The 52,557-nt window shown below is 39.0% G+C and overlaps 1 protein-coding gene across 1 annotated transcript; it reads right to left on the bottom strand.

Annotated features, from left to right (window-relative positions):
* Positions 1-1,719: 1,719 nt before the first annotated feature.
* Positions 1,720-27,441, bottom strand: LOC104457429 (guanine nucleotide-binding protein G(t) subunit alpha-3). The gene is made up of 8 exons (XM_010072737.1): positions 27,324-27,441; positions 20,921-20,963; positions 15,777-15,918; positions 12,197-12,354; positions 8,415-8,543; positions 3,892-4,021; positions 3,530-3,683; positions 1,720-1,910 (listed from the first exon to the last, which is right to left on the bottom strand). Exons 1-8 carry the CDS (start codon positions 27,439-27,441, stop codon positions 1,720-1,722), a joined length of 1,065 nt encoding a protein of 354 aa, XP_010071039.1.
* Between the last annotated feature and the right edge of the window lie 25,116 nt (positions 27,442-52,557).

Genomic DNA, 52,557 nt, shown 5'->3' on the forward strand with positions numbered 1-52,557 from the left:
TTCCTCTTGGAGGATGGCGAAGCCTAGAGCTCAGCTCTGTCACTGGTTTGCCAAAAACTCGGCCAAACTGAGGCCGGCGTAACTTCTTTAAAGCATGAGCAGGAAAGCCAGTGTGTCCCGTCCGGCCTGGGCTGACCTCAGGGCTGCGGCTCGGAGTCCCTCTGATTCCGTACGTGTTTGCTTGAAGAACACCTTTGAGAGATGCGTTTGTTCATGGATTTGTTTCTGAAAGACCTTAGCTTTTCTTATGCCATCAAGGCATCCAGAAGTTAGTGTTGATGTCACCATAGTTCAAATTACTAATTTTAAATTAGATTTATTGCTGGAAATGAATACAGCAACCTCACCACTGGCAGTCCATTATTTTCAATACAAACAAAGGATTACTCAAGTGAAGTGTTACAGATCAGGCAGCAATAAAAGAAATTCAGACACTGCAAAATGTATTTTAGCTCCCAGTTTCCTACTTCTGCTGGGACACCTGCACACGCCAGTAACCTTGCTCTTGGGGACAGCTTGCAGGGCTCTGTTGTTCAGTGACCAAGTTGCCAGTTCTAGTGTTTTCAATAATTAGATTAACCAGAACACAGTGAGTGTGTAGTGAAAATTAGATTGAGATCTGTTATTAAAAAAAGAAAACAACAGAAGGAAACATTTTGTCAGTGATCGGATTTCAAAAGTGAGTGCTGTTTCAAGATCAAATTTCAAAATTCAGTTGAATATATTTAGAACTCCCATTCTCTTTAATGTAGTTAAGTATTTTCTGTAGTTACAGTAAATCAGGAAGAATTAAAGGGGAACAAGTTATTTGCATGGAGAATGGATCTCTGTGCCAAAGTCCCAAGTTTATGCCACGAGGACTTGTCAATTTACGTCTGCTCTGCACTGGTGGAAGTGACTGTTGTGGTAACAGGGCACTGGAGAAGCTGTCTAGCAGTAGAACTATTAATTATTATTTTTTAAAAGTCTAATCTTTAATTGTTTAAAACAAATGTTTCAACTTGCCTTCATGGCCTATGCAGGAACTGACAGTCGCTATAATTTTTTTTCTCCCTTTTTCCAAACTGGATATAAGCATTTGTGGATTTTGTACATGTGGAGTTTTTATGTACTTGTCCCTCCACTCTTCTAAAAACCAAGTATAATTAAAAAGTCAGATTTGTACTTCTCTTTGTCATACACCAGTTAAGTCTAGGGGGTTTGCCTTTTTTGTATTAATGGTTTGTCATTTTTAGTTGTGTATGTAACATGAAAACAAAAGAGTGTTGAATGGGTATTATCTATTGGTACTGTTTAATGCTATAGCTTTCTTAAGGCTTCAAATATAAATAAAAGCCAGTTATCTGCTATATATTATCCTTTTTTCTCCCATCACTGGAAAACACAGGATACTGAGGTGTCCCCAGTTTCCTAAGAAGTGCTGATTACCTCCAAATTGTATTGATGAAAATAGGAATTTCCCTTTGATTCCACTAAGATTTATCAGTGGCTGGCATCTCTGTGGAGCAGGGACTTTTTTTCAATCTTTTTGTGACATACAGAAAGGCAGTGCTGGTCTGCTCAGGCTATACCCAAGCCTTAAACTGACAGCTAACAAAAGCCTAATAGATATTGTTTCTTCCCTAGAGTTTTTTTTTTTTTTTATTTCAGTTAGCACACAGGATGAAGAGAGGAAAGTGGATTGAGATTAAGTCAGGCTATGAGCAAGGGAATGAAAGGCTAGAAAAGACCACAGTCTTTCAGATTTTCTTTGATTATTATGTCTGTGACTGCATCAAATACAAACTTGACATTCTGAGTGTCAGTGGCACATGTCAAGTGAGAATATATCTCTTTATCTTCTTTCCTTATGTTCAAGTCTAGAAATTGCTTCTTGATGTAATTTCCAGCATCTTCAAATGTATTTGGTCCTGGTGGAGAGAACAGCACAAGAAGAGAAGACACATTTCAACTGGTACTTCCTCACAGCTGCTAAGAAACAAACATATTTCTGCTCTCTCTCTTTTTTAAAGGGCATTAACTGCGTGCATTAGTGTGCTAGTTCTGTCTGGGACAGAGTTAATTTTCTTCATAGTAGCTAGGATGGGACTATGTTTTGGATTTGTGCAGGAAACAATGCTGGTAGTACACGTATTTTCTTGGGCACCCCAGTCTACTCACTGGTGGGGTGGTGTGAGAAGCAGAAAAGGCGTTGACTCTATGTAAGCACTGTTCAGCAATAACTAAAACATCCCTGTATTATCAACACTGTTTCCAGAATAAAAGCAAAAGCCCCATCCTAGCTACTATGAAGAAAATTAACTCTGTCCCAGCCAAAACCCAACACAATTAGGTATGAAAATTTTGTATCTAAACTGCCCACTTAAATTTAAATTTCAATACCTAACCAGAACTCCTTATTTCTGAAGTGAAATGCTCCTGAGTAAGTGTGAAACAGTTAAGGACTTAGAGAGAAAACAGAAAGGAAGAGAAAGAGAATAAAAAAAGGAGGAGCATAAATTCAAAGGGAATCAAGCAGATAGCAGACAAAATTGGTGGGAAATACAAAAACAAAAAGATAAAGAAATGAAGAAGGAAAAAAGGGAAAAATTCAGATGTTTATATATTCAGTCATAATTTCTTCATTCAGCTTTTCTGTCTTTCGGTAGTGCTCCTTTAGAGCAACGGCAGGCGTGGACCCTGGTACCCTGGACTTGCTGCGTGTTGGGAGCAGGAGGAGGCTCTTGGAGGCAGGCTGCTGCTGAGAGCCCTTGCTGGCTCCCATCTTGTCTGGAGCCTCAAGCAGTGACAAGTGGCACAGCTCCACTGAGTCTAGCACATAATGCTTGATTGTCCCAGTGAAGCACTGAGCAGTGTTGATGTGTTGATGTGTCCTAAGAAAGGGAGTGAAGGATCTGGTTTTCTGGAACTGCACAGAACCTGTCTTCTAATAAATGTTTATTTAAGTATGCTCATTCTGGACACTCCCCGTCACACATGCATTAGGTTAATACTAAAATACTGACAGCTTTTTGGTTTTTCTCTGGCACTTTCTGACATAGCCTCATATATTCTCTTGCACTGGCTTGGAACAGATGCTGTTTTCTATTTCAGGTAGACACTACTGTGACATACAAAAAGAGGCAGACTTTCTTTATGAAATGGTTTTTAAAAATAGGAACAAAAAACCTGAATTTAGTTATGGTGTGAGTGAGTGATAAGCCACTGGCTTGTGCTGAAATCTTGGCTGGGTTCATCACACCACACTTCAGCCATCTGAAACTTCTAGTTCTCTCAGCTTCCTCTACCACCAATGGAAAGAAATTAGCATCTCCAGGGAGAGATGATCCCACCCTAGGATAAGCATCATGAGAGGAATTGGATTCTGGCAATGTCTGTCCCATACTATTCTTTTGAAGGCTAAATGCCTAGACAAAATGCTTAGCATTTAAATGGTTATAACAGGTGACCTGAGTCAAAGTCTCGGTCTTTAGTGCATGGCCTACACTAATCACCTGAATATATTTTCTTCTGAAAACGCCAAACTTACCGTTATACTCAGGAAAGCAGATATTCAGATGAACTTTTGTTATTTTCTCTTGAAACAGGTCTTTTTTGTTTAGAAACAGCACGATGGAAGTGGCTGCAAAGCACTTGTGGTTGCAGATGCTGTTGAACAGCTGAAGGCTTTCATGCATTCTGTTCTGTTGAGATGCAAAAGGTGAACATGAGAGACTGACAAATCTCATCCCCGTATGGCATTTTTACTGTGATGTTCTTTACTGGCAAGAACCAATACAGCATAATAGCCTTTAAATGGTTATCAGGGAACAGGAAAAGTTCTGATATGCCATCAGAGAGTACATTAAAACTTAGCAGCAAAAAAGGGGTTGCTTGTCTTTTCTGACTCACCACTTCTTTATCTTCCACCAGAACCATGTCATAGGCACTGAGTGCAGCACAGAATATGATGCAAGTAACTCCCTCAAAGCAATGAATCCACTTTTTTCTCTCTGATCGCTGTCCACCCACATCAAACATCCTTTGCAGAAAAAAATAACATATGTACAATGTAAAGCACTAACTAATAAGAATGTAGTCATGCTGTTAATGTGTGGAGTGCAACTAGAGATGGATGAAAATAAAATATCCAGCTTTTCCAAATATTGACCTATTCTATCCCAACAGGTCAACTATTACTTACAGCTTTGTAGTGGGTGTAAAATGAAACGTAAAGGCTTGAATACCTGTATATAGGAAATACATTCAGTACTTTCAGGTGGCACTCCATGTTGAGGAGGTGGGGTTCTGCCTGAGAGCTCGGTGCAGGACCAAGTCCTAAAGGCGAGGATTTATTCAGGAGGTCATACACGAAGTGTTGAGAAAAGACCCTCAAATCCACAGTAACTTCATAGTTTTGCTGGTCATGAATTGACATATTGATCAGTAAGGCGTATGACTGGAAGCTGGTCATGGGTTGACCCACTGGTTATGCTTAGTTAGTTGGTGTAGAACTATATTTAGTCATCTACTCATTGCCCTGGCGCGATCACTTAGCCAGCTGTATGACCTGCAGCGTGCCTTTGTCAGTGTGGGGTCTCTGCCCTGTCAATCTCATTAGCTGCTGTTTAAGCAGCAATTCATGGGGAGAAGGAATCCCCTCATTTGTAGAGAGGAAAATGTAGGATTGTCCTCCTCTGCGTTAATTTCCTTCAGTCTTTGCCAGAAATTACTCTGCCTTTGGGTAGAATCAAATGAACTTTTTACGGGATTGAAAGCCCACTGAGCATACCTAGCCAAGACCATGTTAGAGCCCTGATTAGGGCCCTGGTTATGGCCCTAGTTAAGGCCCAACTGAGATGGAGCTGTCATCAAAGCTACCATTGTTCTTAGCACTAGCTTTCAAAACTGCCACTTATATTTGCAGTTGTTCAGTGATAGGAGGTAGGGCGCTTTTTTACTATTTTTCTGACATAAAAGGTGCCCAACTTGAACATTTTTCAAGTGTTTTGTAAAGGAAAAAAAAAGGTAAAAAAATCAGATTTGTCCTACCCTTACTTTTTCTGTTTCTTTGTGTGCATGATGACTTTTCCCTGTGCTGCCTGTTGTTGAACTTAAAACTGTAAAACCTAATCCTCTGTTGCATTATCCCTTCCTTTAAGAAAATGCATTAGATCTTACTCTCTGGATGTGTCTCCTGCAGTATCTGAAAATTAAACACAACTCAGTTTTTATAGCAATGAAAATATTGGTATTCAGTATGAAAAAATCATGTAAGTAACAAACAGAGCAAGAATAATTTGTTACTGAAACACCGTTTTTTTTTTTTTTGCTGTATATTGATCCCCTGTTTTCTTCACCATCAGAAATGAAGCTGATGGAAACTAAGGTTATTGTTAATCATTTTTCATCCTGTTTAGAAGAAATGAAACTCTTCTCAGTGCTCATGATGAACTGTCTCTGCAGCTGAGGAGCAATTAGAGAAAATTATTTTTTTTTACTAGTACATTTCATCTCTTTGTCTGATCATTGGGTGTCTATAAACGTGAATTATTAGGAAATCAGGAAGTTGTTGTTGAGCAAGATTTTGATAACAGTAACGGCATTCTTCCAAGCCTGTCTTCACTGAGTTCAGTATGGCTGCTGAAGAGTGAGGTCAGCATGAATAAAGCATCTTGACTTTTGTCTGTGGTTAGTGCCCAAAGGTCACTTGCCATTACATATCTTCCATGATTTGTGGTATGTAACTCTGAAATCAGGGTTATGGGGGGAAAAAAAGCTTCAAAATTTAGTTTTCAGTAAAGTTTTGCAAGCATACATAATCATATGAATCTGTATTCAATTCCTGCAATCTTTTAGCATATGGCCCTGGAAATATTCATGGGAAGTCAGTTAAAATAGGACAAGGTCAAGGCCAGAGGACATGTTTATGGGCAGTTTATGTTGTACTAACCTTAGTTTGCTTAACTCTTCTCATGTCAGCCAAGAACTTAACATATGCACATGTAAAACTAAAGTCCCTCTGTGAGTGGTAGATTATGTATTTCTGAGATGACCTTTTTTTTTATCATGACAGTCAGAGTTAGTCTTGAAAGCTCTATATTTTCTCAGCAGTGCTCTTGGAAAACTTAGGTACAGGTATGCAACCAGCTGTGTATTCATTTATCCTAATGGTGCATATAGTGAGACTGCCCAGGGAAGTGGTGGAGTCACCATGCCTGGAGGTGTTTAAGAAACATGTAGATATGGTGCTTAGGGACATGGTTTAGTGAGTTAGGTGGTGTGGGTTGACGGTTCGACTTGATGATCCTTGAGGTCTTTTCCAACCTTAATCATTCTATGATTCTATGATTCTAAAGACTAAAAGCTTGCCTGATTTCAGTCAAACTCTTCCTAGCACATCAATGGAAGCAACAGCAGGAGAGGACCTATGAAGATCAGACCTACTTCTAAAAAATTTTAATTGTGTTCTGCACTCTGGAAATCAAAGGCAACATTAGTGAAATAAATTGAAGAGCACAAGAAAGCTGAATTACACTAAACCAGCAACGTAACCACTAGGCCAGCAACTAACAAGAGCTGTTGTTGTCTGTGCAACTGTATTTCAGTTCCCTGGAGCAGTACTGGGATTTAGAGTTTTACTGCACAGATACAAAATGTTTTCTGCCTCATTCTTTTCAGAAGAGGGACAAGTATTTAGTCAATGAGGCATCTGTTCATGTTTTCTTTTTACCCATGTATGGCTTGTGGCCCCAAGCCTCATTCAAGTACATCAACCAAAACTCCCTCTGCATGTGGAAGTGTTCCTCTCTTTATAGAAGTTTCTATGGTACTTATCAAACTGAGTGCAGATCAAGATCGCCCAGCTGTTTTGTGTTGCTCTGGCAATGCAAAGTAGCAGTAACTGGCTGGGTAAGATGGATTTATAGTGACTCTGTATCCCTATAGCAGCTCAAAACCCTCAGATTATTTTGTAGTGATTTTACCTCGTATTACTTAAGTTCCTAAAACCACCAATGGATTTACTCACATAACACCACAGTGGTGCATACCAGAGAGGCTAAACACAGTGGTTTTAGTGTTTCTGGTGGCATTAGGAGCCACCTTCTTGTTTACAGATGTTGAGGTGACTTAATTCTCAGTTGTGCTGCATTTCTGTTGGACCTAGACACTAATTCTGATATCCAAATCTCAGGACTGATAGCATTCGTGTCAAAGAGGTTTTGCACTCTGATGATTTCTTTCTCCATCTTGATTTTATTTCTTACACAAACTATGACTGTAACTGAAGGTGCTTCGATTTCCAACGTACAAAGCTGTCTGGAAATATGTTAGAGAAAAAGGAGGTGATGTCTATGACATTGCACTGTAGCATTTGATATCTATGACATTGCACAGTAACGTTTGTGGGCAAGTGCTGAATTTTCATGAGCAAGCAGTGTATTAATAGATGATAATAATTTATTTGTAGGGCATTTACTTCAGAATCTGATTTTGTATGTGTAATCTCTGTTATGTAAAAGCATCTGTGTGGTAGCATAGATGGTTTGGAGGATGTTTATTTGCCACATGAGCACAAAAAAAGAAACCCAATGAAAAGTGTAGAAGTTATAACTCTGTTGCTTTATACATCTGTTTATCTCTACAGTTTCTTGTCTAGACTACATTCCTTGATATGCATCCCAGCCTTTAAATTAAAAATTAAATGGAATTCAGTCCATAGAGAAAAGCATTATAGAACACTGAAACTATAATAATTAATTCAAATACATTTTCATGTGGAATTACACATTTTTAATTGGTTCATCAACCATAACAAAACGTTGAGTATCTGGAAGTATCAATTATTTTCAGTCAAACTTCTCAGAGATGTTATTTTCAAGATATTTTTCTGAACATTTTGCTTGTCATCTTAGATGAGCATGAAGGCATGCACGCTAATACTGAAATTTCCCATGGGACAGAAATTATATATTTATTTTTTTTTTTGCCAACTGTAATGCATTCCAGTGTTAAGAGCAGTTATTTCCGTTCTCAAAAGAAGAGAGTGAAAGGTTGAGACTGCATGCAAATTAGTAGTCATCAATGTTTTGCATGCTGTTAAGGACATTTAGGTAGGCAAATTTCATAAATGTCACAAACAATTATTCAAATTGCAGGATACAAATAATGCTTTTTAGACACTTACATATGTAAAAATGTCCTTTTAGAATCTGATAGTCTGACACCTCCTAATAACAGTCCATTATATGCTCAAAGTTGGAGTACTGGTGCTAAAAATATCTTGCTTTTTTTGGCTGTTTCAAGATATTAAGTAAGAGTGGATTAAAGGATATCACAACGAGATTACCAATAGTATAATAGGTCAAAACCTTTGAAAGAAAATCCTTAAGAAAGATAAATCCACAGAAAACTTTTAAATATGGCTTTCATACCTGAAGTTCAAATCCTTGAAAGAAAACTGAGTCTCTATAATCCCAGTTGTTTTCACTCGGGAGTGCAAAACGTCTTGCTCGCTGGGCACGTAGTCCGGCATTGCTAACCTGTCCAAATCGTTGAGATAACTAAGGAGAGTAAAAAGAAATGGTGATTGGTGAATTGAAAGGGTGAAATGAGCATTACATAATCACTTCCTATTGAGCCACTTTAAAATATTTTATATAAATTACACATTTAAATACAATGATATTGTTTTTTATACAACTTAGATCCACTATCCAGAGCCTTTCTTTTTTTCTTTTTTTTTTTCCTTCTATATAGAAGTGTGATTTAGTTGTATATAATAAACATTTTTCTGAGAATTTCAGTTCAGGAGAATCTTTATTTTCCTCAGAGATGCTAGAAAAGCACCTTGTCAGGAAAGGGGTTTTGTCCACTGGCTTCCAGCAAGTTGGAATTGCCACCACAGGGGAAGAACTGCAAGCATCTTTCAGAAGCAGATTGAATAGAAGTTATTGCAACCTATCAGACCTGTTGTAACAGTGTTTTCCTTCCTAAGTGACAAGGAGGGCATAATATTCTGGTGGAATTCACATTTGGGGGCTGTCTTCCCTGCAGACTTATCAGTTTACAAGAGGAAGGTACATGATGACCTTTAAAAAAAATATTTTGTAATCAAAACCAGAAGCTTCAATGAAGCTGAGGACCCCCTAGGTTAGTGTTCTCACAAGTCCCTGGAAAAGAGACGATTATCTGCTTTTATGTCTGGCATGCAGAGATAAAATCTGCATGAAACAACAATCCAAACCAGATCTTTGAAGCCTGTTCTTGTCCTACCACCAGCCCTTCTCCTGTCTCTTCCAGGGGCATGCAGCTTTCTTGAAATGGCTGGACAGAGCCCATGAATCCTGCTGGCTGGTCTAGGAATCTCTGTAAAGAGGCTATGAATTGACAAAAGGAAAAGAAGAGGTGATGTCTGGGTAGCTTCCTATCTTTTAACTACTAATATTCAAATAAAGAACAAAACCAAAAGCAAGAAGCCACATACAATAGTTGAAGCATTTTCAAACTTATGGTGTCCCAGTTGTCACCTTTCCATTCATAGCCTCTTACCTCTGACAATCAAAACACAGTCTCTCTAATGTTCATTAGGCTTCATGCCTTTTTTTCTTCTCTAACACAAAGTCTGCCCAGCATGAAGTTACGCTGTTCAGTTTAACCAGACAACTATCAAAACAAAGCTCACAACTCATCATCCTTGTCTGTAGTATTTAATACATCTGTAAGTAAAAAAATAAATAAAATAAAATATTTTTTTAAAAAGCTAGAATCTTCCATGTGGGCATTTGTAAGTAATGCTTGGAAATGGGATTTTATTATTTTAAGTTGAATAGACTGAATCCACTCAGGAAGGAGTGCTGAAGTTTATCCGAGTAGTTCAGTGAGTCCAGGAAACAATCTGTTTAAAAAAAAAAAAAATAATAAAAAAAAAAAAAACAATGTAGCTCTGTTTCTCTGAGTAGGGCCAATAGACTAACCAAACTATTGGTTTAGTCTCAGTGCCTGATCTTCCCTTGGCTTGGGTTAGGTGAGGTGACATGAATCCTATCCTGAGAGGCGAATGGCTTAGCAAGCAAGAAGCAGTATATACTACTGGTAGCTATACAGTGACATTTAAGGTCATGATTTATAATCCTGATTTTGCCCCTTCCTTACTCATCACTCCATCTTAAAACAGGATTAATTTCAGGTGAGTCTAAGGAATAAATTCCAGAAAAATTTGATTTTCTATTATTCAGAAGATCTTGGGGTTTTTTTCCATTAAAACACACAGAGGAAAGGCAGTGATCAAACTTCATTAGCATGAATTAATTATGAAAAGACTTAGAGAAGATAACCTCAGAAAGTCAGAGTTTACACAGTATAAATCAATACTCAGTGTAGGACCTGATTCACAGTACCTGAGAAACAGGGGTTTGGTTTTAAAAGTAATTGAAATGTAGCATTAGATTATTAATTGACTCTATCTGGATTTGAAATGATCATTAGAAGCCCAGTAGCAAGGGCAAAAATTAAATCAATTTTAACGGTTCAAAGCCAAAGGCTGGATTTTCAGAAGCATCAGGTACTGAAAGATGAAGACAGAGGATTAGCAGGTTTTTTTGGAAGTGTTCAAGCAGACAAAAAACACATCACTGTTGGTTTTAGTGTAACTCTGGCAACAAATAATGATTATTGGCTCCTTTACAGTCTGTACTAGCTGCCTTAAGTACTGAAACCTATTTCAGATTAAAACATTACACAGCCCTTAGCACTGAGAGCAAATTACTTCAGACTATCCTGTCTTCCTTTGAGTAAACAAAACCTAATCTGCCAGGCATATTGTACACACTAGAATGTTGGCTGGTTAACAGATTTTTTTTTTTCTGCATTAGTTTTTTTCTCTTGTGTGTGTGTGTGTTTTGTTTTTTTTTTTAATTTCAAAAGGTGCTTTTCCTTTTAATTATGATGACAGACCTGTTATAGGCTTATAGTGCTGGGAACTGCAGTGTGGCCTGTCAGAAACAATACTTTAGGAACAAAAGATTGTTCTGTACTATTCCTGTAGAGATACAAGGCTGCCATAAAATACTGACAAATCAGGCACAAACCAATGCAGGCAATATTTTAATCATTTAGGTATTTTGCATAAAGATCTTTGTTCTTGTTTTGAAGATATGAAGAGGTGAAGAATTTTTATATTTTCATACTACATTCCTTCTACTATCTATTGATAGATAGTAGTGCTACTTATTGATAGACATAGTGGGCTGTTAGTGCTTTCAGTTTGCCTGACTCCTGGACTGGGCTGGAGCTTGCCTTTCCCTGCCAGTGAAGGGACACCAGCACCTCCTGCGGGTTCCCCTGCAGCTGCCCTCTGCCTGCAGGAGGAGCTGCAGGAGCAGAGGAACCTCCAGTTGTGCTGGAGGATGGACCTTGGCTGGAACAACCGTCTGCTCTAGGTCTAGAGTCAGACTTGTGCACTCCAGGAAAACTTCGACCCAGGTGACACCTCCCCTCTCAGTCTTGTATGAGCTTAGGGAGAAAACAGCAGAGCAGGGCCACAGTAGCCTGCAAGAACAGCTGTAGAAGCAACAAAACCAGGGATTCTGGAGAAGTCTAAGCTTACTGACTACCTCTAAGGTGGGAGATGTCCCTCAGCTCAATGGTCACCCTTGGTGGAGTCATTGCTGAGCAGCCAAACGCCCCTGCTTATCTGCCTGCCATCTCCCAGGCTGCAGAAAGGGAACTGGGGCTGCCAGGTGGGACAGCGCAACTGGCCAAGACCAGCTGGATGCTGTGAAGGTAACAGCCCAGGGAACACCCATCCATGCAGCCGGATTACTTTAGAGGGAAGTTTTCGTCACTTTCTCCAGCCTTATGTTTAGCAGCTTGAAGTGTATACATTCAAAGTACAACTCTAGGTAAAAACTAAGCTGTTTCAATTCACCTTTTCCCTCATTTTGGCAATCTTAGAATTACCTAAAGAATAGGGTTTTAAAATTTTTTTTACAGTTTTAACAAACTTGCAGAAGCAAGTTGTTCATCATTTTCACTTCTTTCCTTCAGTTAAACATTTCTAATATATTATAAAACTTAGCAAAAAATAATTATTTTTCAGGCTAGTGAGCAATAATTTTCATAGGCTATTCTGCACATGAGGAAGAGTTCTTGTTGCAAGTCTTCCTACGCTACGGTAATAGCCAGCTGTTCAGCCCCTGCAGCTGGTGCCACCTACTAGGCTGCTGAGTCGCTGAGCTGGTACTCCGCTGCCCGTGCGAAGCAGGCCTGGGTCCCGCCATCACTCCACAGTTGTTTGATGAGTTCAACCAGTTCAGAAGACATGTCACCATCCTCCAGAGTTGTCGCCATGGCACACAGTTTCCTTTCATCTTCCTAAACAGAAATTTCAGTAAATATTGTGCAAGTTCACTGTGCCTCTCCACCTTCTTGAAGATATGCGTAGTTTACAGTGAGTTGCAGGGGCAAAATTTCTCATTTTCACCTATTGTTCCAGGTAGCGGTACTCGCCTGTGCATTTAAGAATCCTTTTGCAAGCCCACTTCCCTTTAGTTAGCACCAAGGTTAGACTTCTATCATGATACACAGAGTTTTCCTCTTTTATTGTTTTGTTTTGTTCATACAAGGGCTAGGTTTCATTTTACCATGGGTGTTCACAAAAGGTCCAAATTGGAAGGAGGGATTTTGTTGTAAGAGAGAGTAGTGGGATGTCAAAAACTAAATTATAAAGGATATTTAAAACTTAAACATGTCATATCAAAGCAGACATATAGCTAAATATATTTTTTTAATATATCTGGAAGAAAATAATTCTATCTCTAAGCCACAGTGAGAAATGTGGCAAAGTGAATATAACCTAGTGAATGCACTTCATATATTTTCTGTTATCTGGGGAAGAAGAACTTATAACTGAATGAAATCACAAATATTTTAAATGTATTATTCTGTAATTTCTTCCTTTTGCAGTCAATCCAAAAAGACTTCAAGCAATCTATTACATTAAAAATATTTATTTTCAGTGGTTAGCAGCCTAGGAATGTACTGTAAATAAAGAGCATGATTAAAATAGATCATTTGGTACACAGCAGTGGATAATTATAGAATATAATTCCTTCCTAACTGTGTAAGTAGACAACTGAAGTGGCTTGCAGTCAATAGCTGCAAAAGTAGACACAGATTCTGACAGACACTGTTTTGGCAGAGAGCGTGTTTTATTCAAAACCAGAAAACATCTTCACAATCATTTGTAACAAATTTATTTTAGGAATGACTATACCTTTATGTTTCAGTAGTAATTGCAGTTTATGAAAACTTTGTAAAAGTCAGAGACTGATCAAAAATAAAACTGCAGGTTTTCTAAAATATTGGAGAAATTCAGTTAGCATGAATAAAAAGGGGGAAATAACCACTAGAGAATCACTTTCATTTGAAAGAGGAAGGAGGACAGCCATACAATTACCCTTCTGTGTTAAACAAAACTGACTCCACTCTACACCCCCGTCCTCTTGCTCAGTGCTGGGATCAGCACAACTCAGTTATGCTTTGTTGTGTGTGCCCCTCATTTGTCTCCAGGGCTGCTCTCCAGGGCGCACACTTGTTCAGCTTCAAGATAAGATTTGGAATGTTCTCTCCTTCGAGATATCACATATCATTTAATCACTGTAGCTATCCTCCTGCAGCGTTGGATTTATTGGTTGAATAGCCAACAACGAGAAGACTTGAGCTCAGGCTCTCCAGTGTACGGTAAATGTTCATTGATTATTATCCAAGGGGTGGCAATGGTGAATTTTGATACTTACATAAAAAGGACAATAGCAGCAGACTGAGTTTATCATAACCCTGGTTTATATAATGTTTTGTTTCTCTCTGACATTTAGACAGACTTCAGGTCATTTTCATATTAAAAATAGATTGCAATGGTGCTTCAGGAAGAAAAAAATACGTCTCTCACCTGAACTAATGTTGTTAGAAATTACATGCTGAGGCACTTTCAGGACCACTTAGAGGTATTTACAGGCAGTCCTGGAACATGGACGAGCCCATTGCTTTCAGGCCCAAGATAAGCCCAGTCTTTGGGATAAATTACTTTAAGCAGCTACATCTGGACCAGAAGACATCAGGAACAAAGTCCAGCTGAAATCAAAGCTTATATCAAGCCAACTCAAGCTTATAGATGGATTATGACTTTACAGAAAATGTAAGCTAAGTTTAGGGGCAATGTTTACTGGTGATTCAAATAGCTGTAATCAAAAGTTCTCTTTTCTTTAAAACTCACATGCAGGTTGGTCTTATGTGGTTCTGGGAGAAAAGAAGGCAGGCACTGCAAATATTTTATACAGGTGTATTCCAACTGTATTCCTAGAGATCTATTCTGCCAAAGACAGCAAGAGTGGGCTTACTGTGCTATTAATGATAAACTTGCAATAGCTGTATTTTCTGCATTTAGTTATATATAAAGCTAAGAAATGAACTGAGCTATTTACCAAAAATTTTCAATTCCCAGTTCCCCAGGCTGTGAAATCCTTTTAAAATAATTCCTCTGAAACTGGCATAGATGATAGATGATGAGCGAACATGTATAAACCTTGCAAGAAGTTTGACAGGGCAGAGAAAAGAGGCTGAATTACTGGGGCAGAGGCAGAACGTATCTCAGTAAGAGATGGCAAGCAGAGCCTGGACCTGGTAGTGGACATCAGAGGCTGAGGCAGAGCCTGTGGCTGGGTGCTGCAAGGTTCATCTGTCTTGGGCCATAAGATTGGTCCTTCTGCACTACACGGGTCTCTCACAATTGAGGAGACCAAGCCAAGTTTCAGCACATTCCCATGGTCTTATTTGCTGTGTGCTGCTTTTGGGCACCATTGTGTTAGTTTGAATGACTGACATTCATGGACACTTAGAAGAATACAGGAAGAAAACCTTTTGTTTCTATTTTGTCGAATGACTGTACGAGCTTTAGTGACCTCTGAAGCATTTGTTTATCATTTTTTAGGTCAAAGTACCACACATCACTGTAATAAAATGTAGACTTCTGGAACAAGAAAAGCTCTTTCAGATAAGCAGATTTAGTTCCCTCTAAGATAAACCTCTAGGGAATAGGTAGAATTTGCCAAAATTGGAACCAGCTGATATTCTGACAGGCCTTTGAGAAGTTCTCAACAAGGTCTGAATTACAGGCAATAGACTAAATAATCTCACTGAGAAGAAGAGTATGTTTTTTTCCTTTACTTCTGTCCCTGAAAATTTATCATGATTGCCAGAAGTTAGCAAGTCTTCTTACTGTGGCTCTTCCTCTGTGCACTTGTGTGAACTGTATCGGGAAGGTCAGACTGCACTCCTCTGCAGTGCCAGTGCAATGCTGCATCTGGACAACACGGACTCTGCTCCGGGAGTGAGGCCAACCTGAAATATTCCCAGCATGTCTAGATGACCCTTCCTCACATGGCTCAGCCCCAAGACTTTTTCATAAGAGGGAAATATTTATTACATTTCCCAATAGCAGTAAAATGACTAAGCAGCTAAGAAAAGGGCTTTTTTTTTTTTCTTCTTTCCTATGTCTTTGCAAGTTGAACGTCTCTTTTGTAACAAACTAAATGGCAGTTTATGCAAAGGTTAGACCTCAGGCATCAGTCTTGAGAAAATGAAAATAAGTAATGACATCTTGTCACGCATATGACTCAAGCAGTACTTAGTTTCCACTGTCATAAAGCAAATACCAAACTGTTCTACTACTCTCTACTCTTATATTAAAAAAAATTGTATTCTAATGCCTATTTCAAGAGAAAGGATGTCATACTCACAATTCTAGCTGGGTTTTCATAACTTATTCCTAATTTAGTCATTGCTTTCACGATAGTCAGGATAGACTGCACTGCATTGCTGTAAATGACAGGTCTGAACTCCATACGTTCCTGGTGGGTGAAACCATCTTTATGGATGATCCTGGTGCACAAATAGAAAGCAAAAAGTTTATGGGATGTATTAAAAGAGAGAAAGTAATGAAAAGTTTGATCGTACGCTTTTGTGGTCAGTGTGAAAAAGAACTGCATCTTGGAAAAGCATTTACCAATGGTCGATCTGCCTATTCTGCTGGAACAGGTTAGTAGCAGTTTCTGCAGATATATGAAGTTAAATTTATGAGGCTGGGTTTTGACTCCCCAGTTTGAATGAATGGATATTGTTTTTTTGCCTTATGTGGCATTATAAGATAGCATGAATCCAGAACAAGACCCAGGCCCATACCTGTGGATACAGGGCAAGTTGCTTAGCTGAACTTAGATCACAAATAGTTAGTGCTGGGTTCTCACATTGCTTATTTAGTCATCCTAATTTTTAACCTGAATCTTGCCTAGAGTAGAAAAATTATTGCAAAAATATTTCTACACTGTAAAGAAAACAATCAAACTAAATATTTCATATTTCTTTGTACATCAGTTACAATTTCTAGTTATTGGAAGGTGTTACTGTTGTTATCTATATGCTTTGGGGACATACATATTGCTCCAGAGGATTTGCCCTATATTGCAGTGGAAGAACAACTTTGGTAGTCAAATTCAATTAATCTAATTCTGAGAGAGGAATTATAATTTCATAATCCTCCCCGACTAGAGAATGCCCTTTGGTTAAAGTTTTCCAAAATATGTGTGCAGATTATATGATGGCTCAGAGACGTCTTTTTCCATGAGTTATGAAAAAAGGATGAAAACTTGACCCATTTTGGTGTAGTGTACTCTCAATGAACAGACAGCAAACTGCTTTGGCTCCTGCTGGAACCAAGACTCTGTTCTTCACCTCAGTTGTTCAAAGTTGTTTGTAGGGTTATTAAGTAAATAATTTCTGTGTTTTGGCTATTTTCCCCTCTCTCTGGCCAGAGATACAGTCTGGACTGAACTATACAAGCAGGAAGGGGTGATAGGAAAGGGTCTGACAGGTTAGCCCAGAATGAGTAGAGGTGTGTGTCCTGGGGAGGCTTTCCCACTCAAGGGGACAAGTCAGCCCTGTCAGAAAATAAGTCACTCACACACACGCAAAACCCAGAACACAACTGAATGTGCAGGAATCCTAGCATCTCTCTGATTTATGGATGTCAGAAAATTCGAAAGGTACTTTCCTGTGTCTGTAGGAATAACATCTGCAGGAAAAAAAAAGCAGCTCTAAATGTTTCCCTTCTAGACCAGGCAAATCTATAATCTTTTTAAGCTTTGGCTTTTTGAAAGCTGTTTTCATCATGAACTCAAACTAATCTGTAAAATTTAAAGGAATCTTCTTGGGAGAAAGATAAATGGAAGCTCTGTTGTGCAGTCTGATATCCTAGTGAGCCTTTTTCTGACACCCTCTGAAATATCCATGTATCCTTGTGTCAACACAGTGGTTTGAATAAAAAAAAAAAGAATTGTTCAGAGGGAAGGCTTATTCACTTGGAGGAGTCTCATGTAGCTCCATGTTAGTCCGCTGGATAATCTGGATTGCTGCTTGGGCAGCACAGGACATTAAGCAGTGCCCTGTATGTGATGCACCAGGGAGCCCTGAAGTCCCCACTGGGGTAGGAGGCCTCCCTTAACGGGTGAGATTACGTTTAACAAGAAATAATTTCATCTGCCATTGATGTTGAACCTTGCACTGGTGCTTAAGCATATTCTTATCACTCCTGTGAGTTATGTCTATAAATAATGGAAAGAAATGTATAGAAATGCAAACCCCATGAGGTACATGAATTTGGCTTAACTGCTTTTTGTGCCTCACAGCAGTGGCCATTACAGGATTTCTGGGGAAGATGGGTGTTTTGCCTGTGGCTGCAAAAATCTAAGATGAGAGAGAAGGAAAGCCCTAACACAATCCATAAATGGCTATTTTATATTTTCACGCTTTCTCTTTGAAGAACAATATAAGGAAGGAAGAAAATATACGATTCTGAAATAAAACTGCATTCTGTAATTACAGAAAGAAAACTTGTGTTTGCTTGAGGCTTTTCTTTTTTCTTTTTTTTTTTTTTGTTTCATTGTTGTCTTTTTTTTTTTTTTTAAATAATATACTTATGTCTTCTGGCAGAAGGTATGTTAGCCAGCCTGTTAAATCAGCAGTGAATATTGCTGCTTTTATTAAAGATCTCTCATTCTTAAGGAAGGATTGTAAAACAAGCTGACATCTTGTATGGCCAGAAGGAACATTTTAGCAAATGGAAAATTTTATTCCCTGATCCTCCTTGAAAAAATAAACAATCTTTATAAAACAAATGCAGGATGCTGAAGGTGTTAGGCTACCAGTCATAATACCTAAATTATGTTTCTATTGGAGGAAAAAAGTTGGTCTCCTGGCTTTTTTTTTACACAAGGAGACCTTCTCACCAGATAAGTGGAGTTGATTCAATCTCAACAGAAATTATGAGTTAGGAGATATTTTTTTCCTGCTTTTCATTTGGTGAATTATTTATGATAGGTTTGTACTGCTAACTCAGAGCATAGCACAGAAATACCCAACTCGGTTTTAAAAAAGCTAGATCACACATTGGAAATAATCTAGTCAGAAGCACAGAGCTTGAGAGAGGCTTTGTTTTTCCTTTTTACTTATCCCTCATAACCATCCTAGCCTTTTTAGGGCCTTGCAGAATATCTGTATTTTGAGCATCAGAAGGCACTGTCACAGGGAAGTTGTGGATGCCCCATCCCTGGAGGTGTTCAAGGCCAGGCTGGATGAGGCTTTGAGCAACCTGGGCTAGTGGGAGGTGTCCCTGCCCATGGCAGGGGGGTTGGAACTTGATAATCTTCCAACCCAAACGGTTCTGTGACTCTATGATTCTGTATTGTGTAAAGCTTAGTGGAAGGATTTGACTTTGACTGAAATCTTCAGTCTAGAAAGAATGAGGTTTATGAATTCGAAAATGATATTAATAGGAGTAAAATTATGCTAATTTTGGTGGAAAATGTATTTTCAGCAAAAATATTTGTTTAATAAGCAGCTCTCAGTCTTCTTTAGAAAAAGTTATGCTTCACTGAAAAAATTAGTAATTGAAATTGGTTTTTTACTGAAAATTTTCCCTTTAAAAATACCAGTTCTTGGTTGTGACATAAAGGTGACAGTTTATATGAAAAAATAATAATTTTCATGAACAGGTTTCCTGTAAGATAATTCATATGTGTGATCAGGTTGACAACTCATGAGTGCACAGGGCTTTAAAAACAACTCTCAGCTTTGTAGTCTTCTGCCCCCTTCTTGATGCTGTTAAAGGTTATCCGCCTTCTTCAAGTGCTCAGTTCAGAGGAACATCTTTGATATGCTCCTACTTGGGAAAGCTTTGAGCCTCATGGTTTGCTGAGTAGGGAGGGTCTCTTGATTGGAACTCAAAACAGGAAAAAATTATCCACTGTTTAACTAGAGGAAAAAAGTTAGCAAAGTATTGGATGGATGATTCTGAATCTGTCTTGCTGCAAAATGAGTTCCTTAAATAGGAGAAAATTGCTCTTTTGGTATAACATTTTTTACTTATCTCTTTAAAATGCATTGGTGAAGATATGAAATAGGAAAACTTAAATTTGGAATAGTACTACTGATTTTGTAAGACAGTGCTTGATTTTTACACAGGAAGAAACTGGTGCTTACAAAGTGGAGTCATGTCTACACAGTTCACTGTCTGTGTAGTTTTTTTCCTGTATTTGAAGAGGTCTAGGAAGCAGACTTGGACACTGTCTATGAAAATAAAGCTAGATACAACAGCTAAATTTTAGCAGGTTACAAAGTAAAGGAGGATTTTTGCTGCCTGTGTAAGTATGATCTCTTGAGCTCAAGGGGATTATCTGTTTAAACCAGACACATGATTAGTATTTTGGCAACCCTTAAAAGAATAACATGAATTAATTTATTTTTAGCCTGTTTTACTATATATAAAAAATATTGTGATAGTAAATTGTAAATGGACACACACACGCACACAAATTTGACTTTCCTCTGAAGCCAGGGGAAATAAAGCTACTGACTTCAATCTGTGTGGCTTTGAACAAACATCCACAAGTGTTCTTGCAGAAGATTTATGGTGCAGTCACAGGATCTTCATAACCAGATACCCAGTACAAATTTGAAGAGGGATTTCTGCATTTCAACTTGTACAGCCTGTTCTTTCCCATATTCACTATTGTATGAAAACTTTTTGGGGTGACACTTGCTAAAAGCAGTTCTCATGACTGTCCCTACCATGCAAAATAGTGAGTTGCAGCTGCTCACTATGTAGGCTGGTGGCTAAATACATTCTCATGCGGCCTTCATGAGACCTGAGAACAATCTTCCTGACCTCTGGCAGGAGCTGGAATAAGACTGTGAAGACGAAGAATGATCTAGAGAGGCCAGTTTGGGAAAAAAAACAAACAAACAAACCAAAAAACAACAAAACTTACTCTATTGTACAATGTGAACATTTCAATATTTTCTCTTGTAATACAGTGAAATCAACTGAAATTAATAGGGACTAATTTAAAATTACACAAAAGGAGATGATTCACATCATATGTAATTAAACTGTGTAACTACTTGCTGTAGAATATTGTGGATATTATTGGTTTACATTGGTTCAAACAGGATTCAGGAGAAACATAGGCATGAATTAACTGAGGGCTACTAAACACAGTGATGCCATCTCTGGTTCAGGAGGGTTGTCTCATACATTCATGTTCTCACTACAGTACTGAAACTCCTACCAAAGCCAATGAAGAAGGTTCTCTGGTCTTCAGTGAGGAGCTGGACCAGTGCATGACTTGATCAGATGGATTTAATTACCAATACAGCTGTGTGTCTTAGTCGCTTTTTTTTCTTTATGTGATTGAATGAGAACTTGATTTGAATGATGCTTCTTTGCATTTTATTCAAATAAGCATAAATATTCTAATAAGACATTAGCTAGATAGCTTATACTACAAATACCAAATTCAACAACTGATACGAATATTCATATACTTACTTCATTTGCTTTACAATAGTGCTCTTTCCCGACTCTCCAGCACCTGCAGAAAGGGAATATTGAGAAGATGTGATTGATAGATGAATAAGTAGCAAGTATTAAGAGTAACTCTCTGGAACACAGAATTTTATTATCTATGAAGAGACATACAGATGTTTTAGATCCCCATTGTACTAACTATAACCCTCCCTAGTACACATTCTGACTTAAAAAGAATTAAATAGTGGTAAAAGCATTAATTCTGAGAAGGAAAGGGACATTTGAAATGAAAGGAGAAGCATTCAGTCAATTAAGAGAAAAATATTGACTCTGTAATTAGCAAGGAAATAAAATATGGGTAATATTTTGATTTCATCTCAGGCAGATGGGCAGAAAAACGTGAACAAACTACAGCTTTGGACAGTGTCTCATTCACTACATGATTTGTACCTGCTCATTTTGTGTGTATTGTGACCTTTGGTAAGCCAGACCAGCCAGTTCCATGCTCTTTAGCCAGCCTTTCTGAGCAACTGGAAAAACAGCATGGAGACTTGCATGTGGTCTAGCTCATGATGCAGAGGCAGCACATGAGCAAATGTCTTGACACCGGTGTTTTGTCAGTTCCTCTGCCCTGTGGTCTTCTGCTGCGAAGTTGTGTGGCTGGAAGAGGGAAAGCTGCAGAGCAACACAACAGATCCAACTTGGGAACAATTCTGCAGGAAATCCCCATAGCTGGTGGGGAGGTACAGGCATTTGCTTGCACAGTCTGTTGCAGAACTAGGGGATAGGTTTGGTCAGATTATGTACGATTAATTTCCCTTCTTAGCTCACGGAAAGTGAATAACCACAATGCAAATTTTCTCCATTGGAAATCAGTGTGAGTGACTATCATTTTCTGTCAGTGAGAGTGATGAGGTTTGCCAAGAACTGCCAAGCAAGGGCTGGATTTTAAGAGCACCTGGAGAGAGAATTTAACTTCGGCTGTGACTCCATGGGAGAGGATTCGTCGCTGCTTTTCTCTTTGCAGATTATCATTTACCTCACTGGATCGTGTCAAATACTTTTGACAAAAGAGGAAATCTGGGGCATACCTATTTTAACTGAGGGCTTCTCAATGAATGAAACAAACTGATTACAGACTTTCCAAACAGATTTTGTAAAGCTAATAACATTTAAATGACTGGGATTAATTTACTCAAATGAATCACAACAGACAGCAAACCATATGCAAAGCATTTTCTAAAACCCATGATGTGAACGTCAGAAAGTGCGAGGAAAAAATGAGCCTATGCAAAATGGGCTGATGCTGCCATCTGCCACAGTTTGGAAAAAATGCAAATTTACTGTAGATCATTTATTATCCCTTCAATGCCATTCTGAAGATCCAGGTAAAGCCCGGTTGGCAAGGTGGCGTTTACTACATTTCTGTAAGGAAGAGAGCAGTCTGTGCTGAGAATTCATACATCCACCTCATGGAAAGATGCCAGGAAACATAATAGAGAAATGAACCTCTCTTCCAGATCCGAAAGGCGAAGTTGAAATAGAGTGGGAGGCATAATTTATATCTTTTGGGTGCATTTTTCTACCTCTGCTCATCTTTAATTTATGATCCAGTAATGCCTTTATCTAAACAGCAGATGACTCTCAGACTTTGTCTCTACTCCAGAGTACCGTGCTAGGCATAGCACCCCAGGAAGTGGGTCAGAAACAATTTGCTTTGCACCTGCTTCCTTCCCCGCCCCATGCAGCCTGCTCCTCCTGCCAGGCCCCGGGGCAGGACAGCAGGGACAGGGCTGTGCTTCCACTGGTCGCAGAACCCTGCCGATCGCAGAAACAGCAGCAAGATCGCATGGTGATAGCTCTTATGTGACTGCATGGGGAGCTGAGGGCAGCTTCCCTTTAGGAGGCAGAGCCTGAAACTCTGGCCCTGCTCCTGGGAGCTGAAGATGTCTAGAAAATCTGATGGAAGTTTTCCCCCACACCTCTTCCCAGAGATCACATTCCCCATGCCCGGGGCATGCCACATCCACCTCCAGCACGGTGCTGTACACACAGCAGCACTCTGCCAGACTGTCACCTGCCTCTCTTCTTGCTTTGAATATTTTGAAGGGCACCCTGAGTCCCAAGCCCGTTGTTTCTGGTCCCTCTGGGCTGCAGAGGAGGTTCAGGAAGAAGTGCCAGGTGGCATGGCTGCAGGCACCGAGCTGCAAAGGAGCCGTCCCCCATCAGCCTGCTGTGAACCGCCGCTGCTCCCGGACTGCCTGACCTCTTCCCTGCAGGCCACCAAGGCATCCCGACAGAGCAGAAATAGAGAAAAAACTGGAGCTGGCTTGAAAGCCAGTGAAAATCTCTCAAATTCAAAGGAGAAGAGAACCCAAGGTCTCAGCTGTAACTTGACATTATGGTTTTCTAAGCAGAATTTTAAATTATTTTTAAAATTTATTTTTTAAATATTGTTTAAGTACTTAGGGAAACTGGGGAGAGTACAAGCCCCTTCCAAGGTTAGCATCTGCTGAGCTGTTGAAGAAGGTTCTTCTTATATAACAACTTGCTTTTGTGTCCCAGAGCAATAGCTATTATCTCTTTACAGTTATTATTTATGTGGAAGTAAAGGTTTGGTTTAGGAAAGTTTCCAGAAGTAAAGGTAAGAAAGTTAAGAAACCTACTGCCTAAACATTTTGTTTGAAACTTGTCACAAATGTCATTGACAATGACATAAAACAGCAAAAAGAAGGAAAATAAAGTCTTCAAATTAAGATCAGAAAAGCTTTCACACCTCTGCCTGAGCCTTGTCTGTGCCCTTCAGAGCTCTGGAAACTGTGAACTAGAGAGGAAAATGCATCTTTCTGGTCCTTTCATCAAACTGAACAAACTTGCTCCATGGGAGAAAGAAACTAGAGAAAAGATTTAAGACCCAACCCTCTTGAGAGAACAAGGTCCTTAAATGCTGCCCCACCTCCAAAAAAATAAAATCAGTGTGTATTCCACGCAATAGGATTATTGGGCAATCTTTGTGCTCCAAGTCTTTCCTTCCAGTGCCGGTATTAATAACAGGAACTTAAACCTGACTTCAGTACTACAGTGACTGATTCATTTAACTGGTTTTAAATGTCTATACTATGAACTTCCTACATTCAGACTTCTTATCAGAGACCTCTTGTAGTCAGTGGAGAAAAATATTTACTACAAAAACTAAAACAAAAAAAAAAACAGCTTCAGTTTTTGTCACCCTGCAGCGCATGTTCAAGTTAAATTGGCTGAGTTGTGCCCTAAAAGTGATTATTTCTCAGTAAAGTGAGCTGAGGATGACCAGCTCAGATGGAGCTAAGTTTTGTCCTGTCACTGTAAACTGTAGAAAATGAGGCCATGGAGTAATACTTTGAAAATAAAAAGTTTAAATAATTATTTAAATAATTATTTAAATTGAAGCTAAATTCTTTTTGTCTGTGAATCATGGCTGTGAGCACCAGTGGGTTTAGGCGCATTTCAAAGGTGCATTGTACTTTGCACACAAATAAATTGCAAACCGGCTTACTACAAAGTATATGAACTGCATGTGATGTGGTAGGCAACGTATGGCTCTGGTACAAAGGAAATAAAACTTTTACCTTGGAGTTTGTTCCAGATTCATAGAACAATCTGATTTTTTGAAGTGTAAATATGTAGAGGCTATATTTGTAGACAACGTGTGGGGGTTGGATGGCCTTGACAAGATAGGAACACCTAGCACAGAGGACATAACCCTCCTGGCTCTTGGACAATTCGTGAAGAACGTCAGAAAGAAAGTGGCATGATTTTTTTCCCTCCCCCAGTTTACCTGTGCAGGTTTTATAGGCATGCCATATAAACTGTAAATTACCACCTCAGCACAGATAATGTGTTTGCCTGTATCATGGAACTTAACATAAATAAATGTGGTGTCTTTGGTTTCTGGATATAATCTCATTTTTGTAAAGGGACCTATTGGAGGACACATAGAGTCCAGACTAGATATTGAATAATCATATCAGGAAATGGCCAGAACACTTTTTTTTTTTTTTTTTTTTTTTTTTTAACATTTTAAAGGCCAGAACATAATGTTCACACTGGAAAAACTTATGATACATATATCCATTTTTTTAATGAGTATTTTCTACAAATCTGCTTACTGCAAAAGAAACAATGTTCTCATCTGGTCCATAATAGAGAGGAAATGTATGGTCTGAACAGAAATGTAGGACTAGGGTAGGACCAGGCTGGTTGGCTTGAATGGCGCTGCCCTTGATTTGTGAAGTGTAAAATTTGTATAATTTCTGAGATCACCTCAGAGGTATGGGAAGATGACAGGTACAGACCTGAACATAGTAGATTTAATCCCCACCTATCTGGCCATTTCACTGTTTGACTATGTCAGGGTGCCCCTTGTACATGTTGCTTCAGCATCTGTGATTCCAGGTGTTCAGGAGACACTTTCACTCTAGCTGTGCAATAAGCTCAAAACAGACTTATGTTTTATTCACCCCTTGCTTTTTTAAGAACAAGAAAATTCAAACTGTTAAGTCTTTAATATTTTTAGGATTAAAAGGGACAACTTCCACTAGCCCAGGTTGCTCAAAGCCTCATCCAGCCTGGCCTTGAACACCTCCAGGGATGGGGCATCCACAGCGTCTCTGGGCAACCTGTTACAATGCCTCACCACCCTCAGAGGAAAAAAATTATTCCTAATATCTAAACTAAACCTACCCTCTTTCAGCTTAAAAAAATTACCCCTCATCCTATCACTACACTCCCTGATAAAGAGTGCCTCCCCATCTCTCCTGTACCCCCCTTCAGGTACTGGAAGGCTGCTATTCAGTCTCCTCGGAGCCTTCTCTTCTCCAGGCTGAACAACCCCAACTCTCTCAGCCTGTCCTCATAGGGAGGTGCTCCAGCCCTCTGAACATCTTCATCGCTCTTGTCTGGACCTACTCCAACAGGTAAAGGAGGCTTAAGATCAAAATATATAATGAAACTGTTTATCTTATAAGTTCCTCTTTATCCTATAAATTCCTCTTAAAGGATTTCTTACACCTTCCTCATGGATCAGTGTTGGATAAGGTCAGAGACCAGGATGCTGTTGCAGATAGACCCTGGTTCTAACTTGGTATGCCAATTCCTTTTTTAAAGAGTATATAGAAAATATTGAAACTTTATGAAAGTTGAAATTAAAATATTATTCTATTTTTTTGACAAACCAAATCTTGTCTCAGTAGGGGCAATATTTTGTATTAATGTGGCACAGAAAATCTTCTTTCACTGGACTGAAAAGCTTTGTAAACCGCAACCTGAATACTGATGGTATATAAAGTGTATCAAACTGCTACTTTCCTATTATTATTTGAGAAACTTGCATGGTTGTGTTTTTCTCTTATTTCTTTATTATTAATAATGCTAGTTAGATTCTCAGCGGGTGTAAATAGACTTTTTGCACAAGACACAAAACAACAGAGTTAAGCTGATTTACTTCATCAAAAGGATCTAGCTAAGTCTGAATAAATGGCATTTTAAAGCATTTATAAGCATTGTGGTTACACTGAAGAAAAAATAGCAACATTTCAATGAGGAAAAGCTGGTTTTCTATTCATTTGGTGAAACCAATATAAACTCTCATAGCAGGCAACATACTGTTAGAAGAAAAATATTAAGATAACGGCAGTGTCATTGTGTTGTTGGATATTTCCTTAGGCTACAGAGTACCATGGGAAAAAAAAGAGAGAAGGATAAAGCTGTATCAAGAAAAAGACAATTTTTCTTTTTCCATTACACTCACTGGCTGTTAAATTGATCATAGTGAGGATTAGAAGTAGCAGTCTGTGAGAATATTAATCTGTGATCATCTCGTTTCATTACCTTCCATTCCACTCTCTACAATATCATTTTTATACCTTGAGAAAAGCCCTTCTAAGTCTCCTGTAAAAATGAAGTGCAACAGTTTGGAAAATAAACAGTATCAATACTTGTGACACCCGTAGATTTTCTGTGTAACCAGTTTTCTCACTTAATCCTCCTGCAAATAAATGCACATACATCATCAAAAAAAAAAAAAAAAAGAGAGAAAAAGAAGAAAAAGATAACTTTGTACTACATTCTGTGTAAGTAAGCATCATAACATTTATTCTAACAGTAAATTCGTAAATTCTCATTTCTCAAATCTTCCTAGTCAAGGAATTGTAATATTTAAAATTGAACACATGCAGTGACATGGCCATTTCCAGCCTGTTCTTTGTGTCTTAATTGGTTGCTTCATGAGTCCCCACAACCAGAAAATATTTTATGCATGTATTACAGGACTTTCTTCTTCAAATAAAGTAGTGAAAGGTGGGAAATTCGCTGTACTGAAATGTCATTGCAGAGCAAAATAACCCCTCAATGGAAAAGTGTTATGAGCAATTTTTCTTCTATTTACCCAACAGTAGCAGTTTGACTGTCCTGGCTTCTCTCTCTGCATCTGCCTGCAGTTTCTTTTCCAGTTCTCTGGATCTCCTGGCCGATGCCTTGCTCTCAGAACTGGCTCCACTGCCCATCTCGAGATGTTTAAAATCCTCTGTTTGTCCAGCTGATTTGCTCCTTATCAGACTAGTTGCTTTAATTTAAAAGGACAACAGTCTGTGCTTAAAGATAATTTTTAAATCCCATTCAACGTCTGTGTTCAGCCTTCAAATCAAATGGTCCCTTTTCACCTGTCACATGATCTGGAGATGCTACAGGTAAGGATTTATATAGGGACATTAGAACACACTGGTGTGATGTCATAGAATTAAAATGATCTATTCAAGAGCAAAACAAAGGTATGGATAGATCTCTGTCCTCGTTCGGAAAGGTTCCAGATTCACACACTTCGAATCAACGTGCAGAATGTCTTGAAACAATAAAATTGGGAATAACTCAGATCAAGAAAAAAATTTACAGCTTGTGAATCAGTGTGTGTGCCCTGAAGAAAAAAAAAAGTTTATATGTCCTTGAAGCATTTGCATAATTTATTTTTAATTTGTCTCAGTGGGCATAGCTCTAAATAAATGTATACTTTATTTAAAAATGACAGAATTTGGATGTATATCTTTAAGACACATTTTGTTTTGAATTATTAATTAACATGCAGAATGTTTGCTTCATTTTCATATCATAGTAAGTGCATTTATTTTCTTGTAATGGTAACAGACAATTTACTGCAGTTTGTAGTATCTTTGGGATACTTTTGTGCAGCCACTCCTTTATGACTGCCATAGCCTTTTCCATTTTTTTATTATTTTCTCAGCAGTTATAAGATATGGCTGAAAGCACCACACCTCTTTTGTGTGAGGAAGGACACAGGTCAAATTCTCCCCACTGATGTAATAATTTCATCTTCATCTTAGTTTCTTCAGAGTGCAATAATAATATGGAAGTGTTTTATGCAGTGTGGTGGAGATATTACTTGGCATGCGGTGTCAGCAGTATATTGAGAAAATATACCCTATTGCAATAGTGTGGTAGTGGGTAAGAGCAGAATTACTGTCAGGAGTAAAAGATCCAAAATATTCTCTTTTTTTGGTCTCTTGTCTTCAGATTAAGAATTTCAATAAAATCAATCTCTCTAGTGTGCAATACTATAATTAATTGTAATATTATGCTTATTCACTTTATAAAGCTTTTCAATTAGATAAAATGATATTACAATTTTACAGTTATTGACTACTAATAGTCAATAACACTGACTTTACAGTATGGGAGCTTATAAACTCTAGTCTGGAAATAATGTTTAAGGGAAATATCCAGGTCAGTTTGAGTGACATTAGACATATTTTTAAGAGGGCCAGAGGCAAGCATTTAACTCATCCCATCTCATAGAAAATAAACTTTCCCACAGTGGAAGGAGGTGGGCCCCAGATTACGAGGAAGGCAACTGGTACTGGATGGGGAAGATAGGAGTGAGAGGAATAAAGATCATCAGTGGTACTAACAAGCTGTGTGCCATTAGAGCAGGAGAGAGACGTCTTCTGAGAAAAGACAGGTCCTTTGCTGTGCCTGTCCTGTTCAATAGTGAGTGTCTTCTCAAAATTAAGACCGCAGACTGCACTAAAGATCTGAAGTTGTGTTTTTTCAGTGTATTCTTCTCAGTCAGTGGAGCAGCAAGCCCTGTTTTCAGCCTCCTTGCACTGCCTTGCCAGAAATGAATAATCAGTCCTTGTTAACAGCTGAATTTTTGCATATACATTTACAATGCAAGAAAATGCTCTGTTTTGCTAAGCCTATATTCCTACTTTGTTTATTCTTTAAAACAGGCTGTAATAAGATCTTTATGCAGCCATAGTAACAACTAGTTTGTTTAAAAAATGAAAATAAGCACCTTCATAAGTGTGATACCAGTGCCAGGTGTCTGTTTATCAGAACTGTAGGCAGGTACAGTGCTGCTATGGATTTCAGCGGGTTTGAAAAACAAGTCTGAGCATTTCTGAACATTAACTGAATTTACAAATTAACAAATTTGTGATACAGTCACAAACCATGGAGAAGAACATTATCTCCAGAAAAAAAGGCACATTTCACTACTGAGTTGTTCTAGGCATATACTAGTATAACTCCACTCATTTTGCATTTAAATTTAACAGGATCAAACTGGAATAGTGCAATGCTATACCAGAAGAAAATGAGTGTAAATAAATCAAGATGAAAGCTTTGCGTCATTTTTCCTAGGTGGAAAGCAATGGAAAATCAAGTGTACACCCCATAGCTTAAGTTGCTTATAATCCTCTGTTTCTGTTATGACCACATACAGGGAGTGGCTTTAAATAAGCAGGTGTCTGATACAAGCAGGCTGTAAACAGCAGATCCGTAACATCTTATCCAGGTTATTAGCTCACTTCTGCCTTCAAACCCTTAACTAAAGAGTTTACTGCTAAAATGACAGCTGTTTCTATTTCTCTGGAGACTCAAAGCAGATTTAGGAGAATGGACAGGATTCTGTTCTGCTTCAGACATCCTCTTCATCATCATCAATCATCATCATCATCATCATCATCATCACTGACTATATTCTGACTGAGAAAATTACTGATGATGATCAAGCCAGAAGCTATATAGACTGCCTTACAGAGTTCAGGTGTATCTAAAATGTCTTGTGGTATCTTTTCTCCACCTCTTCTAGCTGCAATAATAAAAACATTGCCTCTCCTGTCTCCCTTCTCTTGTATCAGCCACGTGTGTTTGATATGGAGGTCTGAAAGAGAGTAAGTCTGAAAAATGTTCCTTTGAAATACAGTCACACTTTGTAAATAATATGTTTCTGGAGTTGTTTCTTGTGATGCACTCTAGGTGGTGCTGATAATATAGAGTCTACACTAAAGGCATTCTGTAGCCAGTAAGAGTTACAAGAGACTTTCTGAAAGGCTCTTTCAAATGACCTGTTCGGAAGTCATGATTTTGGAATTCTGCATTCAAATTCCAAATTTTTATTCTGGAATTTATATTAAAGGTGTGCTGGTTTGGGATTTTTTTTTTTGGGCAAATAATATAGATTGTTCTGTTAATAGAGTCTTTCAATTAACTTGGGTTTTTGTTTTCAGTTTCTTCTGCAAGTGCTATACTCTTTCCAGTCAAAGAAAGAGGGATAGCTTAGGAAATTCACACCTTCTGTGTTTTTGTCTTTTATTTTCTTTCTAGGTCTTTGCATTTATTAACTGTTCAGACTGGAGTCTGTTCATCTTTTCCACATTTCACTATAACTAATGTTTTCCCTTTTCCCTGATACAATTTGGAGGAGTGACATTGATGAAAAAGGAGGAAGCTTTAGTAAGAATAGAATTATCTACATTTAGGAACTTTCAATACATTTCCTTCAGTATACTCCTAAATAGAGGAAGCCTGAAAAATCTGCAGTACAATGCCTGTTACAATCAAAGGAAACCCTTCAGCTCCTTCAGTTGGCTCCTGAATTACTTCCGATGCCCAAGAAGGAACAAAATATCTCTGAATTACTCTGTTGCACATTGGCAACATATTAGTGGAAAAAAAAATTCCCTTACACCCTGAACACTGACAAGCCCATCTAGACTTTTGTAACTACTGATATGCAGAGATATCTGCTGAATGACAATTATTCTAAAGAAACGAAGCAGGCACAGAGACTCCTTATATTCCCACCATCAGCACTGGTATTAGCTTGGCTCCATGGCAAGCTGTATCGACATGGCACAGAACCAGAGCTTTTAAAACCTGTTAAGAGCCAAGCTTTATTTCCTCTGGCACTCAGTCACTGTCACGTGGCTGAAATGTTTGTGGATCTGAGGTACTATCTCCACACAGGGCTGTGTTTCACTATGTGGTGTTTACAGTTTGGATTGTCATCTGCCTTGTCCAGTGTAAGCATATCCATATTGCTAGACTGCTACAAGTGATATCCCAGATGGATGCTAACCCTTCTGTCAGTGTTTCATCTCTCAGACTTGCAAGAACATAAGACGGACGTGGAAGAGGCTGGTAGGGTTGACTTCAGAACTGGCCATCTAGTCCAGCCATAAAGTATAACAGGTCTTTGGATCTTTGGATGGTAGATCTCCTATTCCCACTTTGATTGTCTTCCAAGATGTTGTGATTCAGTCACAAAACTGAAACTGTTGAAGCTTGAGTGTGATGTGAAGGTAGATAAGCATCTAGCTCCTCTTAAGAATCATATCCATACATCTCAAGCCAAAGGGCGAGTGTATCAATCTCAGCACTAATTGTACTATGGCACTGAGATATCAAACATAGACCAAGCAAATATGACAAGCTAGTGTTACCAGCCAGCTTCAGACTACTGTAAATGTTTATAGAAATTACAATAAGAGACTGAATTACTTCTGTTATTAATAATTCTGTCCCAATGATGACAGCCGACCTTCCAATGTTGTTGGCAGCAGGTTCTCCATGTTCTCTGTTTTTCCCTGTAGCACTGCTGGCATCGGTTCTGCCAGTGCACATACGTGACATACTCAGTCTTGTTTTCTCAAGGGCAGCCAGAGCTGAGACTTCCTCCGTTTTCTACTGGGGCATCAAGACACACTCCTTTGGGCACACTACCTTTAAGAATTTGTCCACACGATCCAATGAAGAGATGAGTATTTAGATCTTACCACACTACTACCCTCTGTTCGGTTATCTTCTATGTATAAGACAAGGTGACTTAATCAGAAAACCCCCTCTGGACTGTCTGTCGCCTTAGCAGGGGAATATATTGAAATTCATGGTTGCAGATGAAGTTCACAGGTTGGTCTCCCGTGTTCTATTCTGGATGAGCAGCAGTTCTGTTTGTGAATGTGCACAATTATAAAGTGGGATCCACTGAGTTTATTGACAGAGAAGGCTGAGATATGATGGGATGGAGGTCCGTTTATACTTCAGATACCTGTGCTGGAGGAGTCAAACAGAATACGCTGACAGGAAAGTCAGGTGATACCTGAGATCTGTCATTCACCAGACAGAATGGCTGATCTTTTCCTAACACCCCCTTCTCCAGACACACAGGTAAGTGGTCTTTTGCTGGAATGATTTTATATTAAAACATAGAGGTTCCTTAAGAAAGAGGCATTGCAGAGGGTCATGACAAACTCCCTGAGGCCTTAGGAACTCATAGACCAGCTTCATAACTTAAAATTAAGGTAAAACTAGTTGAGATTTCTCTAACAAAATAATAGAACAATTTAGGTTGGAAGGGACCTCCAGAGGTCTCTAACCCAGCCCTCAGCTCAAAGCAGAGATATGTTTAAAGTTTCTCAGGAATTTTCATTGCTAAATCAGGAAATATCCAAAGATGAAAATTTCACAGCCTCTCCCAGTAGCCTGTTCCAGTGCTTAAATGCTCAGTGTGAAGACTTTTTTCCATTTCTCTGGTTGGAATTTCCTTTGTTGGAGCACATGACTGTTGTCTCTTTTCCCAGGAGAATTTGGCTCTGGCTGCTCCCCTTTTTCTTAGTGGAAGACTACAGTTCAATCCTCCTTAGCCAGGCTGAGCCAACTCAGCACCATCTTCCCCATGTGCTTCAGCAACCAGTCTTCTTCATTGGCTCATGCCAATCTCTTTTTTCTGTTAGTGGTCCAAAACCTAGGAACATTTATCTGGATATGCCCTCAAGAGAGCTCAGTGGAAGGATTCCCTTGACGTGATGGCTATATTCTCAAGGCAGCCCAGTATGTGGCTGGCCTTGCCTAAGGGCATGTTGCTGTTCATACCCAACTTACTGTCCACCATTCAGGTCCTTTTCTGCAAAGCCACTTTCTCTCTAGTCAGCTCCCAGCTTGTAATGTTTCAGGGAGTTATTTTGCTCCAGATGCAGGAGTTTGCATTTGCACTTGAGCTTTGTGAGGTTCATGTTGGCGCATTGCTCTAGCTTACTGAGCTCTGTCTGAAAGGCAGCCCTGCCCCATAACATACCAACCACTAATAAGCACTGTCCAAATTTTGTGTTAAGTAAGTTAAGCCAGAGCAGTATGCAATCATACTTGAAATTCAGTGTTGGGGCAACAGCACTATTTGCTACTGGAAAAAGTTAATAGCTTACTTGAGTTCAAGCACAGTTGAAAGCATATCCTCATAAAAACCAACAAGCTTCTCAAGTACATGACCTAGCAATTCCTTAATATTATTCCTCTTATGTACCCATTGTGAAGCCTCTTCTGAATGTACTGCATGATTCCACAGTAATTTAAATGTTTTGTTCTATGAAAGGTAAGCTTCTTCTAGTCCTGGTACCTGTAATCATCCATGTTTACTTCAGATTCCATTTATTAATGTATCATACTTTTTATCCTCTTGCTTCAATCAAAAAAAAAAAATCAGGTCTACATAGCTCTCCTCATGATTTTTCAGAAATTAAAATAACTCTAGCATAGTTGTTTCCGTAGGGTCACATACTGAACTTAGCATTCTAGTTATCAACCCAGATGTTTGCGTGGTGAACTGTCAGCTGTGTTTTCCATGCCATGGAAAAAGCCTTATTAAAGTAACAATAACTAATATACCGGTAATTGGTAAGAAAAAGATTATGTGGTTGATATCAGCTGAGATGGGTATGAGTGTATTTATCAATAAATTTGTGGGTTTTTTTCACAATAACTCCACATTTTGAGAAAAGAATAATAGTTTGCAGATTTAATATCCATGTCAACTGTATTCATGTGGAAAAAAGTTATGATTATCAGATCTTTAGTTCTGTGGCTTCCTTTATAAGCAATTTGATTCTTAAGCTACAGGTTCCTGAATTCTTTCACCTGAAATAAAAAAAAAACAAATACCACTCCAAGTTTTTCATGGAGTAGAAAACATTATTTCTATGAAAAACATTGTCATGTAAAGAATACATTGATAACTTTCTTAGGTTGAAAATTTTGCCTTTTATTCTCAAAATATTGAAAATTATAAAATTCGTATTCTTTTATTTTTATTTGCTCCGCTCCTTCCTAATCTTTCCATTTCCTTTTTCTGCACTTGATGTAAACATGTTTAGTCTAAGATTTCCTGGTTCCCCTCTCCCCCTCTCCCCCCATATCTCCCCGCCGCCCCCCTCCAATTTGTCATTTTCTGTCTAGGAAACTTTACCAAATAGGAGAAGGAAAAATGAAATCTTATCCCTTGGTTCTCTCACAGTATTACAGTAATGTTACTTTACTGTAACAGTTGCAAAGCCATTTAGTTATACAAGAAAGGGAAAAGGAATGGTGTAGCCATTCATTTTCGTTGCTTACAGAGGTGAAAAGAAAACACAGTAGAAGAAGGAAAGAAATAACGTTACAAATGCCAAGAGAAAATATTTTTAAAATACTAAAGAGTTGTTACACTTTCAACCCTGTCAAACATATTTTTTCCCCAAAATATTGATGCATCCAATAATTCTTCTCCCTTTCTGTGACAATGTCAGGCTCACTGTGAGGTACGTGAACTGTACTAGCTTCAGTACACTCATTATCCCTGGTTCTATATTTGCAACACCTGCTGATGCAATGGAATATGTGACATCGTGTAAGCGAAGATCATTGAGTGCTGGGTGGGGGCTCGCTGGCTGAGTATCAGTCCAGATAAGACTCACATAATTCTGGCATGTTTACAAATACTTCAGCTGAACATAGCTGTGTTCTCAGTGAACCTATGCTAATTTAGTGACAGTAGATGTGTGGCTGAGCTGCTATGTTCTGATAGTCTTTTTTGGTCATTCTGAAAGTTTAAAACTTGATGTATAGATTTGGCTCCCAGTGAAAAAGAAACATCCGGTGCAAAGCTATAAAAGAAGCCCAAACCCTTCAGTCTCTTCTGAAACAACATTCTCTAGACCACACTTATGGGATGTCTGTGATGTATTTGAAAGAGCTATGAACTGCAGTGAGCACTGCTGATTTCCCCTGATTTCTTACATGAGGACAGCAAATATCTCAGAGTCTGAGCTTTCTACAAAGACTAACAAATGATCTCTCTGCTATGGTAAGTTGAAATTTTTTCCTGGCTGATTCACCCAAGAAAATTAATTAAAAAGAACAGTCAGAATGTAATACATTATAATGAATAAATTATTTGATATCTTGTGTATGTTCTACTGGAGTGTCTGACACTTACTCCAGCTGACTCTTATAAGAAGTGCATCTCATATTTTCTGGGGAAAAGAAAAAGAAAAAAAAAAAGAAAAAGGGAGTCTTAGCAAGAAAATGGGTGATGCCTGCCATCTCTGTGAAAAAGATTTAGTTTCTAGTACAAGGTTTCTAGTACAAGGTGAACAATCAACATAGTATGTTAAAAAAAGAGCTTCAAACAATGGGGAATATTTTGTCAACATCCCAGTCTGAACATTTCCAATTCCCAGTAGACTCATATGTTAAGACCTACCAAGTCCCACAATGCCTTGCACAGCCAGAAATAAACAAAGAGTAAAAGCAAACACAGTTCTGATTTGACTAGTAGAACTCATTGAATGACAAATGTTTCCTTTTGGTGTCAAACTAGCACACAGGGAAAAATATGGAAAAGATGAAAAGACATTTTTCCCAGCAGATTAGCATTCCTTCACTTTTATCTGGCAGACTCATTCCAGCTAAGCCAGCCTGTGACTGCAGTCCCTTCAGCAGAATACCAGCAGCTCTGCACTGTAACATAGCTGTGTAGCAGCTGGATAAAATTTGATTTCTGAATACCAAAGAGAATGTAAGTAGGTAGCTTCAGAGCTTGGAGCAGTTTCCAGGATGTCAGCTGAACTGAACTGTACTGCGTGAAGAGCATGTCCACAAAATTTCTTTTCTGAACGAGCTGTTGCCATGTTATAATAATCCCTCTTAGAAAAGACTATAGAAGAAATTATTCTGCTGCTGAGACAACGAACTGCATCTGCAGAGGTCTGCATTATTCTGTATGGATTCTTATACTACATACTTATGGAAGCTGGATAACATCTGCTGCATGATATTTGTTCTTTCATTCACACTCCAGGCCATAATAATAACGACATAAGATCTTTATTTTGTTATGTTTTTAGAGAGGTTGGTGGTGTTAAATTTTTTAAAGATACATTTTAGTGTAACTATGTGTTAGACCTGATTAATTCAAAGAATGGAGCATGGCAGCAAAGGGAGGTAAGGCAAAAGAGAGAGAGATTTCCTAGGTAAATCAGTCTATAATATTGAAATTATTCTGGGAAAACTCTCTCTCCTGCTCAGTATAACTTCTGTAAGGAAAGTTATTTCTTCAGAGGAATGAGGTTGTCTCTCATTTTCTTTGTGGCCTGTAACCATTTTAACCTCCAGCTGAGCCCTATACATTGCCTTCTTCTGTGGTCAGATTTGCTTATCTTTCAGATGTCTTCAGCCAAGATGCCTAAAGTAATTTCCATCTTGATGGTATCCTCAAATACTGTGAGACAGCAGCACATGGAGAAAGTACTGGGACTTTTCATTCTTTGAGGACTGAAGGAATTAATTATGGTTTTAGTATTCCATTCTGCTTATAAAGCAGTGTTCTAATTAATGCAACTCTGGCTGACACTTCCCCTAGGAAAATATGCATTGTCCTGGGAAGAATTCAAGCGAAAATGGAAATTATCTCATTCTGCTCAGCTCCCACTCCTCTTAGAAAGGAACTTAAAAGCTGAGCATTTCTTCCTGAGCTGGGCCAGCCTCCACCCCAAAAATGTTCTGTTCTTAGAGAGGGAAGGAAAAACAAAAACAAAATGTTTTTACTACTCTCCTGAATGGAATGAGCACAGATCAGACTCCCTGGATATTTGGGAAGGGAGATCTTAAGCACATATGTTAAGAACTCCACCCACATGCAATAAGCTGATGGGAAAAAAAGTAAATCTCTGAATCCTCAGGTCTCATAAGGAATGAGGCCAGGACTTAGGTGCAAAGGAAATGGAAGAGCCCACAGGACTAGCCAGACATTTTGTGAATGCCAATAGTGTCTAAGTGTTGTTCCATAACAGATCACAGCTGGGAGTGGGTCTCCATCTTCAGTGCTGTCCAACTTTGACTGCCTAAAAGGAAGTGTGAACCTCATTTGGTAATTATAGAATAACATGCTGAGATGGGGAACGCCTCTCATTAGCTCATTAGTTTATGCCTTCAAGAGTGATATTTGGTACTCAAAACCATGTTTCCAGAATTAAATACTATCCTTCCAGTTTTACTCTCAAAGTTCAAGTACAATTACTTTCTAGTCTTCTGAGGTCTTGTTCTCTTGGCATCCATAGACTCTTTGTGCAAATGTCTGTCTCCTTAATTTCTTCTCTTTCCTGTATTTATTATGTTTCAAAGCTGGCTTTATCCAAGTCTGTTTCTACCTGAAGTGCAGAACAGAATCTGCAGGGTCTTTGGACGTGATTGTGTTTTCCCGTCTGGTCATTTCAGTATTTTTCTCATTAGAGAATCTGCAAGGTAGGGCTGCAACTATTTAAGATACTTGAGTTATCCCATGTTATATGTTCCCATGTCCCAAATGTTTTGTTTGTTCTGGCCATTGTTTTTGTGTTTTCATACATATGATTAAATCTGTTGTGGCAGTACTTTCTTGGGGTGGAGGGTGAGATTTCCTCCAGAAGTCATTGTAGTGCCCATCCCTTATTTAAAGTTCTGTGCAGGTTACGAGCTGCATTACTGATATTTCACACAACTCTGTCAGCCTCTTTATTTATCTGCATGTCCTCTGCTGCTCCAGAGTCACCCTGACGGAAAGTCATCTCTAGGTTGAAACGTTGGCCAGGTGCCATGCATTGCCCTGTGTGATTCCAGCTCCATGGAGGGGGGTCACATACCTGTTACGGTCTCGCTGGCTGAGCAGTCACGCCTCATGCTCCAGCGTGGTGCTCTGCTTGGGTCTTAGATTTCATTTCAGCCTGCTCAATTTTGAAGTCCCTCTGAACTGTGGACACTGCAGGGCTGGACTCTAAGCAGTTGTGATCAAACTCCTCATATATATTCAACCCCATATTCTGTTCAGATTTCCACTTGTGGTTAAACTACTCCCTACACATATAGCTTAGCAATGCAGGTTGCTTTTCCAGAAGACCAGCTCTCCTGGATTATCTTGTGACAAAAAGAAATAAGTCTCCTCACTCAGTATTTGCCCCCTACACTCAGTTATCTGTTGAATTTATAGGGAGCAGGTATATTAGTAAATTCAGGAGTGCCTGGCAATTATCCTGGAACTGTACTGTCTGTGCTTGTAAATTGTTAGGACAGTTTTGGTAAAGAATTTGGTGTGCTTATGACATTCCCTGGACAATTCATAGACTTGGCTTGCCAAAGAAAACTGGTATAAGTCAGATTACTGTTTGGTTTGAAGGCTGTGACAGTTTATTAATACAAACTTGAGGTGGACTGAAACAATTGTTCTTGGTTACTGTAGGTGTAAGCCATATGTTCTGAAGCTGACATGATGTAAAAGATAAAGTTCTTGGAAGCTGTCTCATGGTCAGCCTTTCTGGATCTTGACTCTGGAAGCATTATTCTGCATTACACCTTCCTTTGTTCGTGTTGGAGTGTGAGAACCGGCTGCGGTGGAGCCCACCATATGCACAAATCTTCCACATCAAAGATGAGAGTTTCACTTACAGCAGAACAACAGCTTAGATCACAAGTATCATCCAAACTTTAGAGGAAGTCTTTCCAGTACATTATGCGATACTAACATAATTGCTTCATTCCTTTATGTTGGATGCTGGCTGCCAAGATGTTTTAGTTTGCTGGATTTTTTAACCTTTGTCTTTATTTTAACCATCTCTTCTATCTCCCCATCTGCTGAATCTCTTGAATTAAGAGTACCTTTAGCATAGTAATAGGCTTAGAAAACAAAAGGTCAGCAGAAGCATTATTTGTCTTGTGGCTTCATTAATACCTTCAACTGTTAGAGAAAATTAGTCAATAAGTGGCAGAAAAGCACTTTCAAGAATGCACTTCTCTTCATATGGCTGTAGCATCCTTCTTATTTTACAATACATTCGATACTGATCTGTGTGCGCGAGGAAGCCGATAACCTGTGTCCCATAGGAACACAAAGACTATTAAGCACAGTGGTCCTTTCAGTGCTGTCTGGGCATCTTGTAGCTCCCTGCCACTCCTGCTGCAACCCTAAGCACTATCAGGTGAGATGCAAAGTATCCTATTTTCCTCGTTTGCCTGCCAGTTTATTTTATAACATCCTTCTCCGATTTGTTGGGAATGCTCGACGTTAACATCTGGAAAAGTGCTGCTTTCAGAAGCGAACAAGCAATGATGAGGTTCCTGCTATGCTGTTGAGATTATTAGTCTGCCTCTGGCCTGTGATCACATCAGTATCCACAACTAGTGTTTTCTGGTCAAGGTGCTGATCAGCCATCTGCTCAGCATCTTCCTCATACCATCCTCTTGGAACATATGATCGTATATAGTAAGAATAAATTGTGAAAATGTTTTGCCACTTCCAACATCTAAGACTGAGGAGAGTTTTTTGGAAAAAGAACATCAAATAATGAAGGAAAACAGATGATGTATCATTGTGAATAGAGAACTACAGTGTGGGCAATACTGTCCTTTTCCTCTTTTTTTTTTTTTTTTTGTGTGTCAGAGATGTCACAGTGGCCAAAGGTAAAAATGTCATGAGTTGTGTGAGAACTCTAAGAGTAGGAGGAAGAGATGAAACTTTTAAAAGATCCCTGAGAGACATACCCAAAGTCAGAAGAGGATATTTCTCTGACATGTGTGTACTTTGGGAAATGCTGATCATATTCTCCAGGGGCATTTCTAATTATGTGACACTATGCAAAAAAGAAGTGGAAGATCCTCTTACTTTATCACCACTTGATAACCCAAGATGCCATTTTGAGCATCCTGTTTGCACAAGTTTGTATCTATGAAAACAAAACAATGTTCACAGATTATATCATATTCTTTTAAAAGTGAGTATTTGTGTAGAGGCAGCAAAAACAAATATGAATATATATAAAAATTATTTATTGTTCATTTTTATGTTGTGTGTTCTTTATCAATAATTCATTAGAATCATGAACACATAATAAAACTACATTCTGACACTGCTGATACAATTTTGAAACATATTTGTTGACATTAATTGCAGTTGTCTGCAGATGCCTACACTGTAAGACTACATCTGTACATCCCCTTCTGTTCTTTTTTTAGGCAATGAGAAATAATAGGCATTTCCAGAGCTCAGTGTCCTCTCACACTTGCAGAATACAGTATAGAGGCCTCATCTTTTGCTGCTAAAAATCTTCAGCAAAAATGCTAAAATCTTATTATCTCTATCTGCAGTGCCCTCACAGTTATTTCCAATTGGTTCTTCTGAGCATGGTTCTCATCAGAAGCATATAATTTTCACCAGAACCCTCCAGGTTTTTTTCATTGCTCCAAGCTCAGCAATTCTCCAGGGAGAATTTGAATAGTGTCCCTCTCTCATGCAAGTATCTGGCAAAAGATTTCTTTACCACAGAAGCTAAGGGTGAACTGTTTTTTTCGAAGTGTTGGACAAATGACAATGTCATCAATGTCCAGAGAGACTCCAAAAGCCAAAGTTCAATTTCTCATTTTCAGAGAACACTATGCAAAGATCTTGAATTTAGGAGCCTTTCCAGACTTCAGTGCATGAGCATGTTTGATTCGTTACTGGAGGTTGCTTGCAGTGGTTAGCGGCAGTCACCCTGGAGTTATCGTGATAACCTCTGGGACCTGCTGACAAAAGGTCCATGTGAATCTGATGAGTGGCTCCAAAAATTTTGGAAAACTGACAGCAAGTTGGAAAATAGCCAAAGCTTACAATTATTTCCAACTCACTGGAATAGGAGGGAGAAGGTGAAATAATTTTATTGATAGAAACACATATTTCATTAAAATAGTCCAGTGGTTGATCTATGAATATGACATGAGGAAATGGTGATGAAGAGCAATGAGAGACAGGGAGTGTCCCTGTGATGTCTTTGCGTTGACAAGAACTCTTTTTTTTATGGAGTGGTTGGTTTTTTTACCTATTCTGCATGCAAGATAACACATTTAATTTCACTTTACTAGATTAATTGTATAGTTTAATTATCCATCCAGGTCTCACTTTTGAAAGCACATTTTTATGTCAGAGGTTATATCTAATTAATAACTAAGAATGAAATCCATCTCTGGAATAAATTCTACCTGCTTCATTGTCCTGTAGTCTGAATGTTAAAATGTTTGTTCAGAAGTCACAGCTTTCAAAATGGGGAAAAAAAACCTAAAAAAACCCAAAACAACAGAAGTAATACAGAATTGTTTTCTCTAGCAGAAGAAGAAATAGGCAAACAAAATTGTCTGACTATACAGACTTACAGTCCGCTATAGAAAAACATCTGTTTTACTAAAGGCCAAGTTCTGTATTGTTTTGAGTCTGTGTGGGCGTACATGGAAATTATATGGAAAAAAAACAGAGACATAGCTCTAGGGGCAGGAAAATGCTGAAAGCCTCAGGTCGCCAGATAGACTCAGGGAAAGAAGAAAGTGGATATACAGATGTCTTCTGAATATGATGCCTGTCTCAGAGTTGCAGATTTGTCGTAACAGGCATACCTGAAAAGAATTGTAGCTGATAATATCCAAGTCAACAGAGTCAAGGAGAGTTCTTCCCAGAGATAGCATTACACTGCTGAAATACAAGAGGAGTTTCATACGACACAGTGCTCCGTTCCATCATCTTCTTAGACAGGCCTCTTAAAGCCAAGTACAGAAACTCATAATGGAGGTAAAATTCTACAAATAGCCTTCTTTATCCTTGTTACACAGTTTCAAATTGAAAATGTCAGGGGTGTTCTAGACAAAAATGTTGTATACCTTCACCATACCACTTTGTAGTGGGCAACAGACCTCCACTACACCCTAATTTTTCAAGAAATATACAGCAAAATTGTTTTGGTGTATTTGTCTAATATAATATATGCAATCTGAAAGTATGACCATGAAAATTTTTTTATTGGTAATAGTTTGGACAGCTTAGATACATTTTTCCATTATTAATCAATAGAGAATATATAAGGGAGTTATGGTGTTTAAGTAACAAAGCAAAGACAAGTTTTATTAAGCATTAGGAAAAAAAGAGCTTATGGAAATAATGGTCAGAATGAAAAAAAAAAATCAGGTTTGTTTTTAAGTTTAGGAAATCTACTAGTAAGGAAATGAAGTGTGGAAGTGGTCACGATATCCCGAAAATAACAAACATGCATTTTGAGGAGAATGGATATCAGATGTTCAATTAGAAAGAAAAAAGGTACCAATAATTTATAAGAAAGAAGGTTTCTATTAGATCTTATGAAAACCTTCTAACTGTACTGGTATTTAAGCACTGGGACAAGCTACATATGAAGGTTATGGAAGTATCTATGTTTTACAGGAGCAAATGGCATTGATTTCTGTCAGGGACTGTTGTGGCACACAATGCAGCCATATTAAACCCAGAGAGACAGAATGGAACTGCTTTTGATGTCCCATATACTGCTACATTTCATTACTTATGGCATCTTTATAAGAATTAGGGCAAACTGAAGATTTTTTTTCAACAACATTCTCTCTTCATTCACGTGAATCCTACTGTGCCTTTACACATACTTACTTAGCTTGCTCAGTGACCTCTTCTTCCTCCAATAGTCTTTCTGGCTACTTGCAAAGATCCTCACAATAGTTTCCTTTTCCTTCCTGAGCGTTACACTGAAATGTTGTACCACATGCCTTAATGATGTATGCCAGATTAAAACATAGCTGTTTACTGACTTTAAAGAAAATTACAAGGATTTCAGTAACTTTTTTTAGGCTGAGGATTTTTTCTACAGCCTCCAATCATGTGGTCATGCATTGCTTTTAACAGGACTAAAAGCTAAGTCCAGAGTGAACAAAACAGTATCAAAGAAATAGAAAGCTGTGCATGAAATTCATCCAGAATAACTGAAGAATGCCTAGTTACCTCAGTATGCAGTTACTGATCTGATCCAGATTCCAAATGCAGCCTGACCACCTGCATTAGCCACCCTAGTGTGTAGGAGGGCTCGCCTGGGCCTGTGACGCAAGTCAGAGCGCTGAAATTGGGCACCAAGGTTCATGCTACAATCAACAGTAGGAACCTGTCACCTCTAGGGGAGATGCTGAACTCCCCAAAGAGGTGCTTAACATGAAATTTATCTTAGACTTTTCCACCAAGAACAGAGGAGGATAAGAAGGAGATCATAAAGTAAGGTGGCTCTGTAGGGTAGTGGTTAGGTACTCAGTAGTGAATAGGCGCTCAAGAATAGATAGTTTTTCCTTTTAATCTAGTACTTTCCCACTGGTAAAAACAGCAGAAGAAGGGTTTTCTCCCTTCTTTTTTGAAAGTTAAGCTCACATTTCCAGGTCTAAATTGGGATCAGAGTTAGGTGGGAACCTCTGTGGCTGCTCTGATCAAGATAATTTGAAGGACCTTGTTGCATAAAATATAAATGTCATCTGAACATAACCATAACTGCTGGAGAGTGAACACTAGGATTCACTTTATTCATCTCAATCTTATTAATTGCTCTTCAGGTTTATCATTGGCACCAAAGCAGGTGATCTGAATCTTATCCTGTGTGTTTTTCACAGTAGGACCAAATAAGTTCTGGTAAACCTTATTACCTTATTGCCTATGAATGGAACTTTGCTTCAGAAATTCCTAGGATGTTTTGCTGTTTAAGGATGTCTCTAAGACTTCAGAACAGCTATTAAGGTAAGGAAATTGTTTAGCTACTTTCTGTCTGTTTCCTTCTTTTGTTGAGCCTTTAACAACAAAGTAGAACATTGCTTAGGTGGTGATACGAAACACAGGTGGTGGGCTGAAACCTCCTTGTATTGATGGTGATGTACTCATCTTCCTCCCCTCCCATCTCCAATTGTTTCATTAATTGACAACAGATTCTAAGAGCCTGGAGAGAGAGTTCACAAGAATGGAGCTGTTCAAACAACGTTTCAGAGAAGTCCTGTGTTTCGTCTTATGCAGACAGTCAGATAATGACAGTGCAGCACTAGCTTTGTCAGTTATGGACAGCTTTGTATTGTGTTGCTGCTCTGCTCTAAACAAATAAAGACCTGATACCCACCTGGTGCATTTAAGTGCTATGCCAGCACCAGGCACAAAAGCATCATTAGTGATTAGGGTCCCTAATGGCTCACAGAAAATAGAAGCTGGTTCCTTACATTGGTGGTAAGTAACTGATTAGCAAGAAATTTATAATCAGAAATATTTGCTTTCCTTCCAAAACAGCTTTCAGAAATTCTGATGACAGTTTATTATGCATATTGCTTTACATTTCTTCTACCAAACCTCACTTGCTCGTGTCAAGAATCAGCACCTTTTGCTGTCTTGTTTCTTCACAAGTGTATGGATGCAGCAGAAATGCACATATCCCTTTGTTCTAATTTTTTCTGCCCAATCTGTTGGCCTTCTATGATGGAGTGACGGCATTGGTGGATAAAGGAAGGGCAACAGATGTAATTTACCTGGACTTGTGCAAACCCTTTGACATGGTCCCTCACTACATCCTTCTCTCTAAATTGGAGAGGTATGGATTTGAACAATGGACTGTTCAATGGATAAAGAATTTGTTGGCTGGTCGCAGCCAAAGGGTTGTGGTCGACAGCTCTATGTCTGGATGGAGGCCCGTCACCAGTGGTGTCCCTCAAGGGTCTGTCTTGGGACCGGTGCACTTCAACAGCTTTATCAAGGACATAGATGAGGGAATCGAGTACACCCTCAGCAAATTTGCAGATGACACCAAGCTGAGTGGTGCAGTTGATACAATAGAGGGAAGGGATGCCATCCAGAGGGACCTGGACAGGCTGGAGAAGTGGGCCCATGAGAACCTAATGAGGTTCAACAAGGCCCAGCACAAGGTGTTGCACTTGGGCCGGAGCAATCCCAGGTACTTGTATAGACTGGGAGAAGAACTCCTTGAGAGCAGCCCTGTGGAGAAGGACTTGGGGGTCCTGGTGGACGAGAAGCTGGACATGAGCCAGCAGTGTGCGTTTGCAGCCTGGAAGGCCAACTATATCCTGGGGCTGCATTAAAAAAGGGGTGGCCAGCAGGGAGAGGGAGGTGATCGTCCCACTCTGCTCTTGTGAGACTCCATCTGCAGTACTGTGTCCAGGCCTGGGGCCCCCAGCACAGGAAGGACGTGGAGCTCTCTGAATGGGTCCAGAGGAGGGCCACAAAGATGATCAGAGGGCTGGAGCACCTCTCCTGTGAAGAAAGGTTGAGGGAACTGAGCTTGTTTAGCTTGGAGAAGAGAAGGCTCTGTGGAGACCTCATTATGGCCTTCCAGAACTTGAAGGGAGCCTACAAACAGGAGGGGAAGTGACTATTTACAGGGGTTGATAGTGACAGGATGAGGGGGAATGGTTTTAAATTAAGAGAGGGGAGATTTAGGTTGGATATTAGGCAGAAATTTTTCACTTAGAAGATGGTGAGGCACTGAACAGGTTGCCCAGAGAAGCTGTGGATGCCCCATCCCTGGAGGCATTCAAGGCCAGGCTGGATGGGGCCCTGGGCAGCCTGCTCTAGTGGTTGGCAACCCTGCCCACAGCAGGGAGGTTGAAACTAGATGATCTTTAAGGTCCTTTTCAAACATAACTGTTCTATGATTCTATGATTTTTGTGTATTGTTTCCTTTCCTATATCTTTTCTCAGCTTCAGTCCCTTATTTATGGCATTACACCCAGGAAGTGGAGGGATCCAAAGCTAAACCAGGACTGGAAAAAAGGCTTCCTGGAGCCGTGCGCTGATGCTGGATCTGAAATGGGGGACCTGGTGCTTCTGAGCATCCAGCTAACACTGAATGCTGCAACTGCCTTGCGGGTAGGTCTGTCTTAGAGCCTCTGATGTGGCCAAACAGCAGTGGAAAAAGGGAAGAAGATGGAGAATGATTCAGTCCACCCTCTCGCTTGTGGCTTCCTCGGCAGCCCCTCTTCACTGGGATTCTCTTATTATGAAGAAGGAAATATAAAAGAGTTTACAGTACCCATCTGTGGCTGATGGAGAGTGCTAACCACCTCCTGTTCATCTTGGTTATTCAAACCACAATGGTCCAATCTCATTTCTGTCTGAACCATTAGTGCTGCCCATTCAAATGATTATAACATTGAAGTAACCGGCAAAAATTATGTGATAAGCAGACAATTCTGAATCTTCTTCAAGCTCTGTCTGATCCTGTGGGTTTGATGATTATCTGTGACTAGCTAGACCAAACTCTAAAAATTTAAGACAGATTAAATTATGTGCTGGCCATCTAGAAGCCCTACGCTCAGTCCCAGCAGGAACGTTTTACCCTTGCTCCTATGACAGATGATGCTGTTGAGGGTTTCAGGTGAGTTAGGCTAAACTCACAATAGGTGTTGCAATAGAGTGCTGTGGAACATGCCATCTTTTTTGTACATCACTTGTCTTCACAGGGACTCAGAATAATCAAGCCCAATATTTGTCGTGTTTTGTTAGACAGTTAAAATAGGAGGAGGCTGCTCTGCAACATGTATTCCACTAGAGAGCTCCAATGCAGCAGCAGAATTTGGGATGATATCGTCATCTTGGTTATGGGCTCTCCACATCCTCCTTAGTGGCTTGTTCAGATGAACTCAGTATGGGGCCCTCCCAGTCAGGGACAATGATGAGGACAAAGGTTATATATGATGAAATTATTAGGAGGATATGCTGTGCAGGTCCTCCTAAGACCTTCCAGAGTGTAAGTTTGAATAATATGAAGAGTATGTATGCCCATACCTCAAGCCACAACCCACCGACATACCCCCCAACCCCAAACTGATAAAGGTTGTCTATCTCTCTCTCTCCCTCTCTCTCTGGAGGATATAAAATCTTCTTCCTCAGTTTTGCCTCTCAGGTTTTTGCTTAGACATGAGATTGGAAATAAAAACAGAAAAGGATTTATTTTTTTTTAAAGCTGAAATCAAGAGTTTTTTACTGGACTTTATTACATAGCTGACAAGCTAAAAGTTTAAAGGAAAAAACAAATATATTGCTCTAAAATAAAAATGCGGAGAAACTAAAATCACACACTTCATAGTAAGAAAGAAAGAAATGAGGTAGCAATTTCTGTATGCAGACTGAGAAGGAGGTTTTGAAATCCCCAAGCCTAGTTTTTTCACTTGTTTGAAAACGTACTGAAACAGAGTTAGACACAGAAACACATCTATATTAATTCATTTATAATGAATGTGTTCTGTTAGGGTGAGTTTTAGAAGTAGTGTTCTAAGGAAGAGAATAGTTATGTCCTCTAATAGAAACATGAAATTAAATGAAAAGTTTGAAGACACCGTTAAACAGGTGAGGGCAACTTAATCCTCTAGGGAAGATTTCAGAGAAAAACAGGTTACACTGTGCCCCACCTCATGCCTCATCTTCCCTTTTACAGGTTGTATAAAGCATTTCATAGGAGGAGCTCTGAGATTAAACCTCAAATCACAGGATTCATATTTGTTTATTCTGGAAGTACAAATATTTTTCCTTAGGGTTGTCTCACAATGACTTCCTAGACTCTAGGCTTACCTGACAGAGCAGTTCCCACCTTGAATATAAGCGAGAGAGACAGGTCAATCCTTGGAGTTAACACTGAATTTTGCTACTCCAAGAAGTGGATGTGGGGGTGGGTGGAGGTTGGCTGGGACTGAGCGACTGCCACTACAAGGAGAGAAGAGGAAGCTGATGGGAAAATGCGTGGAACTGGGCTGGCTGCTTCTGCTACCTCCCAGGAGACAGGGAAATAAAGCATGGTGCCTGGTGCCTGGGAGGAGCTCCTCTTCCTTGTCTCCCCAGTGCCACACACCAGCCCACTCACCACAGAAACAAACCATCTTTGCAAGTCTCCAGTATCATAAACAAGGGTAGCGGAGAAGGACAGGTTTTGGTTTTTTTTTTTTTTTTTTTTTTAAGCAACTGACTACATTGCCCATGACTAAATCAATAATTTACAGGAGTGAGTTAACATTACTGGACACCTTAACTGTGATTGCTAAGTCTTTCTGTTAGAGAGAAGAGCAAGGAAATCTAGTTTCTCAGAACAGTATTGACAGCAATAGCCATGGGCAGCTACTCAAGCTAGCATTGTTTATCTCAAGTACGATCTATTTCTGGCAAGGCAAAGCTCAGTGTGAGCTCATTTACGTCTTTTATGTCAATAATATGTTTATGGGTATTAGTCCAATTTGATGAGAGTTTCCTTTTGGGAAACTCATCAGGTATTTCTATAAAAACTGCAAACCATTGTGCTGCTTCATTTGGAACATTCAGTACTGTGGAGTCCCTGTCTAGAACATGTTCCTGCTACACCCGTTTCACTGACTGTCTCCCAAAATCCAAGCCATCTCTCCTCATTCCTTGGCTGTGCAAATGCTCTTCTTCTGGCCTTCAGGTTCAAGCTCTGAGTTTGAGATTTGCATGTACTATAAGAAAGGGGCATAAGAGTTCACAGAAATGAAAGATAAGGTTTATTGGAGTTTTCTTGTCAGCACCAGGACACGCCTCTGACCAGAGTAGTTGGTATCCAGGAGAGGTCAGAAGATCCCTATTTCTTTCCAGTGCAGAGGCCGTCCCTGTTGTATCTGGTTGTCTGAGTTATGTGGGGACTCCTGCAGTGGTTCTGGAAGGTGGTCCTCCTTCCCTTTCCCAGTAGGAGTAGACAAATTTATGTCCTGTGTTGAAGGCTCATTGCTGTCACTGAAATAACACACCACTGCACATTTTTTCAAAACCAGAATGCACCTTTCCCCCCTCTTTTAAAAATTAAATGGATTTCAGTGAGACTGGGTAAGACAGTCATGTCTATTGTCATGGCTGGCATCCATAGGCATCCATTCATGGCTGGCATCCATCCATTTTTTCAGCAATGCTTAACAATCTTTTCTAATAATACATTTCCTCATATTGAATACACTTTACATACTGTGCCTTGGTTCTCGGAGGTTGCAAACAGGGTCAAGGACTTGCACTTCTCAGAGATAATTTTTTATTGCCTTGGTTGTGACTCTCTCAGTCAGTGAATGCTGCTTCTAAAATTTTCTTGCCCGTTATGCACAACTGTTGTAGATCCCTTCCTAAGAAGGAATGTGTTTGGGGAATTTCCTTTAATGGACTGAACAACACCTCTGGCTGTTCCTTCTCATTAGGGTTTTCTGGTTGACATAGTCAATAATTTTAGGTATTTCCTGAGATGTTTTATGAAAGCACTAATTTCAAATGCTACTTATCTGAATTCTTCATTGTACTGTTTCACCTGAGCAATGGCTAAGTCTTCTATTAGCAATGTAATTTCATGGTGAGATCTTTAACTTCTTTTGAAAAAGGTTAAATGTCTTTTAACTAGAAAAACACAATTGTTCGTGTGATTTTACTTTGAGTTAATGCTGTATTTCATTATTATAAACAACATAAAATTGAGAAAAAAATGCTCATGAACTACGCTGAAATGATGTATGTGTATGATTTTTAGTAAGCTTTAATATTCTAGTTGTAGAGCAAGTGAATATAAACCAGTACAGGCTAATACTCAGTGTCAGTTCACCTCTGATTTATTTGCATAGATTTGTACCATGAAAGCCAGTGAAGTAGTTTGAAATTTCTGGAGAACTTAGACAGTTTGTGAAAGAGATTATAAGAATTTTATTTTGTAGCAATCTACCTTTAGGAGCTTTCTTGAATAAGCAATGTAGATTTGTGCTTGCCTTCAAACTAATTGTGGAACTTTGATGTTAATGTAATTATTGACAGGCAGAACCAGACTTGTCATAATGTTTTCTTCTGAATAAATTGTTTAGGAACTTTTTCATTTTGATGTCTCAGGTAACAACTCCTGAATTTAACTTTTTAATACTTACTGGGATGGAATTCTGAAACCTTCCTTACAGCAGTAGCAGATACTGGTTATGCTTTTTAACCCATTAAGCTGCCAAGTTGAATTGAAAGACTTTTCATTACTGTGTATGTGAATTTCTCTTCTGTCGCATTATAACAGCATAGTAGCTACTGTAATTTGGCGAAAAATTAAAGAAAAAAGAAAACCCAAACCAAAAAGCACCTAAAAACATCTAACCACAAAACTTATTTCCATTTGTTAAGAACATACTCCCAAGTTATACCTTCCAGGTTTATTTTGCTGTTACTGGTGTGGGATGTTGATCTTCAGTTTACAGAACTGTGCTTACTGGAGCTCCTTCTCTTGATGACAAGATGGATGTGATTTTGCCTCCTTACATTCCTTAGGAGCCCTCTGACTTGCAGCCACTTATCCTTTCACTTTTCAGAGAAATGTCCTTCTGTCCAGCACAACCAGCAACTTCTCCATTTCCACTGATTTTTTTGGCATTTGCACAACATTTCCTCCTAAAGACCCTAAACAAATGGATCAAACAGAGCTCAAAAGAATTGTTCTTCCCTTTAAAAAGGGACTCAGTTATTGCAGGGGAATCTGGACCTTTTCTGGGGAAACACAAAGCTTGGGAAAAGAGGTTGTGTTATTGTAAGGGTGTTTTAGATACTTTCTGAACACTGAGACAGTGACTGCTGTGATTCTTGTGTTTTGGCATTTCATAGTAGCATTTGACAGCACTCCTACCAAAAAACAAAAAAAAAAAAAAAAGGGAGAATAGCAATCTAAAATATACAAAAGAGTGATCAACAGGAAACTTTTATTTGAAACAGGTATTGTGACCTCTGTCTATAATGCAAAAAAAAAAAAAAAAAAGCCAAGTCAGCAAAGAAAAGTCCGAAAAGATACAGAAGGAAAACTTGGCAGTGCTTTGCTACAGTTGAAAAATGGGAGCTTCGTCCTGACTTTTTAATTACTGTCATGCTGGTATTTTTCTTCTGACTCTAGGGAATTTGTTTCAAATCTGCTGTACATCAGTGCAGAATATCTTTCTGTGTACTTAAGGAACAAGAATAACAGTGGGGTTGCTGGGGTTCTGCAAGAGCAGCAGAAGGTATTTAATTAGCTTTAACATGCTTATGTAGATGCAATGAGTATAGTCACAGAGTACTTGGTTGTGTGTATTTTCTCCCTCATGCTTTGTAACGATAAGAAGGAATTTGAGAAATGTATTACACTATATGTGGATATAAAGGGGTGTAAGTTCTGACAGCAGTTACTTTACTATGGCATGGTGAGCACATCGTTCTTTGTAGTAAATTCTTACTATCACATGGTCCCACAGAAAGTGTTCCAGAGGAGCAGTAATTCTGGTATCCCTGCATTTCCCACAGCCATGGCTCAGCAAAACTCAGGCATGTCACTAGAGCACAGGTCCTTCCCCCTGATTGCTCAATGATTAGACTCCACTTCCTGCTTACTTAATTCAAAAATGTAATTATCCTTCAAGATGCAGGAAGGTTCAGATTTAGACACAGTTGGAAACTACACAATTTTTTTTTTTTTTTTTTTTTTTCCCCAGTAAAACACCAAGGACAAACTGTTTATACAAATACTGGCAGTCTGTTCCCAGCAGCACTACACAAAATGCAAGTGGCTGGCTGGCCGTTCTGTGCTGCTCCCAGAGTCACAGCTGGAGACTTAGTAAAGAAAACCTGCTTCTACCAAGCACTACAGAGAAAGAAAGATGCTTTAATGGCCACAGCAGCCACCATATCATGTTTTCTTTAAAGATAGTAAGAACAGTTCCATTTTGTGTGAAGAATTTCAGTCCAGAGTTCCTTTAAAATAATTATTATTTTAGAATAAAGGCTACTCATGCAATTGCTGGATTACACATTTCAAAACCTCTGACTCGGCAGGAAACCCGTGTTATGTTCTCCATAGCTTCTTGTATGCAAACAAATACTTACTGGCTGTGACCCACAACAGCCAATAGAAAATTCATGGACACATCTTCGGGTCTGTGAACAGCCTTGGCTAGTTGCAGAAGGTCACAGATGAAGATTATTGTGCTTGAACAACTGAGGAACTGAGTTCTTTAGCCTCACACGTTTGATATTAAATCAATCACTTAAGCAACTTTGATTTGGAGAATTTCAGACCATGTAGCAGCACAGAATCAGCTCTGTCCTTTCTAATGTAAAAGGATCTTTCTGGCCATGTCCCACTACCGCAAACAAAACATCTAAAGACAAACTTTTGAGTACTCTAATCTATACGTGTCACTTTTGTAAGGGGCCATACTTTTTACGTTATTGTCTCAAA

Source organism: Pterocles gutturalis, unplaced genomic scaffold (assembly GCF_000699245.1).
Source record: "Pterocles gutturalis isolate BGI_N339 unplaced genomic scaffold, ASM69924v1 scaffold28532, whole genome shotgun sequence".
Taxonomy (NCBI): Eukaryota; Metazoa; Chordata; class Aves; order Pterocliformes; family Pteroclidae; genus Pterocles; species Pterocles gutturalis.

Coding starts and splice junctions, on each gene's coding strand:
- LOC104457429 (XM_010072737.1), bottom strand. CDS start 27,441: ATGGGCAGTGGAGCCAGTTCTGAGAGCAAGGCATCGGCCAGGAGATCC. Junction 20,964..27,323: donor AGTCAAACTGCTACTGTTGG/GTAAATAGAAGA, acceptor CCCTTTCTGCAG/GTGCTGGAGAGTCGGGAAAG. Junction 8,544..12,196: donor CTCAGCGACTCAGCAGCCTA/GTAGGTGGCACC, acceptor TACTCTCCTTAG/TTATCTCAACGATTTGGACA.